This window comes from Carica papaya, chromosome 8 (assembly GCF_054855325.1).
Source record: "Carica papaya isolate Zhongbai chromosome 8, ASM5485532v1, whole genome shotgun sequence".
Lineage (NCBI taxonomy): Eukaryota > Viridiplantae > Streptophyta > Magnoliopsida > Brassicales > Caricaceae > Carica > Carica papaya.
Genome location: NC_142316.1, coordinates 6021152 through 6092909, shown reverse-complemented (window position 1 = coordinate 6092909; position 71758 = coordinate 6021152). Strand labels below are relative to the sequence as shown.

Below are 71758 nucleotides of genomic sequence, written 5' to 3'. Positions count from 1 at the left end.
TAATTGTAATTTATAAATTAAACTTAATTATATTCATGTATTCAGAATTTTTAAGAGCTGTAATAGTAATTATATATGTGTGTGTGTGTGTGTGTGTGTGTATGTACTTCGAGATTTAAAGTGACAGCTATAAATTAGAAATTGAGTATTTGTATTGATCTCTTTTTTACCTGCTTCCACTTCCAACAAGGTATTACCTAAAATAGTTTGTCTCTTAAATTTTAAAGTTGGTTGATAAACATGGAAAGAAACACAAAGTAGGTTGTTAGCTTTTATAAGAACTTCTATTGAGAAATAAGAAAAAGCACCTTAATCCCTCATACATCTTCTGTTGATTTTTTTTTTTTTTGTGAAAATAAAAAAAAAGAAAAAGAAAAAGAGAAAGAGCAGCCATATAAACTAATGGATATATAATAATAATAATAATAATTATTATTATTATTATTATTATTATAATTATAATTGTATAGTCTCACACAAATAACAACCACCACGAAACTACTCATTCCCATGTTCATGTATCCAACCCCCTCCTTCCCTTTATATATCTCCCCTTTCTTCTCCATTTTCTCTCACTCCCACTTCTTCTTCCCCTCTGAATTAAACCTCAAGAATCCACCAAAACATTAACTATGCCTTCTTCTTCTGTTACACTCCTCTCCCAATGCACAATCTACCCAGATAAAAAATCCACCATTAAATCTCTCAAACTCTCCGTCTCTGATCTCCCCATGCTTTCCTGTCACTACATCCAAAAGGGTGTTCTCCTCACTCAACCCCCTTACTCCATTGATGATTTCATCGACTCACTCAAGCACTCCCTCTCCGTTGCTCTCTCCCACTTCCCTCCCCTCGCCGGTCGTTTCTCCACCGGCCATGACGGCCATGTTCGTATTCTCTGCAACGATGCCGGAGTCCAATTTGTCACTGCCACCGCTCCCCACATCACCCTCCACTCCATTCTCTCCCATACCGATGTACCTCCCTGTGTCAAGGATTTCTTCACCTTCGACTGGCTCATTAGCTACTCCGGCCACTCCAAACCCCTCGCCGCCGTCCAAATCACTGAGCTTACCGACGGAGTCTTCGTCGGATGCACCGTCAACCACGCGGTCACCGACGGAACTTCTTTCTGGCAATTCTTCAACACCCTCGCTGCAATCTGTAAAGGCTCCCAGAAGCTTCCCAAGGCCCCTGACTTCTCACGCGACACCGTTTTTGACTCCCCCGCCGTCCTGAAGTTCCCTACTGGTGGACCCACTGTAACTTTCAATGCAGCCGAGCCTTTGCGTGAGAGGATTTTCCATTTCAGCAAGGAAGCCATTGGAAAGCTTAAATACAGAGCTAACAGGGGTGAGTTAATTAGTCAGGAAATACTAGGAAAGCAAGGCAACGACAGTTGGAAAACCGTTAATGGCGACACTAACGGAAAGATAACGTCCGTTACGGGTAATGGCAATGTTCTCAATCGGACGGACGAGATTTCGTCTTTCCAGTCACTCAGCGCACAGTTGTGGCGGTCCGTAACGCGCGCAAGGAAGCTCGATCAGACCAAAACGACGACGTTCAGGATGGCCATAAACTGCCGGCACCGGCTGGAGCCACGGCTGGACCCGTACTATTTCGGTAACGCGATACAGAGCATTCCGACTTATGCTTCGGCCGGCGAGCTGTTATCTCGGGATCTGGGATGGGGAGCCGATCTGCTGCATAAGAACGTGGTGGCCCACGATGACAAAACGGTGCGTAGAGGGGTTGAGAATTGGGAGAAACAGCCTAGGTTGTTTCCGCTTGGGAACTTCGACGGGGCGTCAATCACGATGGGTAGCTCTCCCAGATTCCCCATGTACGATAACGATTTCGGGTGGGGCCGACCTTTGGCCGTTAGGAGTGGTAGGGCCAACAAATTCGACGGTAAGATCTCGGCGTTTCCAGGGAGAGAAGGAAATGGGAGCGTTGATCTCGAGGTAGTTTTGGCGCCGGATACAATGGCTGGGCTGGAGATGGACGAGGAGTTCATGCAGTACGTATCGGAAATGGTGTGAGTGATTACAGGCTAGTGGCGCTTCATCAGGGATTGCATAAAGGTCCAAATGATGGGGGGTCATAATTTGGACGGATGTGATTTGAAGATAAGAACCGAAGCAGTGATGTTTGGGCTTTTGCCGTCGGCCCACACCTGTGGGTTAAGCTTTGTAAATTGCTACTTTTTTATTTTCAACGTGATGAAATCAGACAAACTTTTCAATTTTAAATATATACTATCATCAATTTTCTTTTTTAAAAATATCAAATATAAATATATGGTAAAATATTCTAGAAAACTAATTTTAAAATAATTATTTTTACAATAACTAATTATTAAGTTATGTTTGAAACAAATTTGTAAATATCATGAAAATTATGTATAAACTTACATCTATTTTAACAAGAAGTGGCTATTAATTCTGTTCTAACAATAAAAAAATTTACCCACAAACAAAAATTTATGTAAAATTAAAAGAATATATTTTTAATTTTACCATAATTGATCAAATTTGAAAACATTAATTTTTATAAACCGAAGTCAATTTTGGATCTTAAAAATAATTTTTTGTGATGGTTATTTAAATTAAATGTAAAATTACAAATAAATTTCTCACATTTACAAATTTTTTACTGTCATAACCTTAGTCTCCTATTAAAGATAATTAAGTAATATATGAAGATAGATAATTTATTATTATTATTATTATTATTGTATATATGTTAGTGATATAGTGTTTTTGCGCCATGGAAATGAACACTGAATCATAAAGGAACTAATTGAATATAAAGGTAACTTGATTTTTTACAATTACATATTAATTTTCAATGCAAATTGTTGAATTATTTTTTTATTATTGTTATAATTTGATCTTCAATATATTTTTTTTATTACTCAATTCCTCTCGGTTTAATTTTGATATATTATTTAATTTATTATTCTTAATTTTGCAAGATATTATAATAAACCCATGAAGAAAAATAGTAATTTGCCCATAATTTAATTGGTGATAAATTAATTTTTTTTTTTAAAAAAAAAAATTAACATTACCTTGAACCTTTTGATAATTGATTGATGCAAAGTTACAATTCACAATCAAACAAAAACAAAAATGGAAAAAGAAAAGAAGAAATGATGAGTTGTGAGTTGTGACTTTTGGGTTTACAGTTGGTGGTGGTGGGGAATTATATTATTGAATGTGATTGTATTACTTACAGTACTAAAGCAAGGACAATGATTGAGGGTTATCAAGGTATATGATCATGGCTATGAGCATTAAAAAGCTGTTTGGATAAGAAATGGCAATCTCAACAATGTCATATTTCACAATAAAATAATTACCCATCTTCACACAATTGCGTTTCATCAACAAATTTAGATTCAAAATTCATCAAGAATTTTTTTGAACTATTCAAAATTTTTTGTATGAATCTTCATTTGTTGTCTTTAAATTGCTTAGTGGGTGGGTGGTTTTGATGATTTTGGGTTATAGATAATAAGTTTACTTGGCCCATCTATGGCAGAACTCAACCCAATTCACATGTCAAGATCTCTCACTTGTACATGCTGAAGTAAACTACACCTTAACAAAATTCTTTTCATATTTAATGGTATAGGGGTCCATAACACAGACAACCCTTATGTTACCCCATACTTAAATTTCTTATTATCATCATTATTGACACTAAATCATAATGTCTCAATCCATAAACCATTAGATTCACCATGTCTTTTGTATCATCACACATAAAAACCATCTATTGGTGGGTTCTTCAGTGATATTAAGAAATAGAATCTCTTTGACCAAACAATGTCTTGGACTGCAGTTCCTCAATCTATTAGGGTCATATGGCTTTGAAGGTTTCATTTTTTTTAAAGAAAAGAAAGATTCACATGAGAAAAAATGCCAAGAAAAAAAGGGAATAACTCTGGCCCTAACTACCCTTCATATTGAATCATTCAGTTTTGATACAAGGACAAACCATATCGAAGATCCTTCACACAAAGAAGTGAAAATATCACAAACAATCAAATTATACGCATACCACCTCTTTGGGGCTTCTTCGAAACCCAAACCAAACCCCAAACCAGCTTTACATCTTTTCCATCCTCCCCATTCCCCTCTTTTGTTCTTGAGGGGACTCTCTGCATCATCTGCAGTTAATTTCTGGTGATGGGAAAAGGCGTTTTGCCAACCATTGTAGAGGTCTTAGAAGCTGAGCTCTCTTCTTGCGCCAGAACCAAATGGCAGCATTATATTGTTCGTTACGTATCTTTCTAGTTGCTGCTCTCCAATCGTATTTCTCCATTTCCTCACGTCCAGCTGCACCAATGCTCTCTCTCAACTCACTGTTATATAAAAGAGGCTTCAATTTGCTCAAGCAATCATCAACATCTCCAGGATTAAAGAGAAAGCCAGTTTCGCCATCCTGATCTGGTGGAATGATGTCTGGAATTCCCCCAGCACGAACTGCCACAACAGGGATCCCCGAAGACATGGCCTCCAAAACAACAAGTCCCAGTGTCTCGGATTCTGAAGGCATCACAAAAACATCCCCACTCGCATATGCCTGTGAGAGCTCTTCACCCTGTAACATCCCGGTGAACACTGCAGGCATGCCAGAAAACATCTTTTCTAGCTCCTCCCTGTGAAACATGAATCATGCTCAGTAAAACAAAATGCTGGGGCATTTTGAAAACCCAATTCCAATTTTTTTCTTGACCTCAATTACTTGATATTTCCCTATTATAATTTCCCTATTTGATTCATAAGCAAATAAAATTTATTTTCCTACATCAAATTCCTATAAAATTTTACTTGTAATTGATTAGGTAGAAAATCACAAACTCAGCTAACTTAAATTAAAAATAGAATTAGCATATACTAACCTGATCCAGACTTTAATCTCATTTCTATATCTCTATTCATATTCCATGGAATTAACAATATTATCAAAAGTAGCCATTTGGATATAAGAGCTACTCTGTTCCTTTTTCTGACCCCCAGTTGATACTGGCAAAGCTAGCACAACTAAGAAGAAAAATTACCTAGTTTTTTGAGTTAATGTCTTACATGAATATTAGTGTTTCTTTAAGAATAACTGTGAGTAAAAATATAATGCTTCATTAAGAATAATTGAGTTACTGAGTAGCCAAAAAGATCAGTAGTAGTACCTGTATGGCCCATCTCCAATAAAAGCAATTCGAGCTTCTGGTAGTTTATCCATGACACTGTCAAATAAGATCATCCAATATTTAGGATGTTGGAAGAGATAAGCACTTAAATATGCATGGATATGAATCAGGATGTATACACTAAAAAAAAATCAGGATGTGGTAACATAATTCCAACCCAAGCACCATGCTAACAATATCAACGACAGGAAAATCTGCTAAAATTTGGAAAAATGGAAATCTTTGAGAATTTTCAATGAAAATATTTAGACGTTCTCTTAATCAACAACCACTTAAATAGCTCAATTGTGTCAGTTTCAAGTATTCTGAATTCTACTGATCTTATTGGCACCAGAACAAGATCTATGCATGTGTTTGTGTACGTCTTATGCCTGGATAATGAATCACAAAATGAAAAGACTAACTGGTAGGTTACAAAGTTCATCAGTTTATGAGTGCTACCTCTTGAGGAAATCCAAACTCTTCTCGACCCCGAGTCGACCAACATGAATCACTAATGGTCTCTCTGGTTCCCCATTGCTGTTTAGGAAACATCATGAGAAATTAATTGATGCAGGAAAGAAATACATTCTAAGTTGTACAACATGTGGCCTACCTTAGTCTTAACCGCATTTCATGAGAGCGGAAACGTGGGTGGAAACTTTCAGAGTCAACACCCTTATTCCAAAGGCGAATCTTATTAGCTGGCAAGAAGAAAGTGCAAGATAGTTTAGGATAATGTGAATAGGCATGGAACCAAGTTTTAGGACCAGGAAACTAAAATATCAAAATAATGCAAGAAGATGAAACACAACCATGCAGTGAAATTGTAATTCATTCTGTTTATTTGTTTATAATCAATCACCTGCTGTCACCCTAGCTGCTTCAAGGTCCTTTGCTATGGCAGCTGATGGCACCAAAGTTAGATCAGCTGCTCTGTGAAGAAATTCTGCACAAACGAGCGGTCTGAGTATAACAGTCACATAAATGCTACACGGGAAAAGGGTGAAAGGGCACATACTCAAAATCAACCACATAGGTTTCACCAACCAACTAAACGTGTATCTTGGGATGTATCTGCAAATTAAAAACAATCAGCTCTAGTCCATCTATTTGTAAAACATAATTCAAAGAAATCAATTATGTCTATTAACAATAGAAGCAACATAAGAATTGGTAGATTCTTTGCTCATTTACTGGTAGAAAATTAAATGCAAATGGAAACATCTTTCCTTATTTTTATTTCCAGTAAGTTTCTGAGCATAGAATACTGTTGATATGTAGGGGGAGGTTAAATCAAGGACGTAAACTCACACTGGAACATGGGTGTGATAAGACATCACAATCGGTACACACAACATTTTTGCAATAGCAAGAGCACCAAAAACCTACAGATGGTTTGCAACAATCAGCCGTCAATTGCTAAGCAGTAGTTGCTTATTTATTCATCAATTCTTAGAAAGATTTCACAACGCCACACCAAAAGAAAATATACCAAATGTTGAAAGTCTTACCATTATACCAGGTGATGAAGCATGTATTATGTCAGGCTTAAAACGTGCGACTTCTGAGATTATCCTGGGACTAAGTGCAAGGGATAGGGGAACTTTCTGGTACCAAGGGCAGGGGAAGCTTCAAAAAGTGAGAGAAAAGAAAAGGCAGAAGCTTTAGTTTTGAGAGTAGCACAACAAAAGACTAGGTTCAAATGACAAAAAGACATAAATAGCCAAAACAGCTTAACCAGCCCATTAAATAGTACAAACAATAATGCAAGTTGGTTTAAGAAAATTGGAAAAAAAAAGGACAAATGCAAAAAGAAAACCAAGAAGGTTTAGTAATTAAATTTGTTAGAAAAGCCAGAAGTTGGACTCTTTCTTCTAATAAACTATTTCACAACATAGCGTAGAAGGCTGCATTATGTGTACATGTACAGAATACAAATACAAGGATCCACCATCATGATCTCTTATCTATTTTCATTAACCAAAAACGAATCTTCAATCATTACTATTGTGGACTAGTGAACAGATAACCATCCAACATGACAATATTGAATAATAGAACTTAATTCCTGGACTAGTATCCTTTGTGCTCCGGAGATCCAAAATCATTGATGCTGTGGCACAGGTGGGTACAACAAAGTTGTGGAAATAACAAAGGCGTAGCCAATGAATATGACGAAAAAACATTGATAAAAATTTGTTTGGAATTAACTAATCAAAGCAACCTCTGCGATCCAATCAATTTTGCTCCATAAAATTCCTGAGGAACGCCTTCATGTGTTGTCACAACCATTACCTACAGAGTGTCATAAAGCCACACAGTAAGTTCATCATGTTCATACATTTCCATGAATAGAGCAAACTTGATATTTCAAGAAGCAGCTTGGGGCATCAGCATTGCAGGAAATTGGCCCAGAAAGATGAGAGATAAACCAAGTTTCTGCAGCAATAGCCGTTTTTTTTCTTCTCATTCATGTTCATCAAGATTTGTTTGATGACAGTTTAAATAAAGGGAAATATTTAGGACAAAAATTAGTGTAAGATATCATATATCAAAAAGCAATCAGGCTATACAGATGGTAGGTTCTATTTAATACATTAAAATATTTTTAAAGTTTTATTTTCTAAATTCAAATTTGTTTATTTATCTCAAAAAAATTCAAATTTGTTTATACAAGAAAATATATTTAATTGTTGAGAATTAATATAAAGTTTGGAAAATGATCGTGTGTATATAGCATCAGTTTAAAATAACTTTCTATTTTTATCAAAATCACACAATATCTTTATTATCATTTTCCAAATGTTATTTTTCATTCTTAAGCACCATAGGTGCTTTTGTATGTAACACATAATTTTATAAAACGAGAAGTAGAAAATGCATAGCAAAGATTCCCTAACAAGACATTACACATCATATTGCTGAAGGTTATTTTCATACTGATAACTAGTCAAATGGTGCAGAAGTGTAAGCAATGATTTAACTTACCTCATCCCCCATTTCACGCAAATATTTTATAAAATTCTGGAACCTGTTTTTATATCCTGATACATATCTGCAAGATGAAAACGTAGCAATTTCTCAAGGAAAAGAAAAAAAAAAAAGAAAAAATAACAAATTCATGAATGCCCATACTCTAATTTGACCAGCAGAAAATACAGGACAATTAAAAGGGAGAGTTAAAACAATGTATCCTCACTCAGCACATGTTTACAAAACTACCTAAATCATAACCATACTGCACATTTTCCCTCTGAAACTAATAGTGTTTGCAGTTTACATGTCCATCCAATTTTAGGACAAATCAGAAAGCACAGAAAAAAAAACTAGATGATTAGCTAAGTGCAGCCTAAGGCCCGAATTATAAGTTGATTAAATTTAATTTTACTAATTTGACTGCTTAATATTCACATTCATACACAATGATGACCAACAAGAGAGATGAACAAAGAAAAAAGAAATTCTCAGTTGAGGTTGAAAACCCATATCCAGAAGCAGCTAAGGGACAATAAAAGATAGAAAGCGAGTAGGATCCAAACTTCATATCGTTTGTGGCTGGCATAGCACAGAAGACAACCCTTACCATAACAATAGTCACTCAGTCAATTTATCGAACATTACGAAATCATCACTAAATCAAAGAAACTCAAATAAGGACAGTAGTTGAACTCTAAACTCCCCAACATTTGGGAGCTTACGATCTGAAAACAATCTGGAGTAATGGATAATCTCACAATCGCAAAAACGAAGAAGTAAAAAAGAGAAAAAGACAAAACAAAGAACTTACGAAAATGGAGAAGGCTCAACAAAGAGAGCAATCCGACGAGGCCTTATATTTGTATCGGATTCAATCGTCGCAGGAGGATTCTCTTCCTCTTCGTCTCGCACCTCGGTAATAGTCATATTGTTTGCTCGAACAAAAACTTGTCTTGTAGTAGTTGCAGTGCTTGATTGATTGGAAATGAGAGTGATGGGTTTTCTTCTGAAAGACTTAACAGACGAAAATTTGACAGTATGAAAACCGTAGGAAGAGGAAGAAAAGGAAGAAGAAGAAGAAGAAGGGGAATTTGGGTTAGAGAGTAAAGGAGGAGAGAGAGTAGGACTTATAGAGAGAGTAGGAGGGGTCATGATGTTGGAGAAGAAATAGTTTTATAGAATAGTGGGTAAATGAATACGTGATGTATTAAAATGGTTTTGCTCAGAAAGATTTCTTTTTTAAAAGGAATCTCCAGTGATGATGAGACTCAAGCTATGGATATTCTTTTGGAAGGAGAGGAATCAAGTCAAAGAAGTCTGAGCATATGCCTTCTTCTTCCTCTTTTGTTTTCTTACACGACCAGGGGGGGTCCTAACTCCTAAGCCTTTGACATTTTACAGTACTCAGCGATACGAGGTTCAAAGTATAGAGAGTAAAATTTTATAAGTCTTACATTTTCACCTCTATATTTCTAAAAAATGTATATATATTTTTTATTTTATAAACAACTCATTGCTTACCCTTCTAGTTAATTTATAATTACGTTTCCTTCCCTTGACTTTTTGCTACATAATTTTATTCTTTTGAAGATCCAAAGCAAACCTTCCTAAATTATTCAAACAAAACAACTCATCTTTCATTATTTATTCATTTCAATACCATATTCGTGATTCTTATTTTGATATACCTATGAAATCTAAGCCTATTTGGTAAGATAATTTTTTTGAAAAAAATATATAATATTTAAATTAAGATAATTGCTAAGTATATTTTTTGAGAAGAATTGTAATTATTTAAAATTTAGATAAAAATATTTATTATCTTTAAAAGGTATTGACCACATGGACAATGCAAAAAAAATATGGGGGATTTATCGTATAGCATATAATAATCATGTTGACATAGAAACACCAAACTTTCAAAAACTAGAATTTGTTACATGTACTCTATATTGTTTAAAATATTTTCTTTGACTGGTTATTGAGAACTAATAGGGATAAATTATATCTATTATCTTAATTCAATATCGATATATATTATAAAAAATATGATATAAAACATTAGAAAAATATTAGAAGATGTATTTTATAAGAATTAAAATATGCTCAAAAGGCCTACTACAAATGATAGGTTGTAATTATTTCTTTAATCAATGATAATATTAACTCTTGATCACCAAGCATCAAGTTGCATTTGAAATTTTAAATGTTGGAGCAAGTTTATTTATGGTTGATTAAAAAAAAAAAATAGGATAAACAAATAGTTTTATTTAAGAGACGACAGATCTTATATCAACACTATCATCATGTGCAAATTTAAAAACTTGATCTTCGATCTTCTACTATTGAAATAAATAAGTTACAAATATAAATTATAGTTTCTCATCTTGCCTTGAATATCATGATGGTAAAAAAAATTATCAAACTCAAGAAGACAGTAGGAAAACAAATCCATATTGACAATAACACTATGTTATGGTGACTGTGATATGAATGAATACATCTTATATTTATGTATTTAAAGTTAATGAAATACACTGATTAAGAAATATTTGTACAACATATCATTAATTATATTAATTTTTTTTTTATAGAAACAATATGAAGCATTGTTTGAATAGTAAAATTTGCATTATTCACAAGATTTGTAATAAATTTTACACGACCATTCATAGTACGACTTCATTTCAAGCCACTATGTTGGATGACCCTTAAGTTGGATTTTTTTTGAAGCATAATGAGATATATTTAGTGGCACTCTACTTAATTTTTTACTAAATGCTTTTGCAACAAGTTAGTTTTGTAAATTCACGCATGCAATAAAATAAGCATAATGAAATTTTAACTTTTCAATTAATATTTAATTTTAGTAGCAAACTTCTTTCACGCTCAAAATGCTCTTGCTTTTTGTTAGATTTTTTTTTCTTTCTCATAGAGGAAAAATAAACTGTTTTCCAAAAGTAAGAAAACAGGAACGACTTTTGTTTTTCATCTTAACCCTCTTCAATCCCTTATTTTTTCTCCTCCATCATCTGATCAAATTTAAATATATTTGTAATAATATCTATTTTCATTAATTAGTGTTCCTAACTACACTAAAATTGACATAAGATTAATTTAATTAAAAATCATTTAATAAAAAAAACTTAATTTGAATACAAACGTGTAAAAATTGATCCCAAAATTCTTTTTAACTTTTTTTTTTTTTTTATTTTTCAAGTTTTTTTTGCCCAAGTTTATGCCTACCCAAAAGACAATCATCAAGTTTTTTTTTTTTTTTTTTAAATAGGAATGAAATGATGATGTTATAAATAAATCAAGAATTTCAGGTTTGATTAGCTTACTTAATCTTGAATGTTCTTCTAATTAATTAATAACCTATATAATTATACTTCACGTGGAATCATCATTTATCTTAAAATAGTATAATAAGAGAATTATTAAAAAAAATAGTTTGTCAATAGCACTTTTTTTTTAGAAAAAAAAAAAAAAAAAAAAAAAAACTGTTTCTATTGGAAGCCCATCAGATTTAAAAAAAGCCCACGAAAATTTAACACAATATTTTTGGGCCATTCAATCTGGAGAATTTGACCTACCATTATTAAATCTCATGCACAATTTACAAACTTACTTTTACGATATGTTTACAAGTGAAAGAAATATAAAAAAGAGATTCATATAATCCTTTTCATTGATATCTACTAATAAAGATTTTTTTCTCTTCTTCATCTTCTTCTCCAAGAAATTAATAGCAAGATTTTAATAAAAACTCCCTCCGAGATATCCATACCAACAATGGGATGTATCCAAGAAACTTTCTGATTAAACTTATGGACTAAATATAATAAAAAAACTGAAGGTTTTTGTAATGTTTTATTAACATAAATTAATGAAGAAAAAAAGAAATATGCAAAACGGTGTATAATTTTTTTTCTTTTTTTATTTTTACCGTGAATGTGCATATAATCTTGAATTTTGACTAGAGATTGTTTATCTTTTGTCTCTTAAATATCTCGTGATATGATTATATGTTAATTTAACAATGTGCTCTTATTTTTAAAAGTAAAAGATAATAATTCCATTACATTAAAATAAAAAAAGTTATATTTAAGTGATATGAGTTTATTGAAAATATTAAGAGTATCTTTCTACGAAAATCTTAGAATTAATCGGGCACAAGAAGAACATTTCATATCGAGAGTATGAATCAAGTGATCATGCAGTCCACTCAATGTCCAGTTAGATTTTACTGAGTTAAGTGTATATGAAGAATTAATTCTTTATAATTCTAGAATAGATTAATATCAATAAGGTAGCAACTTATATTAATTATATAACTTCTATTGAATAAGTAACATAAACTTAGTGATAACTTATACAATTTAAGCACCCTATAAATTAATCCCACAAGTAATATCTAGAATTTTGTGATTACTCAAACACAGTAAAAGATAATAACCCACTTCTTTTTACTTTAAAAATTTTACTTAATTCTAGTTTTTATCATATGGGCTATTTTAAGTGCATATCTTTCCTCTTTTTGGCTACATTGTAATTTTATTTTCTTCTATCAATTTTAGTTTCTGTTAGAATATTAATTAATATTTTAATAAAAAATTATAAATAGATAATTATGAATGTAATAATTCCGGAAATTCAAAAGAAAATATATAATAATTTAAGTGCGGAAGCGAAATAAAATATTAAGATTCACATTCCTTACACAATAACTTAAAAGTACTGAACAACATTACGTAATTAATTCTTTGAAAGAAACACGAGAAATAAGGAAACAAATGAAAAATAAAAAATATCTAGCATCTACTCGCAATCTTCTTGGGGATTGGGTTCTGGAACCTAGTCATCTTGATCTAAAATGGTTAAATAAAGGATGAATTACACTAACCCAATAAGGATATCACACTATATCACAAGCACAGAAGTAAAAGTTGGTATAAAATCGAAAACTACTAATAGAGCATTAAATTTAGTAAATTCATTTATCAATCATAAAATTATTTCTCGTTCACTTATCATAGTATAATTTATGAAAACAACTTATAAAAATAATAATATCATACAGATCATAATTTCATGAATAATCAACAACATAAAACATATTATAAATCCATATCCATTTACAATAAACTAAACCATAACTGTTTCTCTTTTCACTAGCCTACTAGTATCCATACGGATTCATAGGGATGTCCCCACTACATGTGAACCCCTTTTCTTTAACAATCTCAATTACAGGGACGTCTCCATACCCTGTCCGGTATAAGTATCAAATCATTAAACGTTAATACTCCGTTTGGTATGAGGGTGAAGCAGGTCGTCCCTATACCCCGTTTGATATGGGTACCAAATTATGAAGTCTCCATACCGCGTTCGGTATGAGACAACATTCATGATAGGGTTCTTTATGTACCCGGTCTGTCCACCATCTCTCAGGATATCCAATAAGGCTGTCGTTTCATCTATTCGTTTAATCACACAATTTCTTTACCATTTAATATTTTTTTTTCTCGATTCAGTAGTAAACACATCAATTGAACCATACATGCGTTCAAAGCCATAAAATAAATCAGATACCATCATGCATATAACTGTAAAATAAATCAACAAACAACAGTAGATAATTTTCGGTTCTACCTTCATTAGCAATCCTTAATTAATTATGCATGTTTACTAAAATCGCACAAAATACCACATTATTATTTATTTAAACTTCAGTTCTATGATAGAGAATAGGGTGAGAGATCCTTACTCGATTTAACATCCGAAAAGCCAAACTGTTTACTGCGCCTACAGGCGGTCCATGGATTCCCCGAATTTTTCTCCAGGAACTGAAACGCGTTAATAATACCTACAAATGTTCAAAATAAATCCAAAATCAGTCCCAGGACCAACTCAGCCAATTTTAGAAATCCGGCACGGCAGCTCTACCGTCCTCCAACGACGGTGCTGCCGCTCGCGGCGGCGGTCTACCTCAGGTTGGTTGTTTTCAGCTGAATTCAGCCGATTTTGTATAAGTCCCTATGAGAAACACACTTAGAGGCCTTGGTTAGCCAAAAAAATACAAAAAACTGAAACTCACCGGCGGCCTGGTGCTCCGGTGTGGCGGCTCCTCCAGCTCACATTGCGGTTGAGTGTTTTGCTCCGGTCAACCTATAGAGAAAAGAACGGTGATCACAATGATGGAAAAATTATCCCGAACAAGAATCGAAAAAAGCCTCATCCGAGGCATTTTGTGAAATTCTCCGCAGCGGTTTCGCTGGTATTTTTCAGCCAATTGGCCGATCTTTTCACCCGATATGGCCATGGGTGAGCTTAAAATTGAATTTCGTGCAAAAAGAGAAGTTTTTACCTTTTTTGGTGGTCAGAAAGGGTTCCAGTGCAACGGCAGGTGGCGACGATTGGCTCCCCGGCGGCTGGGTCATCTTTTACGGTGAGGGGTTCTAGCGGCTAGGGTTAGGGTTTGGTGCGGATATGGGTTATTTATATCCATCCGCTTTTGATCTGGGACGTCCATCGTGTTTGAACTAGACCATCCAATCGTGATTAAATAGGGAGTGAATTTGGATCGTTCATCGCGATCCAATCTGGGTCATCCATCGCGATCCAATCTGGGTCGTCCATCGCGATTCACTTTGAATCGTCCGATCGCATTTGAATCTGACCGTTCGATTGCATTTGGGAGGGAGTGCATCCAGGTCGTCCATGCGCGTGGGAACGAACTTCAGCCGTTCGATCATAGGCATGTGGATTGCCTGCGTGTCCTCTCGCATTAGTGTCTCTCTCACTTGGCGCATCTTGGTTGGTCAGAGCTGCTGACCGGGCGTTTAATGTGGTAATTTTTTTTTAAATTATATTTTGACATCCGATTTCTTATTTTTCTTTCAAAAATACCTCCAGAACTAAATTTTTCATCCTTTTTTTTCAAAATTATTTTCAATTTAATCCTCCATCAATTTTACTCAATTTTTACATTAAATTAAAAAAAAAAACTACAAAATTATATCTACAATTTAATTCAAATTATATTGAAATAAATTTAATGTTACACTCTCCTCTCCTTAAAGAAATTTGTTCCCTCAAATTTGTCTTTCTTCCTCTAAATCAAACAGTTTGGGATATTGGACTCTGAAGTCTGATTCTAGCTTCCATGTAGCCTCTCTCGGTGTGTGATTCTGCTATATAACCTTTACAAATGGGAATTTTTCGATTGTGGAGTAATATGCTTTTTTGATCTACAATATCGACCAATACTTTTTCGTAGGATAGATCCTCCTGGAATGGAAGAGGCTCGTGGGCCAAGACATGAGAGGGGTCCGAATTGTACTTTTGTAGCATGGACACATGAAGTACATTATGGACCTTAGAAAGTTCTGGAGGCAGTGCCAATTTTACACAATAACTTAAAAGTACTGAACAACATTACAGAATTAATTCTTTAAAAGAAACACGAGAAATAAGGAAATAAATAGAAAATAAAAAATATCTAGCATCTACTCGCAATCTTCTTGTATATCGGGTTCTAAAACCTGATCTTCTTGATCTGAAATAGTTAAATAAAGGATGAGCTACATTAACCTAATAAGAATATCACATTATATCACCGGTACAGAAGTAAAGGTTGATATAAAATTGAAAACCATTAATGGATCATTAAATTTAGTAAATTCATTTATCAATTATAAAATCATTTCTCGTTCACTTACCATAGTAGAATTTATGAAAACAATATATAAAAATAATAATAGTATATAGATAATAATTTCATGAACAATCAGCAATATAGAACATATTATAAATCTATATCCATTTACAATAAACTAAACCATAACTATTTCTTTTTTCACCAGTCTACTATTATCCATTGGGGTTTATAGGGATATCTCCACTACACGTGAATCTCTTTTCTTTAACAATCTCAATTACAGGGTCGTCTCCATACCCTGTCTGGTATAGGCACCAAATTATCAAGTCTACATATCCCGTCCGATATGAGACAACGTACATGATAAGGTTCCCTATGTACCCGGTCCATCCACCATCTCTCAGGATATCCAGTAAGGCTGTCGTTTCAACTATTCATTTAATCACAAAATTTATTTATCGTTTAACATTCTCTTTTTCTCGATTCAACAGTAAACACATCAATTATACCATACATGCATTCAAGACCATAAAATAAATTAGATACCATCATGCATATAACTATAAAATCAATCAACAAACAACAGTATATAATTTTCGGTTCCGGCTCCATTAGCAATCCGTAATTAATTATGCATGTTTACTAAAATCGCACAAAATACTACATTATTATTTATTTAAACTTCAGTTCTATGATAGAGAATAAGGTGAGGGATCCTTACTCGATTTGATGTTCGAAAAGTTAAACTGTTTACTGCATCTACGGGCGTTTCTTAAATTTTTCTCCAGGAACTGAAACGCGCTAATAGTACCTACAAATATTCTAAATAAACCCAAAATCAGTTTCAGGTCCACTCGGCTAATTTCGAAAATCTGTTACGACGGCTCCGTAGTCCTCCGGCAACAGTGCCACCGCCTACGTCGGCGGTCCACCTCAGGTTGGCTATTTTCGGTCGAATTCAGACGAGTTTGCATCAATCCCTACAAGAAAACACACTTAGAAGTCTCAATTGGCCAAAAAAATACAGAAAATCGAAACTCACCGGCGGCGGCTCCTCCGGCTCATGTTGCGGTCGGGTGTTTTGCTCCAGTCAACCTGTGGAGAAAAGAATGGTGATCATAACGGTAGAAAAATTACGCCAAACGAGAATCGGAAAGGGCCTCATCGAATGTGTTTTGTGAAATTTCCCGCGGCAGCACCGTCGGGCTTTGTAGGTATTTTTCAGTCAATTGGCCTATTTTTTTACTCCGATTTGGCCATGGGTGAACTTAAAATTGAATTTCGTACAAAATAGAAAGTTTTACCTTTTTTGACGGTTGGAAAGGGTTTCGGCGCGGCGGCGGGTGGCAGTAGTCGGCTCCCCGGTGGCTGGGTCGTCTTCTCTTGCGAGGAGTTATGGCAGCTAAGGTTAGGGTTTGGTGCAGATGGGAGTTATTTATTTTTATCCGCTTTTGATCTGGGCCGTTCATTGCGTTTGATCTGTACCGTTCGATCGCGATTAAATAAGAGTGAATCTGAACCGTTCATCGCGATCTAATATGGGCCGTCCATCACGATTCACTATGAGTTGTTCGATCGCGTTTGAATCTGGCCGTTCGATCGCGTTTGGGAAGGAGTGCATCTAGGGCATATGTGCACAGGAACGGTCCTCAGCCGTTCAATCACAGGCACGCGGATCGCCTATGTGGCCTCCCGTGTTGCCTCCCGCATTAGTGTCTCTACCACTTGGTGCGCCCTGGTTGGTCGGGGCTGCTGAACGGGAGTCTAACGTGACAAATTTTATTTAAATTGCATTTTAACATTCGCTTTTTGATTTTTTTTTCAACTCCCATAACCAAAATTTTCATCTATTTTTTTCAAAATTATTTTCAATTTAATTATCCATCAATTTTACTATATTTTTACATTAAATTAAAAAAAAACTACAAAATTATATCCACAATTTAATTCAAATTATATTAAAATAAATTTGGGTGTTACAATGAAAAAGTTAAAAGCCAGAATAAAAAAAAGTAAATTAAATTACAATTAAATAAAATAAATGAGAGAAAAGATAATTAAATGGCATAACAATAATGGAAAATTAATAGATGGTTCTAATTGTCTATATATAACTCATGTATCGATTTGTAATTGTATTTCATTTTTGTCAAATAAAAGTGTGATATTATTGTTGAAAATTTCAACATATTTTTCTAATTAAATAATATGTATCAACAACTTATAGTTTTCATTTTAGTTCTAGTAGTTTTAAATATTTTTTGCGAAAAACTAGGAACCCATAAATTATTCCTCTAATAAGAAACCTAAATCCGATATACATGAACTAGCTTTTATAATCAGAATGATGCTTGAAAATCCATCAAATTGGTAGACCAAATCGATTATTTAGTTTCTATTTCATCAAATTTAAGACTCCAAATAAGAAGAAATTTATATTAAACTCACATCTCACTAAATTTAGAAATCTAGACTCATGATTTCTCAATCCTAGTCTTAGAAGTTCTCTTCAAGGATCCAAGAATCCAAAAACTATTCCTCCAATAAGAACACTAGATTTATTATTAAAAATATATATATAAACTAACATTTATAATCAGAATGATGCTTGAAAATCCATCAAATTGGTAAACCCTACAGATTATTTTAGTTTCTATCTCACAAAATTTAAGATTCCAAATAAAAAGATAGACTCTCAATCTCACGAAATTTAGAAATGTGGACTCATGAAATCATCCGAACTTTATCCCCCAAAATTGGGTAGAAATGAAAGGTTGAGAATATTTTGATTAGAAAGACCACGGATTTTGATCGGCCAATGATTTTAATTGCTTTGAAAATGTTGTCTCAGTGATAAATGCTTCAATGGTTATCCACCTAATCGAAATAAATGCCCATTTGTAATGGAGACAACTGTGTGGCCCAAGGAGGGTTTTTGTCTCTCAACCCAAACCCTCATCTCATCTGGTCATTACAATTTTCTTATTATTAAATATTCTTGGTTTGTTAGTGATTGAATTGGATAATCGTCGGCCAAAAATTTCACATTTGAATTTCTTAATGCTTTAATACAGAGAGAGAAGATATGATAAAAATGTAGTTGAAAGAAAAAAAAGAAAGAAAAGAGAAATATAAAGAGAAAGAGGAAAAACCCTAAAAGAAGAAAGAAAAAGATATAAAGAGTTGTAATTGAGTAGCATGTGGAATACACAAGACAATTCAAAAGGTGTGACATGAATTCTCAATTGCATTCCTTGAGAGGCACAAAAAACTGCTCACTTTTGCTTCTGCTGCTCCCAGTCAAAAAACAAACACATGTTTGCATATCTACACATTATTTCAAGATCAATTTCTTTGGTTTTTTGAGAGAAAAAATGAAAGAAATTTGATGGGTTTGTACGTACATCCAATATTATTAATTAATTTAAACATGTGTGTGTGTGTGTGTGTATATATATATATGTAACATTCAAATAGATTCCCTCTTATATTTCTCTCTCTTTCTCACATGTTGGGTGAATGAAATGATGGAGGGCCATGGGAGAGGAGAAGAGAGAATCAAGATGCTGAACAAAAGGAAACATGGAGTAGGCCCTTTGATAGTACCTCAAAAGAAACGCTGACATGAATACTCTCGAGTGCTTGTCTCTTCTTCTTCTTCATTTTAACCCCATACCTTTTTCACTTGTTTTTTCTTTTTTATTTTTTTAATGGCTCCACTTCTCCTCTTTACTTTTGACCAAGACACCTGCAAATCCCATTTTTTTCACCGCAAATATCCCTTTTCCACTTTTCCTATGTGGAAACAAATCCAACAATTACTACCTACTATATATATTAATTCACATACATATATGATTGATTATTTGGCACCCATTGCAGCCAGCTAGCCTCTTGAAAAGGTCATAAAGCTTCTCATGAATATAGATCGATAGGCTAGCCCAGGCTTTTCAATTTGCTTATCCAACATTGTAAATATGCATGCCAAACATTATATTAATCGCTCGACAAAAGCTTGATTAGACATTTATTGGCACCAATTCTTGGTATTATATACAAACTCTCGTGAGCTTGATCTCTCTCTCTCTCTCTCTCTCTATATATATATATATATATCAATATTATTTCATTCATATATCATTTTTGACATCACACCAAACGCCATTAGATATGGCCGTGGGGGATGGATGACTCTGGGGTCTATGCTCATGCTACTAATGATGATAAATTGAAGAAAAGAGAAGAAAAAGGGGATCTTTGTGACAAAAAGAAAGGCATATAATTAATTGAAATGATCAAGTGGAATTTGAAATAATTATTATAATAAAAAAAAACCCATATATACTATACAGTTAGTTATATCTAATGGCGAATCACATGATCTTATGTTATGGCTTCATTATTGATATGTATAGTAATAATTAATACAATTTTAGCACATATATATTAGGCCATGTAGCCCATGTGCATGGCTCATGCACGTATTTGAATGTTCTGGCAAAAAGAAACTGTGTAGGGGTGCGTGCGTGAATAATTGGGTTAATACAGTCAACTTCTTTTGAACAATGCATATGTTCATAAACAGTCTCTATTAATCCCCATTTCAAAATCACAACCCAAATCCTCTCTCTTTCTTTCTTTTACCTCTGTGAAATTCTCATTTTTACCCCTTTCCCCTTCACTTCTACACCCAATAAATACTTCTCTGCAACCTCTCTCATCATTTCCCTTCTTCCTCTTCCTCCTTCTCCCTCATCCACTTCCTTTCCTCTCTATCAACATTACAATGTCAAGAAAAGCAAGCAAGCGAGTCAGTTTTAGCCCAGACATCAGCGATAAGCTCAAACATGGAGGCAGTCATACTGGACGAAGAAGAAAGAGAGTCATCGTTGCCATTTTCAGTTTCAGTCTACCAAGAACTTCAAGATTCTCACCACAAACATTGCTGAGACGCCTAGGTGCTAAAATGGTGAGAGCACTACGCTTTGTTTCCATAAACAGGAGTTCACGTAAAGTTTCTTCTTCCAACTTAGCAAGGTCGAGATCACTAGCTGAATCCATCGACTCTCATCGAGCAGAAGCTATAGAGGACTGCATCGAGTTCTTGAATTCTTCTTCTTCTTCTTTGTCAAGGTCAAACTCCGTCTCTACGTGTTCTTGTTAGCTGTCCTTCCTGGGAAATTAATGCTTGTACATGAGATTTTTTTTTTCTTTTTCAGTTTCTGGTTTGATTGATTGTCTGAGAGTTTGTGTTTAAATATAGAAAATACATGGATGATTATCAGCACATATAAATTATAGCTAGCTAGGGTCCTTAAGTTTCAGGCTTAGCATCTTAAATACCCTATATATTAGCTAGGGGTTTCTAATTCATCCAATCATGGAGCTCACAGTTTCTTTTTTTTTTTTTTTTTTTTTTCTTCTTTTGGTTCAATCATGGAGCTCACTTTTTTTTTGCTTCTAAATGAATCCCGCCGGGGATCCATTGTATTGATGATTATGATCAAATTCTTCTTTACTTCATCAGAGACTAACATGTATAGTGTTTTTTGAGAGTGAAATTTGGTATTATTAGATAATTAAAGAATTCATACACACTAATAATATAATATTTTAATGTTATCATACTTAAATTCACATCATTGTAGAGATAAGTGGAAATAGTAATTATCTAGACAAAGAATAATTAGTAGTATTTGATTGAATCTAACTTGCATCCTTGATTGCCAAAGGAAACAAACTAGGGCCAAGTTACAAAATCTTCAGGATGGATAATCTAATAATCATCTGTTAAGGGTGTATAAAGAAATAACATGGCAATAAAAACGAGATAAATAAGAATTGAGTAAATGGTAAAAGTGCGTGTACGATATCTCAACGCCATAGAATACAATACAATTCATACAGACACGGACCATTCTAAGGGAGGCCGGTGGGTCAGCCCTAGTGTGTCGAGCCAATCTATCAAAAAATATATATATTCAAAGGTGACGTCTACATCTGGACCAGCAGTCTGAAAGCTAAATGAATATGCCACTTGGGCTCTGCTTTATTGCCATCTTTTGACTGCACCAACAGAGCCCAGTTTGCGCAAGAATATCCAATCACAATTCTTTTCTATGATCTACTGTGCTCCAAGCCACACCACCTGTCTATATATATATAACTTTTGTTTTTCCACACTTGATTTGATTCTACATGCAGGCAACCCAAGATCCAATCACAATTTCAACAACAAATGCTCCACTAAGAAATTGCAATATCATTGTTGATGTTTATATAGGACAAGAATCTTTGACAAGAAAAAGAAACACAGAAATTATGATGTGGTTAATAACAACTGGATTGTAGTAAACTCATCCGTTTCAAAATCTTTGGGTTCCAAAAACAAGTAAACAGCAAAAGGTGTAGTTACTAAAAAGAACAGCAAAAGACATAATCAAGATCCCAGGGGAAGCTTTTGAGGTTCTCGGGTATGCTGATGCTGTGTGGAAGCTTTCTTGAGCTGAAGAGCGGTTTTATATGGAGGTGCAATTGGAGGCTGTACAGGATCCAAGCTCTGATAACTTCTATCTGCATCTTTAGGTAGCGGATACGATCGGTCAGAATCATATCCACTAAGGTCCCCGCAGGCTAGAAATGGAATATACACCTTATTTGGCCCTTCCAACCCCCCACTACTGCAATCTGTTACATCATAATTCAACACAAAAATTGATTCATTTAGATTGTGCCAAAAGAAGAATTTACAAACAAAAAAAAGAGGAGAGTTAGTTAGAAGAGAGAGTTGGTAGATAATATTGCATCCCACATTTGATCAAAGAAATGAGAAGATAATGTCGCGAAAAAGTTACAATGAAAAATTTTGCATTGTGAGATGAATAAACAGTCAAACATGTAAATTCGTCAGGATATATGAAAAAAAAATATATATATTAATCTAATCATAAATTTTACTATCTTGACTTTGATTCAAATTCTAATTTTATAAAATACTAATATAAATGCAATACAACTGAAATAGATTTAAATGAAAATAATATTTTAATTCAAAGTAAATTCTATGTACAATTAAGTCGGGTTTTTGTGATTCCTTTATTAATAAGTGGAAGTACAATTCATTATTATGAAAGTGAAAATATGAATGGAATTAATTCAATTATGTATAAAAGGTGTAAATTATGAGTACTTTCTGCATATCAAATATGTAAATCTATGAATTAGACGAGAATAAAGTAATATTGACCCCAAGTCCTTGTAAGAATTTTAGCTGCGACTAACTGGACTAAAACCATACAGATAAGACCAGATTGCATAGTAGGACCAGCCTGCAGGCATGTAGCAGGACACGCCAGAAAATCCAAAATGTAAATAACTGGAAGCACTCTTCTGAGGTTTTTCATTCTGCAACGTACATGTGCCATTGTACACATTTCTGCAGATATTTCTAATAAGTTGAATCCATTATGATTACCATGTGTTACTAATTAGACATTTTTTTCGACAAATAAAGAACTAGCACTTCTTTCCTGGGACTCTATTTGGCAAACAGGAATCCCAAACGTGAAGTCATCAAAGCATAAATCCGTTGCAATTTAGTGGCCTTGACATGAAGAGTGCTGCTAGAGAATAAACTGAGAATATTATAGGATTTCTCCTTTTCTGAGAGAAAAAGATAATGGTAAAAAAAAAAGAACCAAATGCCGCCCATGTACAAAAATATTTACCCTCTCAAAAAAAATAGATCAAATCGATCAGCAAACTTAGCTCCATAAGAGCAAAATGTTAAGAATTTTTTAAGATAATAATCCCACAGACAGGTGAGCATGGTTGCCATCTCCTAAAGCTCTCTTGTTTCTCTCCTTTTCAAATGATCCTGAAAATTGTGTGGGGGATAGGAAAGAAAAATTTTCCTTCTCAGCTTGAACACTGAAATACCACTCCAAGCACATAATAGATCCTTAATTGAGCCACTAAAAACCCAGCTGACATTTTAAGATCTGTAAGGTACAATCCAATACTTTCTAGATTTGGGGCACCTGAGAAGTTGGCTTGGCATTCACTCTCCTTGTGGCACAAACAATACTTCATGACCATATTTCTAGCCTCACTTCGTGAGATTTTTAATAGTTAAATTCCAGCTCCATGCTGCCTCCCAAGTCCCAAGCGATTCTCGAGACAAATTCTGTCTTCCAAATTTGTTTCCGAGGAATAGAATCTAGGATCTAGTTGAAAGCAAATGATTGTAATCAGATTCGACAAAGGATGTTCTATCCTTAAAAAAGCTTACAACAAGAATATTGTCAGAAATCGACTGAATATCCATCAGGGCCAAAAAGAATCCAATCTTTAACCTCTCCGTCATTGAGATTTCAAAGGGAAGAGGTGCTCCAATACCTTCCACCATTGCACATCTCAAAACAATCTACAAGCCTTGCCTCGTTAAACCTGGGGATGGAAAATTTAGAGGGAAAGACCTCCTTAAAAGGACTATCACACTAGAGATCATCCTAGAATCTAATCTGCCTCTTGCCACCCTTCTTATCCAGTTTCAAGAAGAGGAGTGTCATCTTCAAAGATAAAGTGGAACTTTCCATCATGTGGTCTCCATCACCCACACAAGAGCCATAAAAAAAAGATGAATAAATAGGAAGGGGAGATGAGATCACCATGCCTCGAACCCCTACAGGACTTAAAAGATTCAGATGGTCCAGCATTAACAACCATAGCAAACAAGGCCACTGAAATGCAGTTAGAAACCCAACGACATTATTTCTCTCCAAAACTTGTCCTCTCAAGAGATAAAAGAGACCATGAGACATGATCAAATCTCTTTTCAACATCTAGTTTGCACAATAAATCTAGGTTCCTTCTTTAGAGCTGCATCAACCATTTAATTGGCCGGTAAGAGCCTCCAAAATTTCTTCCTCCCAAATTCCTTCACTACCATCTTCTACCCAAGGTTTCAGCAATGAGTTTACAGATGCAACCACCAAACTAATTGGCCTATAGTCCCTATAGTTTACTGTCCCTTCAACCTTAGGACAAGCAACAAAAGGTAGTACTAATCTTGCTAACAAACTGTCCATATTGCTAAAAATCCTCAAACAGATCAACAATCACCCTTAACAATATTCCAGAAGGCCATAGAGAAGCCATCTAGGCCCTGGGCTTTGTCCCTGTTGAAAGAGCAAGGTGCCTCTAGGATCACCTCAAAAGAAGAACACTCAAGCATATATCCTCATTATCAAAACCTTCCAGCTTCATTTTTTTGGGCTCACTCTAATCTTACAAGTGACAAAAAAAGGCTTTTGCAGCCTGCTTTAACTCTGTTAACCCCAATATCTCGATCACCCACCACAACTTTAGGGGTGAAATTCTTATGATGGTTAGAATTTGCCATTCTGTGAAAAGACTTGTATTCCAATTCCCTTTCATAATCCAGAGAACATGAGATTGTTGTTTCCAAAATATCTCATTCCTTAATAAATATTAGCAAGCCCAAGCTTAGCACAAATCTCCTTATTTCCAACACTCTTCCTCAAGTTGAAACTTCATATAGTTGAAGCTTGTCATAATAAGAAGAAAACTTGAAATGGAAAAGAACCTTGTAGCTTGATGAACTCCAAAACTTTTTCTAACAATTGATCTGTTCCAAAAGTCATCCTTCCAAACAAGCTAAAATCAACAACTTACAATTAATTCAACAAACAAGGACGTGAAAAACGGCTTAATCAAAATAACTCATACTTGTCACCAACAACTAGGTATCATGATCAGGAAATATAAACCTTCCACGAACAACCACAAACCTTACAAACAATTGTGGAAGAAGAAAAAAAAAGGCTTTTCTTTCCTCTCTTTAACATAAAATGCCCTTTATTCCCATTGAGTAATAATAATAATGGTTAACAACTTTTGATTTTATAGAGGATTTTGGTAACCTTATCAATATTCTTATTGCTGCATAAATTTTTTTTGTATACAGGTTGGCACTCTCTTTATGCTTGTAATTAATGAATACACTTCATATTTTTCATTTTAAAAGAAATAATGGTTAACAACTTTTGTGAGATAACTAGTCCTACACTCTTTACCATAAAGCTCTAAGGTTACAATAGCTTTTATAGAATTACTAATGCTCTCCTGACAGAAAAAGCTCTAAGGTTACAACTGAAGAACAACTAGTCCTCCCTACCACTAGCAAAAGCCCCAGCATTCATAATGAGGTATCTTACAGCAACTAGTCCTTGCACTCCTTAAGCAAAGCTCCAAGGTTCCACAAGAATATTCTAGGAGAATTAGTACACATTCTTCACTCCCCTTAAGTAACAAGCTTTGAGAGTCTACAACTTCTTACAAACTTTTTATTGTTTGTTTTAGCAAAATACTCCTAAGTAAAACTACATATTAAAACCACCCTAGTTCTCTTATCAACAAGTTTTTTTCTTTCCTTACTAAACTCCTCTAAAAATATAACCAATCCCAAAAAGAAACAAGACTAGCCTACCCATAAATACATGCACAAATATCACCTTCAGAAACAAGATCATCATACAAAATTGGTGCTCACTGCACCAGAAAACTAGAATACAATGATATAGCCCACCACCACAGCTTCAATAAGAATACTTCAAAATCACTTCGCAAGGGATGAACAAAGATGCAAATGCCACGAAACAAGAAAGAGAACAAAACCAAACTAAGAGAAGTAGAAAACAGTTTCTAGAAACAATCATTGACACCACATGAGACAACACCCAGTGATCAGATTTTGGTAAAACCGAAATTGGAGAAGACAACTTAACATGCCAAGTGACAGTTCAAACCTATGCATTGACGGCAAAATCTCCCTTAGGATTTCCTTTTAAGGGAAGGAATGTGAAGACAAATCGGGTTATTTGTTTCATGAATCGGGCCTAAAAAGGAAAGCTGTAAGGAAACAAATGTAAATAACTAACAGTTTTTTCACACGACTATTTTTTTTAACTAAGTTTGCTCCGTGCAAAGAACAGGAGCACTGTACAAAAGGAGTAAAATGAAAAACACAAATTATTTTTTGGTTGAAGAGAAAAGCTAAGCAGGAATAAGAATGTGTAAAAATAAAGAGAAAGGACCAAAACAGCCCAGACAAAAACTGAGAACAGTTGGTGGTGAATCTTTTTCTTTTTGGAGAGAGTTGACAACGGTCCTTTTTTTACCCCTCATTGCGGATGGCTAGGAATTACTAGAAAAGATGGTGGCATAACAATGACATTTACTGAACCCTAAATTCTAATTCTTTGATAATATGCTAATTCCTAATTATTAGTGATATCAAGACATCCAGAAACCCTATATGTGAGAACCACCCTATTACCATTCAGACTACTTTATAAGTGTTATATATTATACACATTTTCTCATGACTGAGTGCAGGCCAATTATTGTTTCCAACCACTGTGATTGCAGATCCATTTTGCTTTTGCATTTTTTTTTCTTTTTATTTTCCACTTCACTTTGATACATCATTCACGTACTTTCCTTTCATTTAAGTTTGGTAATAGCTTCTACTGGTTAAAGAGTGGATCTGTTAAAGATACTTTATGGTTTTTGAGCAGCTAAATCCATTAATTATTTCAGCATAAAGAAAGTGCAGGAATACCTCTCAATAGAATAGCTTGGAAAACTGATAATATAATCAAGGAAATGTAGTATATTTACCTAAATCACCTCCCCCAGAGGGACTTCCCACTTTCTCTAAGAGACGATGCAAGTCTTTTGGATTAAATCCAGGAGGAGGGGAATAATTCTCACAAACTGCAAATGCCTCTGTAAACAATTTGTCAAAGATAAATAAAATCCAAATCAATTCACCCATTATTATTGACATTGCAAAATTGGATTAATTGCTGAAGCCATGTGCAGGCAACAGAAAAAAAAAGGAAAATCAGTCATTTTATCTATGGGATCATTCAAAACTTTCTTGCATGGGCACCTTAATGTTTTAAAATAACTAAATGATGTTGTTGCCAAGTTCCATTTATATCCCTATATGCTTTGAGTAATTCCATTTGCTCACACAAGCTTAAGAAAGAAATAGATATGAGTCAGGTAACCAGTCGAAATGATAGAATTTTTTCAAAATGGAACAATGAACTAGTAAGAATATTGTGAAGGATAAAATATTAGGTTTCCTCTTTACACTTTATATTTCAAAAAAATATATTAGGTTCCCTAAAGATTTGGTATTCTTCTATTCTCCCAAAAAAGGAGGATTGGGATTGTTTACATCCAAAGATTTCCTAGGATTTTACACTTTATTTCTATTTCGTTGTTTAAGTTGAACGTTTCCTGATTAGTTAGATTTCCTTTCAGTAACAACCTGAAAGGCCAAAGTTGTAGTATGAGTAGCATTAGGAGAAGCCTATAGATATCCATGTAAACTCTTCCCACGTAAAGTTAATTTGGAGATTCAGATTTATTTAAGAAACTTTTACATCTAAATTCTAGCAGACTCAATAATTTATTAGCTTAATTGCTGTATTATTTGGATCTCTTATCTGCCATGTGTTAAAAAAAAAAAAAAAAGCCAAGCATTCTTACCTATGCTGGAATTGCGGCTGCTTTTTGGCTTTGCAAAGGTAACTGTAGGAAAAAATAGTTTCAACTGCAACAAAGAAAAAACAGTAACAACTTTTAATAAGAGTTCATTTTTCAATGATGAACATCTTGGAATTGTTGACAAATCACCCATGCAATACTCACAAATTAAAATTAAAAGATATAGAGAAGAAAGAACAAAGAATTTGAACATGGTTCAGCTATGCGCTTACTCTAGGGAGCCGACTGCGAAATTTTCACCAAATGAAGAATCACATCTTACAACTAGATTTTTTCTAGATATAGTAAAGAAGAGGACAAAAAATCTACAAGCATTCCCTTTTTAATATAAACCTGCCCTAGGCCCAAAACTTTTTCTCGCATTTAATATGATGAGGCAAAACGAGAATTCATCATCATATTTCAAAAAAAATATGATGAGGCAAAATGAGAATTCATCATCACTTGGGTGAACAATAAATCCTCTGAATACAAGCCACACACCTCAACAGGAATCAGTGTCCATAGCTTGCAATTGTAGAAAACAAACTACCATAAGATTATGTATTTATGTTCCATGCCTGGAACATGTAATTTCAACTGCAACAAAGAAAGAAGGAGCGATGAAGGTCGACAAGAGTATATTTGTCATTTGTTCATCTTCTAACTAATGTCCTTAGCTTGCAATCTAGAAACAGATTCACAGAATGATGTCCAACTAATACAACCTTTTCCCGGAAAATTCTTTTACTCATGCTGAAGAAGATGAGAAAATGAAAATAGAGATCAAATTGCATTGCCTGAAATCTTATACCTGGAGTTTTGGCAAATCATGTAAACCTACCTGGCAGTAAAGAAGACTTGTATCCTTCCCGCGAAATATCTTTGCAATAAATTTCCCACCTTCTTTAAGCACATGGGTAACAATAGTTAACCCCTGAAATAGACATAAAAAAACTGATAACAATCTGAATCAAACTTCAGCAAAAATCAATAATCACATCGATGCAGAAGCAAAAAACAGTTTCTACATTAGTTCTTATTGCTGTGAGGTTTCAACTTTGACTGTTCGAGTGTAATTAAATTATTTTTTTGACGTCTAACGTTTGGAGATATATTAGATTGTATGTGTTTTAACTAGAAACTGTTTGTCATTATCCTTTTTTCTTCCGTTTGAGCCTTGAGGACAAATTCCCAGGTCATCCCATTGGGACATAAATCAAATTCTGCCTTACATTGACTCCCAAAGAGTCACAATGCCAAGCAAGGTTATAAGCTCAGGCATTTGCATTTTTAGTCTTAATAGGAGATATTAATAGTCCCAAAGAGACTATGTTTGGTTGTGTTTTTACAGTAATTTTTTTCAAAGCATATTTATAATCTTTTGAAACACCACATGAAATATGTATTCTAACAAAGACAAACTTTTCCTCAATTGTGGCAATGTATTAAATATCTCAACGAAATCGTCAAAAGCAATATTACTAAACATTAATACCAAATAAAGTATCCTCAATATAATTCCTTAAAACACAGATTATCCAATGCCATACTTGCGTTTGAAAATAATAGCTTTTAATTGCAAGAACTAAGAACAAGCTTTTCTTAACTGAAAATTTTGCCCATAAGACCACCAAATGGAGCCTTAACTTAGCTCATATCATAGAAAATGCAGAATATTAATATGTGAAGAAAGATTTACGGAAAGAGAAACAAAGCCAAATGTTCACATAAAAGTACAAGGCTTGAATGCATAGTCAATTGAAAAGTATTTTATATGTGCAAATTCGCAATCTTTTTATGTATATGAAGTGGAGACCCAAGAGAAGATGGAGAAGATTATTTCATATTCCAATTGATCGTGGCAAAGACATTTAAAACTCAGGACAAGTTTCCCTCAACCCCAATGCAGAAGCAAAGAGCAGTTCCCCATTAATTTTTCTTTTTAGTTTGTTTTAGTGGTTAGGGTTGTTTCTGCAATTTTATCTTTATTGAAAATTTCCATATTCATGTTTTGGTTCTTTAACTCAAATTACACAAATCCTACGTTAGAAGTTATCACATTAGACTGAGTCTCTTTTTGTTGGAAGTAATTTATAGTTATCCTATTCACTTTCCTAGTTATGACTGACATGAGGAGTATATTAAGAGTCTAGAGATATTATGTAAAAGCTTGAAATTTTCAGATTTATTCAGGAAAAATTCTTTCTACTTTTTGGAAAACTAGAACTTCAACCACTCAGGATATTTAGATCCCCAAACTCAATTCCCTGAATTAATGCTCTTTCCACATCAATGTGGGTCATGTATAATTATTTTCCTTGCAAATTTACATCAAATATCAGTTAGGGTTCCGAGATAAACAGAAGTCTAGACATTAAGTACGTAGAGTCTCTTGATCTTACCGCTAGTATGAGTTGTGATTGAACAAATTCATCCATGTCATGAAGACCAGTAACTAAAAATCACCAAGGAATGGAGCAAGCTTTAGATAGTATAAAATAGGAGCGGAAATAATAACATATCGAACCATTGAAATATAAATATCAAAGAATCATCATCATTTGTATACCATCAGGAGCACCATCACAAACAACCAGGTCAGCCTTGCAGCCATCAAAATGTCTAATGACCTGGAGAAGAGCAGGAAAATCCATGGTCTAAAAATTGATTGAGAAGTAAAACAAGGTCTAACAAATGAAGTACAAAAATTATTTCCATCAGGAAACTAAATGAATAATGTAGTCCTTGTATACCCCCACTACAATTCTAATTGCAGAAGATTTATGATCCCGACCTACTATATTCTACATCCTGCAGGAACCAGTATGATGTACGAACTGTGGAATGACAATGCCTTCCCAGCTGCTTTAGGTTGACTGGAGAAAATTCTTTGCCATTTGACTCGTCAAATATATTATTCTCTATTGAATTGTAGGCTCACATATTTTCATTTCCATTTTTGGTGCTTTAGTTTTCTCACTGCATGCTCAACACACATTTCTACTACACACACAAAGACAGTCCCAGATTAAAAAAATTCCAGACTGAGGAAAGATAGCAAAATAGATTATTCTGCCAACATCTTTTGATTTGGTATTACTAGAGGAGCCATCTAGAGAACTTGGACTGAATTTTAAAGCCTACTTTGAGGTGCTTAAGTTTGAGCATTGACTTGCCATAAACTGAAGGAAAAGCATTCTCACCGCTTCAGCTGTTCGGGCATTTGTTATATCACCCTGAACTTGAATAACACCTTCAATTGGAGCCATGGGCTGCAAATCAATTGCCACTATGAGAGGAAGGTCAACATCCCTGCAGATAAGGGTGAAGTCAGGCTCTTGATACGAAGGTAGTGCAGATGACAAAGGTCTGATGTTTGGATTTTCATCCAAATGATAAGAGATACACACAATGCTTTCTTTTTGCCATTATTCATCTGTGAATTTTTAATGAACCTGCCTCATTTGTTGACTCTGTGTGATCTAATATTTATATCAAGCATGAATTCTATTACAATATAACTATCGAGTCTATGAATATATTGTTTTTTTCTAGAAAGAATATAGAAATGGACTAAGAACAAGAATGAACTTCGAATTCCAATGAAGAAATAATAAAAAAAATATTGTTTTCAGGTTCAAAGCACTTCTTTAATTGAATGCCCAAAAGAACCAATTCAAATAATGAATATTATTTGGATTTTGAGACTAACATAGAGAGAGAGACAATAATCAAATTATGGTGCAATTTCTTGATCAAACTATACGCAAGCACACACTTGAATTTTTGCATGAATGAGAACATGCCAAGAAAGCATTAATTTCTTGACAGTGGTCATATCTGATGAAAAGAATGTAAGATTAATGCTCTTCAATTTAAGTTGGAAGCAAGTGGCCAGCACCTACATATGCAGTGGCACAATGACTTCAAGCTGGAGCTTTATTACAGGAGTTTAAGTCCAACCTCCCACCCTCTTTAGAAAATAATAATAAAAATAAGACAAAGTGATTATTAAAAAGAGCACAGTTCGCCAATCATTTTTATTTTAATTTGTAGACAATAGAGAAGGAGGCAACTAAGTCACCCAATCTTGAGGAAAGATTTGGCACTGTGATTAGAATGCAGAGGTTATATTAAAAATGGAAACAGGTTCAAGAAAGAATAATGTCGTATCAAATATAGGGAGCTCCCTTTTTTTAAGCCCAAAAAAAATAAAAGAAAGAGGAAAACAGACTACCAGGAGCATACTTTGATTCAGGCAATAGTTTTGATGGCATATACAGTTTACGACTCAAAACCTGCAGATCAGAAGCAAAATACAAAATCAGTCAAGGTACTTCACAAACCATCACGTCCAAATAGTATAACCACAATGCCAAATGTAGAATCTGATGTGATGGGAGAAAAAAAAATTATCTCCTGCCTACAACATTGTTGAACTCAGAAATCATGCTGCAAAACTTAAAGGCAGATGAAGACTGAAGAAGAAATTTCAATTGGCTATACAAGTAAAAATTTGCACTGGGCATTCATTAAATTTTACTGGTATAAGCATGTAATAAAAAAGAAAATGTATAAGAAATAATAAACCATCTACAAATTGAATGTTTGAGCTGCAGTTGCATGAAGAATTGAAGTAAACAAATTTTAGCTGTCAAAAGCATGTTAAAGAAAGTTCAACACCAGCCCATCAAAAAACAGCATTAGTACAAGCTTCGGTAAATCTCACCATATATCCCAAATACTTCGCAGAATAACATGACAAGCCACTAAAACTGGACTGCATATACCTGACTCCAGCTACCCGGTGCAGCACATAAATCAACCACCCGCTTTACTCCTGTTAATGGATTGTAGTCCATTAGAAACTCATCAAGCAGATATATTCACTACATTTAACAGGAAAAGAAAAGAAGTACAAAGTGTTTAGATAAATTGGTTGTCAAGACCGGATTTATCCAATGAAAACTGTTTCTCCCATAGCTTAGACTCTCATGTCTAGACTCTGCAGCTATGAAAACTGAAAGTATTTCGTATTAACAAGGAGTGCACCTTCAAATATGTTGAATTCTTCATCTATCTGAAGAAGCTTAAATGCACTTCGAGCACGCCAACCTTCTTCTTTTGCTTTTCGATAGTAGATATCCTGCAAACCAAACGCCCATGACTTGATGTAAGTTTCGGGTGAGGAACCATGACAAAGAAACAGGAAAAAAATAAAGCAGAATGAAAAGATACCCTCTTATCCCTGGAAGCTTTGCCCATATCTTAAACAGCTGTATATCTTTTCTTCTTTGTGGAGTGGGCAACTTAATTCCTTGCAAAAGCAGTAAACCCAATTGCTAATTTGAGAGGTATACACCAAAAGCAAAAGCTATAACACTGCAAATCTACGTTCGGATGACCCCTATAGTATATGAACCAACATCTTCAGAGTCATTTAATCGAACAGCTTGTGCGCATTTGGAGATAAGCCATCGATATTCCGTATGAGCAATCAATTTATGCAATTTCTCAATAACATACATACAACTCAGACATGCTGAAGTTTAGCAGAATCAAATACTTAACGGAACCGAAACTACACAGATACCGAGTACAAACCAGTAGAGCTGCTTCTGTTTTCTGAAAAAAGGGTCGATGGTAATAAAGAAGGAAATAAGAAGGGCAAAATTTTATGCTGCCTCTATAAAATATTATTTTCTAATTCCCTTATTGAAAATATTTTTATTCGTAATTTTTTAAAAAATAATATGTTTTTTTGCTAAAATAAAAACTCGAAAATAAAATGTATTCAAAAGGTAAATGGAAGAAGCTGAAGGAAAAATACAAAAGTTTGTATTTCTAACGCATACTGCTGTATGTGTTTTTTTTTTTTAAACATATAATTAATGTAAATATATTAAATATGTTTTTGTATTATTTTATTTTTAAATTTATAGAGTAAATTATATTAAAAAACTTTTAGTGAAAATTAATAAAAATATTACTTATTAAACGCAAACTATATATAATTCAAATAATATAAAATATTTTCAAACATACTTGTTTCAATCTCTTCTTTTCTTTCTCCTCCTTCCCCTTACCAACTCTACAACGCAACATTTTCGCAACCTCTCTCGTTGTCATTGGCACCACTTCCCGTCTCAACCATTGTCTATCTCTTTCGGCCTGCTCTACATCGACATCTGACCAAGTTATCATACTACATTAGTGTTTGAATTTTTGCTGTAAGAAAGAACCATGAGACTAGACTTAGACTTAATGAATGTCAACTTAAAATAGAGTTACTTTAATTGTGTTTTAACCTTTGAAAAACATTCAAAGTTGTTTAGTTAACTGTGAAAAAATAACAAACAAAAGTTTAGAATTAAAACACTCTAAAAGTGTAATCTCTGTTTTAATTATTTATCTTACATAAATTGTTTTTCTTCCTCAGCATGTTTGCAAATTAGACATTGCATTCAGTACCTAATTCAATCCCTTAAGCATTTATTTGCGCCAATAGAAATTGCTTAACCAAATTAATGAAGAAGATTTTAGGGATCTTTGACAAATGGTTAATCCCAAAAGTACAAGATAATACAGAAGCATCATATGACAAATCAATGAGGCAATTAATCTCAAGTTGGAGACGTCATCTACGATCACATTTGCAGAATACAAAATTCTCAAGGAGAAGCCTCTTGAGCAAAATATAATAGGTTTCTCGGCTACAAATTGCTCTCTCTATTGTGGCAACTCAAACCCAAAGCTGAAAGAATAGAAGATAGTATTTAGCTTCCACTGGTAGCTGGGACTGATGCCGGCTTTGCATCCTCTGCTTTCTCATGCTCCTTATTCAACATCTGAAAATAAATTTGTAAATTAAATAATTATCCAGATTCCTGACCTTGGAAATACTTAGAGATTAGCATTCGTACCAGGAGGGAGAATAACTGTTCTTACCTTGTTATTGATCAAGTTATGGAGCGCGATCACGCTTCGTATGAGGGATGACAAATATATAACCAACATCATGTCATTGGTTTTCACTGCACAAAATGAGAACATAAGAACAAGGGTCCAAGAAAGGTAACAGATGCCTAACTTGGAACAGAATAGAACACATGTTTTGGCTCAGGTTACCTGCAAAGGCCTTGATTAATTCAGTAACGTTGAGGTTTGGTAGCAAGTTGAATACATCCTGCAGTTTTGACATATGCATAAACTATATAAAACCAGGAAAAAGAATACAGGACAATTTGCAAAGAGGCATCTCAATACAACTTGTCAAACCCAAAACTTTTTTCCACTCATCATTTACAAGATAAGACATGGGAAACACTATTTTCCATCGGATGCTCTAACAGAAACAAAATGTCAGAATATAAATCCACCAAGCATATTCCAACCACTCATTTGTTTTGTTCTGGCATGGACAACCTTTATTATGAGGTTCCAAATAAAAGTATAGAAAAATTGGCAGAATCATAAGAAATATACCTGTAGATGGTAAAGTATCTCATGGTTTAGTGGAAGCTTCTCATCAATGACAAGATCAAGGTAACCACGTATCTCTCTCAGTCGTGCATCTAAACCCTTTAATGCTGTAAGTTTTCCAGTAACCTGTAAGACAGAAGGTAACTAAGTTGGGAATGAAAAATAAAAGCTCAAAAATCCAATATATATTTCTAAATCAACTAAAGTATGTGGCAGCTAGCCAAAGGACAAAACATATATATATATAACCTCAGTTGCTAGTGTGCTAATAGTTGTATCCTTCACATCCCTTAGCAAGTGTTCCACTCCTGTTGATGGGATAAGGAAGTTCACTAATTAAATTCTAATTTTTCAGAATCAAATGACAATCATATCAACTCTGGAAAATAGCTAAATTTATAGTGAAAAATATTCATTTTTTACCATACCAATTTCCTCAACCTCATGAGCAGCAATTTCTGAAAGCACATGAACAAAAACTTTCTGGCTTTTTTGGGTGGCATTCTGCAAGCATTTTCAAGTATTAATCCAATCTCCAATGAGCATAAAGGGGAAACGACAACAAAATGACACTCTGATTTGTATCTTTCACTCCTTATCATCATGGATGCTACTTCAATAACCACAGTAATTATCAGGTTAATAAGATGCAGCAACTGCAAAGCAAACTTGATATCTTCCTACCTCCTTAACCTCTTCAACATCATAATAGGCCTTAGTGGGTATTCCAAGCTCCTTAGGTTGAACATCAATAATGACCAAGACAGGGTTTGGGACATAGCTAAAAACCAAAACAACTTGATCAAAAAATAAACTCCAATCCAAAAAATAAAAACAGACTTTTCAAGAATAAATAAAAAGGGTGTACATAATAGTACTTGTGGAATAGCCTGTGAATGTCTAGATCATTCTCACGTAGTTTTGGGCCTGTACTATACCAACCAACAACGTGCTCCTTGGCTGAGATACAAATTCACATCATCAGAGAGTAAAATACAGATCATCCTTTACAAGAACATGGCAAATTAATTACCATTAATCCTTTTGAACATTGAAAACATTGATTCATGGTAGTTGTGGTCAAGAAACCATATGCTTGGATCCTTCTCATCTTCTTCAAAGGGCACTGAAAACAAAGATGGTACCTTTTAGAAGTATAAACCAATGATCACTTCCTCACTGGATGAGAAAAATAAGTTTAGTGCAACAAATAGCCAATTATATTGCTCAGCTAAAGAAGAATATAATGATCCCATTCAAGTAGCCCCTCCATTACTAAGGCCCAAATTAGCATGTTCCCAAAGGGAAAAAATTAACTAACTTCTATAGTTTTATGAATGAGATCTACAAATTTAAGAAAAAATGAAAACTATAAAACATTTTCATGCACCAGAAGGAGCCTAATCTTCACATATAATCTAGTAGTATATAGTTATACCTCAATGTTTAAAAACACAGTTCTTAAATTTTTCTACAGAAAAAAAAAATTATTGGATAGAGAAAGAGAAGTACAGACAATGGATGAGTAGTTAGCCTCCCAAAGAAAAAGGAATACAAAAAGAGAAAAAGCGACCAAAGCTCAATAGGCTACCAGCCAATCCCTGTGCAGTTCTGAAATTAATACCAAGAAGAATCAGGACCATAAATATTTTACCAATCACATTTTCGTCACTCTTTCCTATTCCATGCTAGATTGCCAAGAGATTGATATTTGCAATGTATGGTGGTATTCAGAGATAGGCAGATCCAGATGGTCTGTTAGGATTCATTCAAGCATGCTCCACAAGAGGGTGGCTTGGTCAGCTACCTCTTTAACAGGTTCTTGTAACCAAGCGTTTATGGCGCTTCATGAAGAAACAAGACAACAAGTCAAGAACCACTGAGTTGGCTAAGTAAAGGTTACCATTATGGGGTAAAGCGATATGTGATATTGAACAACTGTCGAAGCCCTGAGGTAGAAATTTGGAAGTGGATTAGAAAAGGGTGATATTGAACAACTGTCCAAGTCCTGAGGTAGAAATTTGAAAGTGGATTAGAAAAGGGTGGGAGTTAGTACTGCACTTGAGGCTTAGTACAAGAAGGGAGATGATATGAACTTTTGGAATGACATTTGGAGTTGGAATACAACTCTGAGTCCCAACTCATTGCTTTTCAAAATGGCGTGGTTAGAGGACTTTTTCCCCTCCATGGCTGAGAAATTTTGTGGAAGATATCCTTCCTTAGGAATCTCATTGCTGGGACGTCAACAATATGGCAACATTCTTCGAGGCTCTATTTAGCGTTAAGAGTGTGCACGGAAAAGAAAGATGAAATGAGGTGGAAACTAAGGAGAGATGTCTTTTGATGTTAATCCATCTATCTCCTAATAAAAGAGCATATGATTGTAGAGCTAGGCAACTTCCCCCCTGAAGCAAAAATGATAAAGCCAAGACATCTCCTGTTGCTAGAGAAGCAACTTTGGGAAAAATACTAACCAATAAAAAACTTAGGAATAGATTCAAGATAACTTGTATTAACATGGCCCGAAGAGAATACAGCCCGTGTATAAAAATGTTTACATTTTTAGCAAAATATCTATAAGGTTTTCAACATCCTCACTAGAGTACAATGGATAGCTCCTTAACAAAAAATTTAGAACCTGGAGTACAAGTATTTAAAATTATCAAAAGCAAATTCAACCCCTTCAAAAGTCTTTCCATTCATCTCTTTCCAAATTGCCTAAAAGGTAGCCAAAGGAGTAAGTCTTAGAGATTTCTTATTCTTTTAAATTTCCTTCCACTCCAACAACTCTTCCCTCATGGTCCCATCAATGACCTAACTCAAACCCAAAAGACTGTAAGCCAAGGTCCAAAGACGGAGAGCGAATGGATAGCAGAGGATATGGTTGCACGTCTCCTCACCACTTTCACACAAAATAGCAGCCAGTAACTAAAATTCCTCCCTTTCTAACAATTTGTCCAACATGAGAGTACTATTCCTAGCCTCTTCCCAAGCAAAAGAAACCACATATGGAATCACCTTCACTTTCTAAATCATATTTGAGGAGAACTTCTCATCAATTCCCCCTCTCTTGGTCAATTGCAAGTAAAGAGATCTCTGACAGTAAGCCGCTCATTCCTGTTGAGACACCATAGAGGCTCGTCCTCAACCTCTCCAGGAACTGACACCTAAGCAAGAGAGTTGAGAAGTCTTATGTATTCATCTACCTCTCAGTTGTTCAAATTCCCTGTTAAAATGACAAACCATGTGCATGCACCAGTGGATCTCACAAGAGCGTCCTTAACAGAAATGTTCTTGTGTTGTGCAATAGCATAGATTGAGGAAAATGTATGAAGAGAGCCCCTCCTTCCATTCACTCATCCCTCCAAAACTTCAGCAGCTCCCCCTGACCCTACTCTCCATTTAACACAATTTTGGAATGGCACCTTTCATGACATTAATCTTCCTCCGCAAGCCAACACCATGCAGCCCCTTGGGATCCATACCTTCCAGAAATATCTAAACCAAACTTTGCCACAATCACCATCCTCCATAAGCTCTCTCTCTCTCCATCATGAACCTCCAAAGCCATTTGCCTTCCAGAGCAATATTGAATTCAACCAAAGATCTTACCCACCCCCAATCGGATGTTTCACCAGAGCCCAAGCCATTGAATGGTACCTCCTCTCCTTTGAATCGCCCCAAAGGAACCTTTGCTAGATTGCCTCTAACCTCTTTGCTACACTTATTGCGATAGTAGACAAAGATATAAAATAAATAGAAATATTGGCTATGGCATTTTGATGAGAGTCAATACCCCTCTTTTAGAAAGTAATATCCTCTTCCAACTTGTAAGCTGAGATTCAGACCTACTCATCACTGGATCCCAGACCAAGATTTCCTTGAATTTTAGTGCCAAGAGGAAGACCTTATATTTCCAATGAAGATTACCACTTCTATACTCCAAGATAGTGCCCAAATCTCTATCCACCCTATTTGCACCCACTTGAACAAGTTCAAATTTTGCCAAATTTATTTTGAGACTAGAGACAGCTTGAAAACACAACAACACACAGTTAATATTGAGAAGGTCCCTTGAATTCTACTTCTATAACAGAAGGGTATCATCAACAAAGAATTAATCACTTCAACCTCATCCATCTTCCTCATCCTCAAGCCCCTAAAAAGACTCTATTCCCTTGCTTTAGTGAGCATTTTATTTAGGGCTTCTATAACTATGACAAACAGCAACTGCGACAACAGGTCCCATCGTCTTAGGCTCCCTAGAAGCTTTAGAAAAAGATGAAACACCACCATTAAGTAGAACCAAGATGTCGAAGATATGCAAATGTTAATCCATCAACCCATATATCCCCAAAATCCATTCTCTCCAACATGTAACATAAGAAATTCACTTGACATGTTCATATGCTCTTCTCCACCTCCAACATGCAAAGCACCCCTTTCATCCCCCGCTTCAACAAGTAATCAATAACTTAGTTATAAGAGTTGCATCAAGGATCTACCTTCCACCCACAAAAGCATGTTGGTTCTCACCCACTACTTTACCCACCAGCTTGGTCAATCTCCTTGCAAGAACCTTAGCAATAATTTTATAGACCTCTTATCAAACCAATTGGTCTAAAATCCTTGATATGATGGACAACCACTGGAACGAAGACCATAAAAGTGGAATTCAAGCTTCTCATGAAGGATCCAGACTCAAGCAAAGATGAGATTAGCCTTTATAGCCCCCCAATTATCCTGAAAAAACTGCACGTCGAAATTGTCTAGTCGTAGGACTTTATCGCCCTTGCAACTCATTAGACCTATACATATATTTCCTTCTCTATGAAAACCTTGCTCAAACAATCTATTGAAATTAAGCCCATCCAAGGTTGATCTCGAAGGCATGACTTGCATACAACTCCTCATAGTCTTGACACCCTCCCTTAGGTCCATATTGCCTTTGACCACTTCACCATTGATCTCTAATTCCTCGATATAGTTATATCTTCTATGATGACTCGCCCAAGAATGAAACAACCTAGAGTTCCTACACCCTTCCTTAATCCACCTGGCTCTCGATCTTTGTTTCCAAGCAACTTCCTCCCTAAGTAGTAAATTAGTCAACTCGAATTGGACTCTCTATCTATTCTAGCTCTCTTCAACTGAAAGACCCTCTCCCCTCTAATCTATCAAGATCCTACAATTTAGAGAACAAAACATCCCTCAAATAATCTGCCCCTAGCTCCTCCTTGCTCCAATTCTTGAGCTTATCTTTGATCATTGCTAATTTGTTAGCTACAACCCTCCACTTCTATCCTCTTTTTTTTTTTTTTAAATAAAAGTGAAGTATTATTATGCACAAGGTACCAAGGGGGTACTGTCCGTATACAAAATAGTTACAGATCTATCAATTGGACCTTCTACTTCTATCCTCATCCCACCACTCCTTGATTTTATCCATAAAGCCATTTATTCTCAAATCTGAATGGATATAGGCCCCATCCAATGTCTTTTTTTTCACAAAGATATCAAGAGAGTACCACCCATGAACAAAGTTTACAAATTAATTAATATATCTATAATATTCCCAAAATCTTTCATCCTATAAATATCATGCCCCAACAAAAAGACCCCAAAAGATTCTAATTTGGATTCTTGAAAGCATTACATCAGGTTTCCATCTTGCTATACACCATTTAATTATCAGCCTTTTATTTTACATCATTTAAATCTTGTACATTCCATAAAATAGTTTTATTAATTACAACAAATTACTTCCAGCTCTCCCTTTCTTACCCTTCTCCCCCTTGCTCATCCTGTCATATTTATCGAATATTGCAATCTTTTGAATTCTCTTTCGTTGTCAAACTCATTCTTCATTTTATACATCAAGCCATGATTTTTAAAGCTTATACTTACTCCCTTGCTATTCACAATTGCCTTGAAAAGATCTAAAGCTTTATCCTTATAACTCTCAAAACTCACCCCCAACAACTTGCGAATTTTTTAAAGTTTTCAAGGATTCAAGCAACATTTTCATCTTTCTGTCCACACAGATATGCAAGGATCCAAGCAACATTTGTCTTTCTTTCCACACAGATATACTTCACTTTCCATCACTACCATTGGCCAAAATTTTTTGGACCCTCACCAACTTCTCTCTCTTTACCTTCTACCCACCACATCCTCGCAACAGATAGCTAAAGCCAAAACCCCACCTTTTGTCTCCTCCCTCTCTTCTGGAATTTGCTTATCACCCCATCTCCTTACTATTATCCTCCCTCAACTCACCAACGTCTCCCTTCTCTCCCTCCAGGACCATAGACAAGGCCCTGCTCCATTCCCAAGCCCATTGAACATAAACTCTCCTCTGAGAAACAATCTGAAGTCAAGAAATTCCCTCCCTCTGCTCGGGCCTCCTCCCAGATCACTAACTTCTTCAGACTCTCTCTCCGTGCCTATTTTCTCTACCAAACGGACCTAGGTTTGTTTCCTCACTTCCATTTCCCCTTCTCAAGCCAAGAAAACTTCTTCCTCTCCTCTAAAAGGCTTTCAACCAGCTCATTCTGTTTATTGGGCTTTAATAGGCCCAACCTGCCTTTAGGCCCTTAAGAGGCCGATTTATGGAACTTAAAAATCTTGAACTTGTACCTCCATTGGGTCCTGTCTCCTCCACCTAGATCCTCGTCCCCACCCCATCCTTCACTACCTCCATAAACGCAAAGCTTTGTGCTGCACTTAGACAAGCCACTACAAACTCCTCTAGTCGAATACAAACTAAGCACCGCCTAAAGCTCGTGGCTTTCTGTCCAAATTCAACTTCTCTGACTACGAAGACGACTTCCCAACCAACTTGAACACAACATCAGCATTTTCCACCATCCTTTCTCCTAGAACCATTTAGGGATAATGATTCTCTTCCGCCTCTCTGTTCTGTTAAAACTAAGAACTTCTCACCCCCCATTTCTCACCTAGCACCACCCACAAGGTATGTTTGGACCCAACCATACTTCTCACCAAGAACCCTTTCCTTCCCCCCAATAAAACCCCTGTGAACTATTCACTAGCCATTCCACCTCCTCAGCACAGAAATTAATGGAGACCCAAATCCCTCTTTTGTTCTCACATACCTCTAGCCCCTCCACCTTTCTTCCCACGGTCTTAAAGTTGAAGTACTTCCTTTCCACAACCAAGAATTTCTTGGCGATAGAAATTGCCATGGAAGTCCTTGCTTTCTAGTGAAAACAACCAAAAAGAACGTTCACGCACTCTCACTTCTAGGATTTTCTCTTTCTAAAAGTAAAAAGATAAACATTGACATAACACTAAAATGATGAACAAGTGGTACTTAAATAAGAATGTGACTCTCCAGGACAACCCTTTCAGTGTTGGTGTTGGACAAATTGGGAGGTGATCCTATCCATTTTGGGGTTGAAATGGGTAGTAGGTGGCTTGGTTTTGGCAGAACTTTGGGAATATTAAGGGATTGTCACAAATAAAGAAAATGAAAAGAATCACTTCCTTGACACAGTTGTCCATTTTCCAGGTCATTTGGATGGGAGGAACAAAAGGGCTTTTTAAGGAAGTATACACCCTTGTGATAAAATTAGGGACAACTGACCTCAGATCCCAAATCTGCAATTCAACTACCATAATCTCACCAATGAGAGAGCTTATACACCTATTAAAGTTTTTCCCATGTACTAAAGCAAATCCGTACTTTTCTAGACAAGTAGCACCCTCTTGGTGCACTGCGAATAATAATGATTTGTTGGCTGTTTAAAAATATTGTCATCTGGTTTTTCAACAAGTTCTACAACCTTGCTCCTTGCAACAACATAACTAAAGTTCCCAAAACACAAGAAAATTTGGCATTCGAGGAAGAAATTATTTTCTTACAGAAAAGAAGGCCTCTAACTGGAGCTAAACATGTATTATTAATGTTGAATAACATTAATCCCCACTCATTTCCTCCAATTTGAAGTTCCACACAGCTTACAAAAAGTGAGGCCTAAACCTAACAAGCAAGGAAACCTAAACAGCGACACTTAGTAATATGATCGACAGTCTTTGGAAAAAAAAATATATAAATGAAGTTAAGCCCAAAAATCATCCACAAATTAGGAATAATAACAAAACAAAGGTCAATCAAAAGTGAACACATAAGCTTGAAAACGAGTAATCAAGCAGCAACAATTATGAGATTTTATTTATCAAAACCCTAGTGCATCCCATCATTGTCTCATACGCCTTGACCGTCAAAAGCCACAGCCCTCATTTCAAACTGCCAAGAAAAAGAAAGCACACATACTAGAAACCTAAGTTTCGCCTATTATACATTGCATTTTATCGACCACCAAAAACGAAATGGAACAACTTCAGATCCAACAGAAAATAAATTACCAAAGAAAAGTTAGGAGTAGACCTGCATAGCTGTTGGTCACATCGACGGTGCCCTTGAAGGAAGTGCCGAGTAGGACACCCACGACTCTTTTGCGAGTGTCCTTAGCAACTCGGTTGTAGTTGTCAACAATGCTCAGTAGCACCAGGGGGTGCACTATCACCTTTTCAATGGGTCTCGATGATATTTGTTGGGTCTTTATCACGTCCATAGCCGAACCTCCGGTTTGCCTTCCTACGATATATTCTGTAAATTTTCCTCCCCTTGCTCTGCGTTGCCCTTCTATTCCTTCGGTTAGGCGCAGTGTTTTTGTTTCCTGCTTAACAGGTAGACAAAAAGAGGATACCTCCTTCACGGAATTGGTTCAGCTTCAGCTGCCTTCGTAATTTTTTTATATTTTAGAATTCAAAAAAAAAAATTATTTTATTTTAAAATTAATTTTTAAATTAGATTTAGAAATCTTACCAGTTTATTATTCTAGAGAATTGAGATTATTTATTTACATATTATAAGTCGTGCCAACATTTTATTTTAATCTTCACTTTCATGGATATTAAAAAAAAAAAAAGAGTGTTTTAGTTTCTTAATTTTGATTATAAAATGTAGAAACTTAACGCTGCATTCCTAATTATTAAGTTGTTATTTTATTTAATTGAATTACTTAAGTACTGTCTTAATATCTTTGAATCTAAATCACAAAAATTAAAAACAAATATATATAATTACTGTACAACTACACTTTATTTTTTTTTAATTAAAATGCATAATTTTTTATTTTTAATAAAATTTTATTTACTTTTTACCACAGTTTTTAAGCAATCTGATTTTGTTTTGCTAATTTTCATCTCCTTCTTCCACAAGAACTAGATTTGGTCCCAAAAATTCATTTCAAAATTACTATATTTAGTTTGGGTTTGTTATAAAGATATTTTGGTGATAATTGTTTTGGAACGTATGAACTGTATGGTCTGTGAAATTATCTGCTCGCAAACAAACATATTAAGGTGTGTTAGTAACCCTCGTGTGGAAGTATTTAATTGTCCCCCTATAGCAACCTGATAGATTGAATATATATGTACACACTGACACACACACAATATATGTACAAATAATATCATAAAAAATATTTTAATAAGTACAATATAAATTTTGGGTATTCGGGTGCAGACAAACCAGAGTTGGGACCTGACAGGTGGTGGAGGAGGTTTTGTGCTGCTTATGGTGAATCTACTTGGAATGGAAAGTTGTTTGTTGATCGTTCGTTCATCCATCGGCTTAATAAGGAAATATTTATATGAGTGGAAACAGGCAAAAGGTATCAGCATAAACCACAACCAATTTTCTACCAACTCTGTTACGTGGTAGACTCCTGTGGATGGTTCAATTTATGATACAGACTCATAACTTGGCTATGGAGCCACCTTTCGGGACTCGTCGGGAAGAGTTATGAAGGCTCTATCGGGAAGGAGACCGGGCTGTCAGATCACTGTTACTTGTTCGAATTACTTGGGTGTCAGAGAATGTTGCAATACATATCTTCAAATATCTCCGGACCAAACATCCTGGAAGTCGACACACTTACACAAAAAAAACCTGATAATTCTGAGTTTGTATTTATAGTAGAGGATTGCATGAAGTTGCTCTCACTCTCAAACAAAATATATCTGCTACTTTGATCAAAAGACAAGGAAACGTAGTAGCCCATCGAATTGCTCAGGATGCCCGTTTTTACTCCAACAAAATATAATGTATGAGAGACTTTACCTCCCGCCCGACATGTATTGTTTTAATTAAATTAATAAAAAAATATTTATTTTTTAAAAAAATAAATACAATATAAAATATATCTATTGTGAAAAAATTATAGAACTACTTAGGCTTTATTTTTAAAAAATTTTATAGATTGAAAAAATAAGAGATATTTAAAAAAAAAAATCAACTAAGATATACATATTTTAGTTAGCAATATGTAACATTCAATAAGTCATTGACAATATCATAAAAAAAAATTCAATTATATGATTATTAGAACTGACATAAAATCATGTCATTGTTAGGTTATTATTTAATCCTTATAAAACAACAAATATGATCATTAAATAAAGTTAATAGATAAGTAAATCATATATAACAAGAAGCAAAAGATGATCTCTATATTTTTATAGGGATACTCTTTTACTTTTTTGTCAAAATTTTTTTAATTATTTTTTCTTTAAGTATAAACTAATATGATTTTAAAGTAACCATTTAGAATATAAATTAAAATAAGAATATGTCTCAATATGTAGATAAGTATTTACTATATAAAAAAAAAAAGATATATTATTATCTCAATTTATTATTTTAAAAAAGTTAAAATAATAATTTAATCCTTATGTTTTTTATTTTTATTCAAAGTAATTCATATCTCTACTTTATTCTATTTAGTCTCTGTATTTTTCGAAAAAAAATTTTATTTAATCTCTATTAGTTACTAATTTTTGATATCGTTAACTTAAGTTTCACGTATCATTGATTGATCTAATTGTAAATTAAATATCATACTATATAACATATAGTACCTAATATGATATTTGAAAAAAAAAATATTATACGTACCCCAGTTTAGAGCAATTTATGAATTAAAAAAAATCATTAAAATATCTAAACCTTAATTTCCTAAAATTTCCAAAACCACGTTCCTGAACCTCATCCTTCTTCTTCTTCTTCCTCTTCCATTCCCATATTTGCCAACAATATTGTTTTTGGATCTATCAAGGATTTATTATCGTCATTTCTTGCCACTATCCCTAAATGGAGTTCATGTCCTCGAGAATCTCTGAACATCTTGAAAATCTCTCGTTTATGTTTGCCCAAATCAAGAGAAATACTCGTTTCTTCCTCATCAATATTATTTTAGGATATAAAAAAAGTTCGAATTTAAAAATTTTAACAGAATTTATCTTTTTTATTTGTGAATCGATCTAAATCGGTTTACATATAAATTTTAGTAAAAACTATATTAGATGTTATATGATATCTAATATGACATTTAATTTACAACTATATTAATCAAAATATGATATATGTAAATAAATTTAACACGTAACATTTAAGTTAATATTGTCAATAGTTATTAATTGTGAAAAATTAAATCGAAATTTTTTTAAAAAAGTACATGAATTAATTTGGAGCAAAATAGATTCAGAGAGTAATTTAAACACAAATAGATAGTTTGGGACCAAATTACTGTTGTAGCCTCTTGTAAGATACCATTTCCAAAATTAACTTCATAATCAAGTTGTATCATAAAGAATCATGTAAACTCTATAATTCTTCTCAATTAGTATGTCATAGATATATACATTAATTTGTTGCACATTTTTATTAATAATTTAATAATAATCACACTCATTTATTTTTATAAATCAATTTAATTTTTTATTAAGAAAGAAATATAATACTACAAAAGTATATACTATCATAGAAAGTAAATTTTTTAAAAATTCTATTAACATTTTGGGTAAATAAATAAACTTCAAGCATGGTTAATGGATTTTTTTGGTGACATAAGTGTTTTTAAGTTAATTTTCATGCATTAGATTATAAGCCTATCTCTCGATGGTTTTAAAGATATATTTTTTATATAGATGTCTTTAAAAATTTTTCTCCTGGAGTGCTATCTATAAAAATCTAACATATCTAATGAAATAATAAATCTGTTATAGATTTTTTTATACATAATTATTATTAGATTTTAGAAAAAATAATTACTTTTTTTAAATTTTTATAGAATGTGAATTATAAAATCATATAAAATTAAATTAAAGTAAACAACTATTTTTTATTTACTCATAAAATTTGAAAAACACCAATTTTTATAAAATTTTTCATACTCTCATTCACCTATACTTTGATGAAGGTTAAATAAATAAGTGATAATCTTAGGATTTTAAAACAATATAGATCTAAAATGCAATAATCATATTTATATTAAATTAAAATGATTATATTTGTAATCGGAAATGTACTTGAATTCGTATTGGAAGAAATCTACGCATAATACGGTAGATTTTTGAAATAGACATGTGGCCTTTTAAATTCTATTTTTCTGCTGATGGGATAACAAGAAAAAGAAACCCTATGTGTGATTCAAAGACTATAACCACCTTTTTATATCATCAAGTTGCATTATTTCTAATTTAACCCATCATAAAATAAAAAATAACGATTTTGGTCTTTACACATAAAAGAGACTCATATTTTATCAAATGGATTAAGACTCAATATCCATAACCGATTACTTTAAACGAGCCAAATAAAATCGATAGTCTTTATACACAATAAAACTCATATTAAGCTCACACGATCTATAACGACCCCGGAAATCCAAAAGAAAATATATAATAATTTAAGTGCGGAAACGAAATAAAAGGTTAAAGTTTACATTCCTTACACAATAACTTAAAAGTACTAAACAGTATTACGAAATTAATTCTCTGAAAAAAATATGAGAAATAAGAAAATCAATGGAAAATAGAAAATATCTAGCATCTACTCGTAATCTTCTTGCGGATCGAGCTCTGGAACCAAATCCTCTTGATATGAAATAAAGTATGAGCTACACTAACCTAATAAATATATCACACTATATCACCGGCACAGAAGTAAAGGTTGGTATAAAATTAAAAACTACTAATTGAGCATTAAATTTAGTAAATTCATTAATCAATCATAAAATCATTTCTCATTAACTTACTATAGTGCAATTTATGAAAACAACCTATAAAAATAGTAATACCATACAGATCATAATTTCATGAACCATCAGCAATATAGAACGTATTATAAATCCATATTCATTAACAATAAACCAAACCATAACTGTTTCTCTTTTCATCAGCCTACTAGTATCTATAGGGGTTTATAAGGATGTCCCCGCTATACGTGAACCATTTTCTTTAACAATCTTAATTACAGGACCGTCCCCATACCCCGTCTGATATGAGCACCAAAACACTAAACCTCAATACTCTGTCTGGTATGAGGGTGAAGTGGGCCGTCTCCATACCCCGTCCAGTATGAGCAGCAAATTATCAGGTCTCCATACCCCATCCGGTATGAGACAGCATACATGATAGGGTTCTCTATGTACCCGATCAGTCCACAATCTCTTAGAATATCTAGTAAAGTTGTCGTTTCATCTATTCATTAAAATCACACAATTTTCTTACCGTTTAACATTCCTTTTTTCCTGAGTTAGCAGTAAACACATCAATTAAACATACATGCGTTCAAGTCCATAAAATAAATCAGATACCATCATGCATATAAACTGTAAAATCAATCAACAAACAACAATAGATAATTTTCGTTCCGGCTCTATTAGCAACCCATAATTAATTATGCATGTTTACTAAAATCGCATAAAATACCACATTATTTATTTAAACTTCAATTCTATGATAGGAAATAGGGTGATGGATCCTTATTTGATTTAATGCCGAAGAGCTAAACGGTTTATTGTGTCTACGGGTGGTTCCTTGATTTCCTGAATTTTTTCTTCAAAAACTGAAACGCGCTTATAGTACCTATAAATATTCCAAATAAACCCAAATCAGTTCCATGGCTCACTCGGACAATTTTAGAAATCCAACACGGTGGCTCCGCCGTGCTTCGGCGGTGGTCTACCTCGGGTAAGCCATTTTCGGCAGAATTCGGCCGATTTTACATCGATTTCTGCGAATAAACACGTTAAAGGGTCTCGGTTGGCCGAAAGAATATGAAAAACCGAAACTCATTGGCGGCCAAGCTCTCCGGTGCGGCGGCTCCTCTAGCTCATGTTGCGATTGGGTGTTTCGCTTCGGTCAACCTGTAAAGAAGAAAACGATGATCACAAGGTAGAAAAATTACGTGAAACGGGAATCGGGAAGGGCATCATCGGATGCGGTTTGTGAAATTCTCTACGGCGGCACTGTTGGGCTTTGTCGATATTTTCTGGCCAATTGGCTGGTCTTTTCACTCCGATTTGGCCATGAGTGAGATTAAAATTGAATTTCGTGCAAAAAAAAAAGTTTTACCTTTTTTTGGCGATCGGAAAGTATTCCGGTGCGACGGCAGGTCATGGCAATCGGCTTCCCAGTGGCTGGATCGTCTTCTCCAGCGAGGAGTTCTGACGGTTAGGGTTAGGGTTTGGTACGGATGATGGTTATTTATATCCATTCACTTTTGATCTGTGCCGTCCATCACGTTTGATCTGAACCATCTGATCGCGATTAAATAGGAAGTGAATATGGACCGTTCATCGCGATCTAATTTAGGCCATCATCACGATTCACTATGGGTCGTCCGATCGCTTTTAAATTTGACCGTTCGATTGTGTTCGGAAGGGAGCACATCCAGGCCGTCCGTGCGCGCAGGAACAGACCTCAGCCGTTTGATAGCGCACATACCCCTCCCCCCTCCTCGCGTGGCCTTCCGCGTCAGCACCTCTGCCACTTAGCGCGTCCTGGTTGGTCAGGGCTGCTGACTCAGCGTCTGATGTGGCGAAACTTTCAAAAATTACGTTTTAACTCTTATTTTTTTATTTTTCTTTTAAAAATATCAACAGAATCTAACTTTTCACCATTTTTTTCTAAAATTATTTTCAATTAAATCCTCCTTATATTTTATTTTATTTTTTAACTCTAAATTAAATAAAACAAAATAAAATAATAAAAATTTATATTTATTAATTTTTAATTCTCAAAATAGAAAATTGTGGGTGTTACACAATCGATTAAAAATTCAACAATAATTTTTCCTTGACTATCTTGATTCATTAATAATATGAGAAGTAGTATATTATTTAGGATGTTTTATCTTTAATGCACGTTTTAAATTGTGTTTTATCTTATTAAATTCTTACATCGTTTAATTAAGTAACATATGTCTTGATAATGAAGACAAATAAAATTACTTTTAGCTTTAATTCATATTTTTCCGACCGAGTAATTTATTTTAAACTGGAGTTTTTTAATGATAATGATATTTTTTCTAAAAACAATTTAACTTATTAAAATAATTTTTAACTGCATGTACATGTAATTAGTGGAAATTACATATTCATCTGCCCTAGTTACCATCAATAATCATTCATCATGAAGAAAAGGTCTGGTCAAAGATGTGGTAAGTTGACCTTCTGTATTTGGATTTTATTCCAAGTGCAGGTACTCATCTTAACTAGGGTTGACTTACTTTTTCAAATTTAATATGATTCTGTACTAAAATATTTTAGGAGAGTATTTTATTATAAATGTATGTGTTATATAATTAATAAAATTTTAATAAAAAATTAGTTTATAATATAATATATTAGTTGTTATAAGGTAGAAGTTATAATTTTAAAAATATAATTTTTTTAATTAAAATTATATGATTATTTACAATTTATTTTAATAAATTTTCAAACTTATATATACATATATACATACATACACATATTAACCAAATACTTAATACATTGAGCATTGCTTCTTTCATGATTGAGCAAAAAAAATTGAAAAAAATACAAAAAAGAAAAGGAATTAGGAGAGTATCATATGGTACAATTAAAAAACTAATTAAATGCATAAATCAACAAGAGAAAACATCAAAGCTCAATTTCAATCTGTAGTTCATCTTGATATGCGGCGCCTGCTGCTTCTCCATCCTCATCTTCATCGTCTTCCTCATCTTCCTCTGATCTTCCACGCCAGTAACAAACTGCAATCAGAATATACAAAACCAGATTCACAGAACTCATTACCGCCAATGTCCAGTAGTAATTATCTAATCTGCTCTTGTTCAATGTCTCTCCAAACCAACTTCTCTTTCCTCCTTCTCCAGTTATCTTCTCGGCCAAATACACAGAAACCACGCTCGCTATTGTTCCTAATCCAAAGACGCCATTAGTGAGTAATACCAAGTACGTCTTCATTGATGGAGGGGCTTGCTCAGTAAAAAATTGTGATGCACTATTCTCCAAAACCCCATTAGCCGCTCCAAGCAAAATAAACTGTGGAAGCAACCAGAATATGCTCATCGGAATTGTTTCGTTGACTTTGTCAACTAAACCATGGCGGATTACCACGTCGAGTCTTCGATCTTCGACTTTTGCAGCTGTTATACAACACAAAACTTGTAAAACCATGGAAGCTGCAACCCCAAATGGAGGACCGTATTGTCTTGATTGACCTAAGAGGCTGACAATAACGACATACAAATTGGAAAACAGAGATTTTCCATTGTCGTAAAACCAGAGAAGGATTATAAAAGGAACTTTAATGCGTCCAAGCTTGAGTTTCATGTTGTTTGCTTGAACAAGAAAGTAAGTGTTCCCAATTGAACAAACAAGCCCGATGACAATGAAGGGAATCCAGAGAGGAATCATTCGGATTATAATTTTGGTTTTTTCTACTTCGCTGACTCTGCAAAGTCTCCATCTGTTCTTCTCTTGCTCTTCTACTGGTTTTTCTGGTACAACAATGGCAGCTTTGTCTAGACACCTGTCATTAATGGTCTCAAATCAATATATACATATACATATATGAGAAACAGGCAAATGGGTTCTCTTGTAATACCTTAGAACAGAAGTATGTTGCACCAAATCGCCATCGTCGTGTCTCTCGTAAAGCTGTGTGGAGTCTCTGGGAGGTCTGTAAATAATCTTGGAGGTTGCAGCTATCAAAACCCTAAACACACAAGTGAGAAGACTCCCTTGGGGACCAACACGTTTGTAATGACAACAGCCGGAGAGGAAAGCCAGAGTAGCCATTAATGAACATATTGCCGGAATCCCAAACCTTATAGACCATGGTTTTACTAAGGCTATTACTATAATTGCAATTATTGGAATAAGGATAACACCGCAGGTTCCTAAACAGATTTTTCCACCTCCCGTTTCTTCTTCTTCAGTTTCCTCTGCCTGATCTTGCATGAAGCCTCCAATGGAGGTTGACTGACCTGACATTCCTACAGCTAACAAAGCCAATGCTAAAAAGAAGAGAATTTTCTGTTCTTCTCCTACGCATTCTGGCTTATCCTCTCTGCAGTTCCCTGCAGATTTCGCCAGGACTGATGGGGTTGACATTGACAGAAATCCCAAACCCTGAGGAAGGAACTGAAAAGTTATAATAATTGAAGTATGGAGAAATGGAGATAATTAAAATGGAGGATAGATAAATTAATCTTACAGAAGCATATGCGATGGAGGAAAAGAAGAGCATCCAAAAGTTACCCAGAAGAGTATCAATGATGTATAGCATGAATGTAAGTAATATATCTCTTGCTCCCCATAAGATATTGATGATGGCAGCAGCATGTGTAAAATTAAGGTTCCATACGATGAGCAAGTAAGCCATTAACAACCAGAGAGCATATGCAGCCAGCATGTCCACGGAAACCAGAGCTATACATCATTAAAATGTGAAGACATGGGTCAGATTTTAATTAAATGAAATATAATTCAGTGACAGAATTTCAACAAACATTAATGAAAATAGCTTCTGGATTGCTTACCCATGACTCTTAAAACCGGGCTTCCCATTTCAACACCACCTTTCTTCGGCTTCGCTCTGGATAAAATATATGGAAGATATTCTATAACTGCTATATATATATATATATATATATGATGAAAAATTCCTCAAAAAAAGGGGAAGTTTTGCGTCAAAAGTTAAAGAAGAGAGAATTTATAGGTAGAATTTTTTTATAGCAACGAGGAAAATGAAAAGAAAGTTCGTTGGAGGAGCTAGGTTCATAACTTAATTTTCTTGAAATTCAGAAGTTCGAGTGGTTGACTTGAGAATGCTGAAATACTTTTCCCCATCATAGTTGCGTGTTAAGCTTTTCTAGCATCAAACATGTTAAGAACAGGTAGTTTGACGTCAATGAAGTGTGAATATTGTAATAATTTATATATTTTGGGTTATTCTGAAATCAGCACAGTGGGTTTAGCAGTTAGTTCGGAGGGATTGTGGGCGGCGTTCGTTTTAGAATGAGTAGTAACAATCATGAGCAAACGGGTTCCATGCGCAGCATTATTTGAAAAATGAAACACGTTGGAGTGTTGACTTGTCTGACCCGTCAAGTCAACGGTCGGCTATGGCAAGAAGATGTTTGAAATTGGTAGGTAAATTTCATTTCAGATCAATTTTACTCCTGTTGTATTTATATTGTATGAAATTGATAACTGATTTAAATTCCATGTTAATCCTGCAATCATTATTGAAGGTGGACCAGAAATTTATCCAGAGAATTGCTTCTTTCTTCATTTTTCGTTTGTCTTCCCTTGGTGTTGGATACATGGAGAGAGAATTACAATAGAATATTTTGTATCTTTACTTTTATTTTTACATACTAGGACTGAGTTATTTTCAAAAGATGTTTAGTAATTTTATAATTTTACTCATTAAATACTATAAATAAATCAAACTCGGATCAAGTCCAATATACACCGTTTCGTTTTGATATGCTAGGATGTTAATAGAGTATATTAATGTTGTACATACATTTGAGTGAATTGAGGTATAAATATTTCTTTTTTATTCAAAAATCCTAACAATTTTATTTTTTAATTCTCTTTAGTCGGTGGATAAAAACCTTATTATTACCCTAATAGAGTTTCTCTTTTCCTCACGGTGGTTTTGGAGTGCGTCTCTCCAAGGGAGTTGAAGTATTTTCTTATTTTCTTTCCTTGTGTTGTTGATAGATCATATTATTTAAGAAGATTACATGGTGAATTATTGATTTCTTGCAAAGATTGAGTGATAAAATATTCATTTAATTTAATCAAATCCTAATCAGGCTTCATTACAAAATGAACTTCACATAAAATTCATTTGAAAATGATTTTCATATTTGAAATAAACTATATTTTTCATGGATGAAACCGTAAAATATCATTGTTTTCTTTAAAATACAATTGTAACAACCTAAAATTTTATAAATAATATGGTTGTTACTTTTCATTCATGTATATCGAAGTAAGAAATAACATTTATATTTTTCTATAAAGATTGTCATTCTCACAACTAATTCCAACATGCTTCAACTATAATCTATAGTAGGGTATTTAAATTTTTTCCCTATTATTACTGAAAGCTAAGAGATCAAGTAACGTTTTTAAAATCTGAAAAATCAAATTCATAAAAAAAAATGTCTCTTTATCCTCTATTCCCTTTAGACAAGATCTCTTTGTTCTAACGATTCTTCCGCTTGGTCCTACACTCCATGTTCTGAAATTTATAAAAAAAGAGTCAGTCACCACTTGCTTAATAAGAATAATTGAAGACTCCGATCCAGATATCGAAAATAACATATTGATTTGAATTATTACCTTTATCTATAGCTGATCACGTCCTTCACAACCATATGATTTTCACGTCCTAAGACAACATCGTTGATTTTACCGATCATATGTTTTTCACTTACACGTACATCATTTCATTCAAAAGATATCCATAATTTCTCAATCTCAATTGCATAAGGGTATAATCACCTTGATTGCTTATATCCACATATAAAGTATATTTCCTTCCCATATATTTCAAATCGTTCATAAAGTATCCACTATTACGTAACTATATTCTCATAAATTACTTTTGATTTATTCACAATCTCGTAAATGCAATATCATATTCTTATTAATTATATATATCCACACATAAAATATCATTTCTTAAATACGTATCACATATATAAGTACATTTTTCTAAACACATTCACACATAAAATCTCTTTCCTTAAACAAGTAAAATATCCTATCTCATGTACATATTCACGTAACAACATATTTTCATTATTTACAAATACAACCAATCACATACGCACATAGACTTATTATCATATCACATAACATTATTAAGTCACAATCACAGAAGGAGATGATAATTCGCACTATCAACATGGACCAAATCATAGCGTCACCAAGTAATAGTTATGGTTATAGTTACGATTTTACATCGTCTCCTAGAGATATAATTATAGTTACAGTCATAATTATAATTCACATCGTTCTCCAAGTAAATAGTTATAGCTACGGTCGTAGTTACGGAGCAATAAGCAGTCCATGAGATATAGTTCATGATCATCCCATAGCCATTCGGAAAACCATTTTCTTCAACCTCTAAAAATTACTACAACATTTCTAAGTCAATCCCAGCTGACATCATCACTTCAAACTTTCGATCATTGCATTATTTCATTCATTAATCCCATAATCACTTAGTAATAATCACCAAAATCATCAGTATCACAATTCTATAATAAGAAATGAACTCAAATAAATCATATTAACTTAGATATAGGGATTGAGAGTGTAAACTACTGTACTTTTCCCTAAATTTTGGGATGAACGGTGATCGCAGTGCGGTGAATCTTTTTTTTATCTGTTATCTGCACAAAATGAGTCGACAAACCTTATGTTACCTCGACATTCAGCGTAGGATATCTTCGGGTTTAAGATTAAAATGAATAAAAGTCATCTAAGATAAATAATTTACCTTTGGATCGACGATGGTATGTCACCCAAAGTGAGCTCACGTAGCTACTCACCCTCTCCTACCTTCCTTGACCGACTGCTCCCAATTCTTTTAGGATTTTTGTTGCTAAAATTTTAAAAAATTGTAGCGCCCGGACCGAGAAAGAGGAGAAAAAAAAAAAAGGGGCCACGTCGGCAGCCACGTCAGCAGTCCCGGCCAACCGGGGCCTGCCACGTGGCAAGACCCCATCGCTCCGAAAAGGGGCCACGTTGGCGATCCGCGTAGGTGCGATCGGACGGCCCAGATCAATCACGCAATCGGACGACCCAGATGCAATCGCACGGACAGCTCAGATTCAATCAAAAACGAACGGCCCAGATTAAAACAAAATAAACGGCTGAGATCAAAAGGCAAGGGGTTATAAATAGAACCCCCACACCAGACCACAAACCCTAGCCGCCTGCCGCTCACCGGAGAAGACAAACCAGAAGCCGGCCGCCGCCACCCGCCGCCGCGCCGGGGAAATTTCCGACCGCCGATCGAGGTAAATTTCATACCCCCGACTCGTTTTTCCACGCTGATTCCTCTTGTGGCCAAATCGGAGCCAAAATCCCGGCCAAACGGCCGGAATACGCGGCCGAAGGCCAGCAGCGACGCCGCGCCCCCTCTCGGTTTTTGCCTCCGATGAGGCCTTTTCCGGCCTCCGTTTGATGCAATTTTTATATCACCGTGATCACCATTCTTTTCTCTACAGGTTGACCGGAGCCGAATCACCAAAACACGAACCTCGCCGGAGAGCCGCCGCACCCCAGAGCGCCGCCGCCGGTAAGCTCCGTTTTTTCGTGATTTTTTGGCCCCCCGAGGGCCCTAGGGTTGTTTTCTCACAGGGACCGATGCGAGTGTGGCCGAATTCGGCCGGAAACGGCCGAAAACAGCCAACCCGAGGCGACTCGCCGCCGCCAGCGAGAAAAATTCAGGAAAAATTAGGGATAGCCTGCAAGCGCACTGCAAAGCCGTGTTCGGACCCCGAAAATGAGTAAGGACCCCTCACCCTATTTCCTATCACGGTATTAAAGTTCAAAATGATAAAACGGTATTTCTTGAATTAACGAATGTGTGAAATTGCTTAAGGTGGCTAATGGAGCCCAAGTCTAGTGTGATTGATGATTTACTGTTATTTGGCCTGTTTTACAGCTTTAAATGCATTATGAGGTTTGATTTGTTCATTTTATAGTTTCGAGTGCATATATTACTGTTTTATTAATTATGGGTTGAAAGACTGAAGAACTGATACTGTATGTTGTCTGTTTGGCATGAATTACGATTTGCTTGTTTAAATATGAATTGATGATGCTTATTGAGGAAAAGGAAAATGAAAGATTGTGTAGACTGATAATTGTATGATGGAGTCAGCCTGACGAGATATCCTGGGAGATGGTGGACAGACCGGGTCCGTAGGGAACCCTACCGGGATTGTGGTCTCACATGCCGGACGGGGTATGGAGATCTTATGGTTTTGGCGCCCATACCGGACGGGGTATGGGGACGGCCCGTTTTACCCTCATACCGGACGGGGTATTGAGGTTTATGGTTTTGGCGCCCATACTGGACGGGGTATGGGGACGGCCCGTTTCACCCTCATACCGGACGGGGTATTGAGGTTTATGATTTTGGCGCCCATACCGGACGGGGTATGGGGACGGCCCTGGAAACTGATGATGAATGTTAAATGTTAACGGGTAGCGGGACCCCTATGGACCCCCATGGATACTAGTAGACTGGTAAATGAGAAAAGGATATGTGGTATAATGATTGAATTACAAAAGGCGTGATAAGTGCTATGTTTTACAACTTATATTATTCCATGATTGTGATAATGTTATTGTTTTTCTTATATTGTTTCATGAATTCCACCGAGGTAAGTGGATGGTAAAGATTTTATCATAAATAAAAGGATTTGTTGTAAATCATGCTCCATTGGTCTTTTGTGTTTTTCTACCCACCTTTACCTCCGTGACGGTGAGATATCGTGATGTTCTTACTGGGCTAGTGTAGCTCACTCCTTATTTAACCATTTCAGATAAGAAAGACATGGTTCCCGAGCCCGTTCCGCAGGAGGACGACGAAGGGGATGCTTAGAGATTCTGTAGTCATACTCATAGTTTTATTTTCGAGTTTCTCTTTTAGTTAGTTTAATCTTTTATATTTTAAGTACGTTTTTGGTTTTCGTGTAAGGGATGTTAACTGAAATTTTGATCTCGCTTCCGCATTTTATGTGTTTAAATACTCATTTCATTTTCACATTTCCGGGGTCGTTACAAAAATTCTAGTTATATTTATAACCTTTCTAATTAAATTTAAACCGTCGAAATTTGAAGAAAAGATCATGACCGTTGATTATACATCCATATATGTATATTTTTGTGTGTGGATCATTACAACATTGAAGAAACTTCTAAAGAAGCTTATTGACTCTAAATTAGAAATTTTAACACATTTTATCTTTTGTTATGTTATATAACCCAATATGAAATTACAAATTCTATTAATAAAATTAAGAATGAAAAAAAAAACCATAACCTAGTAAATCTGAATCGATCCACCATGACATGTCTATTTTTTATTAGTTAAATAAAATAAAATTAAATAACATTAATTTCTGATTAACTATGGATAAAGTTGAGTTTCAGATTTAGAAATGAGCACCAAGTACGTTCAAATATGACCTTAGTATATACAATAATTTTTAATTTTATATTTAATTTGGTCTAGATATATAATTTTTTAGATTCTAAATAAAAACATATAATATATGCTTAACTTTAATTAACAAAATATTTACAATATATATTTATTTTTATACAATTGGTATCTAACCCATATTCAGATTATTGGACTTGGGTGTTTAAGGAGAATGGGCCGGGCCGTATCCTTGTTTGGGCCAAAATTTATTGGATTAGATTTTTAAAGACTTGGTGTCACACAACAAATTTAATACCTCTGAAATTCATTTTAAATAATAATCAAGAAATTATAGAGATAAAATTCAAAGTAATACAAATTATATTTATAGAACTTATCTGAATTGATTAAAGACTATTTGCCATATTAAATTTCGCAGTTTTGAAATTCAATATTTTGTTGACTTACATTAATAAATAAGTTACTAGTCCAATCAATTGAATCACTTACTTGATAAATTATTAATTACATTAAAATTATTTTAAAGAAAATTACGGACTTAAATCAAATATTTTTTTTTTCTAATATATCAAACAATAATCTGTATACAATATTTTTTTTAAAAAAGAAGTAAATAAATCATTAATCAAACCCAATATTTATAAATATAACATCATATATATTTTAATAGTAAAATAGCAATTATCTTCATTTTTAACAACCATTTCTTGCCAAACCTTATGGTAAGTAATTTCATTATTCTTTATGAAATGAGTGAGTGGAGATGTACATTCTGTATATGTTTTTTTTTTTTTTTTATTTATAAAATATTAATTTTGTTATTATTTATACATAAGTTACGCGTAATTATTATAATATACGTATTTCTATTAAAAAATAGTAACGGTAAATTAATAAATTGGTTTTTGAAATTTAACACTTGCTACAACTTGATTTAATATTTTTCGTTATAATTTCATCTATGTTATTTTATATATTTAATTTTTAATAAAAAAATAAAAATAATTATATTATATTTAAATACTTTAAAAAATAATTTAAAAGAATAATTTTAACTAATTAATTAAATTAATAGTAATAAAATTAATTAATTAATCAAAATTATTCTTTTGAATTAGTTTTTGAAAAATAAATAATTATTTTAATTTTTTCTATTAAAAAATAAAAAATTATTAAAACTTAAATTATTTTAAATTATAAATTTAAAAAACAATTTAATAATTTGTTAATATAATAATTACCTTATTTTTTGGAACAAGAACTGGGCGGGTCGTTGGAAATGAATATTTGTAGGCTGCATATGGTGGATTGGTGTGGCAGATTTTGCAGCCTGCATGGTTCAATTTCAGTGTGAAGGTTTTTGACGGCCCAATTCTCAAGAATTATCATCTCCCCTTATATTTTGGGGATCTCAACCTGACATTCATCAATCTTCTTACACGGTTCTCCATTTACAATGTCATCATTACAATCCAGCGTTCATAATTTTTTTTTTTTTTTTTTTTATAAATAAAAATGCCTCTTGGTGTAATTAATTTCAACGTACGTACATAATTTTTGATATCATTTTCTTTTGAAGCTTTTTTGTATTAAGCTTTTGGTTTGGTACGATTTCTTACAGTACCATGCTGCCAAATTACAAGAAGTTGGGTTTGATTTAGCTAAGTTTTTTGAGTTGTAATTTAGATATCACAATTTTAAAAATAGTAAACTATACCATTTACTTAATTAAATATACGATGAAAGTGTTGCATCACAGTCTTAGTTTTAATAAAAAAAATGAGAAGAGAGTATTCATCTTAATTTGATCTCATTTCCTTAGTGAATAATCTCTCAAACACGTTCAAACCCTATATTCATATTCAGAACAAACAAACAATTTTTACGCAAATGAAGTTTGTAAATCTACACTTTGAGAATTCATTTATTGTTTCAAAAAAAATTGTGTAAAAAAGTTAAAGTTTCAACATTTTATAAAAATTAAGTTTTATAAATCATAAATTTTACCCCCCACTTACGAAAAAGAAAAAGAGATTTCGAATAAAACAATCTCTGATTCCCAAAATTCACAACAAATAAAATATCTGTGAATTGCTGTAGCCAGAATTAAATGTAGAGATTTATTATGTAAAATGACATATGGGTAATAATGTGGCTCTATAAATTATTGTGACAGTGAATGGTGTTTAATGAGGCGAACTAGACTTGACAGATCCAATTTATATACATATATATGTATAGAGAGAGAGAGAGAGAGAGAGAGAGAGAGAGACATGTTAACGTGTCAAGTTTAAGTGAGTTTCTTGCTCTAAATCTAAAGTTAAAAGTATAATTATGCTCGTAATAAATAAATTTCTTACATTAGATAATATTATTTTTGCAAAATTTATATATGTTATTAAATATATAATAATTTGTTAGATATATTGAATGATGTCATTCAGAACACGAAAACAACTTAAAATTAATGAGAGTGCAGAAGATAGGAGCCCACTTGGATTTTATTACTCTCTTGCATCATTGTTTGGAGAATCCATAGATACATGCTTTTAACGTGTATTGTTGTGTACCATGTACTTGATAGTTTATTTTCCTTTATAAAAAAATTAAATGGATTTAATATATAAATTTTTTAAGGATATTTAGCTTAAAATATTTCGATTAAATAAAGTTACTAATTACTTACATTATTTCATTTATATACTTGGTAAAAAGTATAATTTATTATGAAGATTTTATTTTCAATATTTTTTTTTTACTAAATTAAACTTTAACTACATGTTTTATTTTGTTATCTTGTAGTTGAAGAATGAAGAGTTTATTGAGGGAATTGAGAATGATGATTATAAATTTATCATATTTATTAATAAATTCTTTCTTGACATATTTTTTTAAAAAAAGAAAAATTCTTTAATTGGGATTCCATAGTATTGAGTAATTTTCTTATACCCATTAAGTAGATTAACACGAGGAACTATTTAAAAAAAAAAAAAATATTTAGGTTAGATGTACGAACAAATTTTTTGATTTGAAGGTTGACTGGATTAATTTGGCTAAGTTCCCATGCTCTCCATTTGCATTCACCTAGTTACCTTGCTTTTTCTTAACTAATATAAAGGATAAACAATTCATTTAACTAGGTTACAGTTGACCTATTCTTGATCTTAAAATGGGTTATGTGAGCAAGACCATGACATGATTTTGGTAGCTAACTGGATTTTCTTTTGTAAGTTCCTTTTCTTTCATTTTGGAAAGGTTTTGTTTCTATCTCAAAAAAGAATATTCTACAACTTACTGTTGATTTAGGCTTATATTCCATAAATTTGATAGTAAATTAATTTTAAGTGTCTATTTGACATGACTCATTGTGGAATGGTTACAAGTTGAAAAGTGTTGGTTGATAAAGGGATTCCCAATTAACCTGAAAATAAGATGTGGACTCTTTTGTCGTTGCATACAAATGTGGAGTTGCTGTCTAATATGTTTTTCCATGAAAAACCATAGTGGAACATTGAACTGATAAATAAGGTATTCCACACATACAAATCTTCTGAAATTACCAGCCTACCTTTGAGTTTCCTTTTACCTCTAGGTAAGCCGATGTAGTTTTATGAGCATAACGTTAAACACACCTTAAAATCTAGATATTCAAGAGCACGACAAAATTGATTATCTACGTTGGCTGGGTCTTTAGCTATGGATGCAATGGAAAGTTGGACAAGGCTATAAAATAATACTGTATTGCTTCACGTTAATTCAAGAAGGGATGGTGATAGACCCTAAATATCTTAATGTATCACCAATTAATTAAGCCAAATGTCACATTTAGCTTCTGTTTGCAAAAATATTGAATTATATGATTTGTAGAAGAAACCCTATAAGTTAATTACTCAAATATGTATATGTACATATATATATATGAACAAGTAATCATGCAATATAATATACATGTGCATATATATTTTAAGTCCCCCTTTCATAATAATGGACCCAAATGAAGTATTATTGCGATGGTAATTAATGTTCTTCGACACTTGATAATCAAAAAAGAAAATAAAATTGTTTATAATCTTAAAATATAATATTAAGTAATTAATTAACCTCCTTTTCTTTCTTAGAAGGAACACGGCCATCAGTCCCAGCAAGCATCGCATACTTGTCCTTCCTAGTCAAATTGGTGCACTCAAACCCGAGCGTCCCAGCAAGAACCCTCTGTATATAATTAGCCACTTCAATGGCAGACTTGCCGCCTTTGCAGGTGAGCTCGGCGGGCAGCTGGTTCAAGAACGTGATCTCGTAAGTGGGCATCGGGTTCATAAACACGAAGTAAGGATCCAAAAGCTTGTGCCCACGAACAGTAGTGCCATGAAACACAGTCTGCTTGGTGTTAATGGCCACAGGGACGATTCTGTCAGTGAGCTCAGCGAAGAGAGCACTGAATCTCAAAAGAAAAGGTTCTCTACACGTTGTTCCTTCAGGACAAATCACCAAGTCGCCTTCTTCGAGCAAGCGCTTGATGTTGGCTGCATCTTTTTCCCGTTCTCTGGACAAAGCAACGGCTTTGATTGGTGAGATTATTTCGGTGAACTTGCTGATGCTGTAAGTGACGCAGCTGATTTTTCTGCCGAGAGCGACCGCGGTGACAACTGGGTCAAGAACAGTGCGATGGTTGCAGATGAAGAGGACTCCAGGTTGGCCGGGCTTGGGTGGTGGCGGAGGGGTGCCCTTAACGACGAGTCTGATTCCGAGGAGTTTGTAGTTGTATCGAGCTATTCGCTCAGGCAAAGGGATGTTTAGATATACCCTTAAAATGGAGAGTATAATCCCAATTGGCAGCCACAAGAAGGTCAAGAGAGCTACCAGAGGAGTGGGTCTCTGCACCAACCTACCCTCGTGAAATATTACAGGACTAAGCAGCTTCTTTCTTGGCACTGCTTCACATTTGTTTCTTGGCACCATGTATCCTTCCTGTAATTAATTAATTAATTAATTAATTAAATGGAACTATTTAATTTAAACAAAAATATTGTTTATATCGTCATAAATATCATTTATGATGCACAGCTACACATGGGGTCCAAGTTCATTCCAATCATAGATTGGGAAACTAAAATGGAAAATTTGAAGTTATTTATGACTTTTGCGGTTGGAGATCATTTGTTTGTTTTTTCTAGAAAATAAATAAATAAATAAACTACAGCAAGATACAAGGCAAAAATACTGCTTCCCATTTTCTATATCTGCATACAATTCATGAAATTAGTTGAACTGATTTAAATTCAATCAATTACTCTTACCAAATCTAATCTACAACCATGCAAGTCACGTAATCTAATTTATCAGTAATTAATTAGAATTTTGCATATTGGCCAACTGGGTGTTTGTTAGGTGTATATAATATGTATGTAACCGGGTGTATACATGTGATTGAGTAAGCGTACACGAAATTAACCAGAATTAAGTGGGTGATTATCGTTAAACAAACACAGTAAATGGTCATGAGGAACACATAACCAAACAAAAAATAATAATCTTCCTCATAAAATAAATAAATAAATAAATAAAGTAGTGATCATATTTGGTTGATGAGTCTTGGTCATGTTATATATTTACCGTATGAGTTGGATATATGTATGGAAAGTTGGTTCGAACATGAAGATGTTATGGTGGCAATTAATGTCTCTCACATGCTCTTGGGAAATAAATGTACTCTGCACCCCAAGGTTGGTGCTTTTATATTAATGTCAATATTATATCTCAAAAAGTTACCATCATAGATCAAAACCCACAAACCATAATATACATATATATATATATATATATATATATATATATTAGTCAAATAATAGGGGCACCGCTCAATATAGAAAGCCGTTATAAGCTACTACTCAAATCATAACTTTTATATATATATATATATATTTAATTTAAGGCGTAATAGTCATATAATTAATATGCATGAGCAAATATCACGTTCCATGGATGATTTAGCCATAGAAAATTGACATGAAATTCGTATATCACTGAAAATGCATGATGATTACTACCTATTATATTTTTATCAATATTATAATATAAATTACATGGGTCAATTTATATTTTTAATATGTTATTAATAAAAAGAAAAAATAATTTTTTAAAGAAAAAATTAGTGAACCAATTTACGTGGATAGAAAATGAGGTTCACCCAGCCACAAAAAAAAAAAAAAAAAAAAAAAAACTTTTATTGCCTTGAACGCCCTCACCAAACATATAATAAATGGAAAACTATATTGCCAGCATTAATTGTGTACTCCTAAAAATTAAGATAGGAAAATATTAGAGATGAAATTTTAATATATGTATATAATTATAATTATGTACTAATCAAGTATAAATGCAGGAGAGGGAATTACATACCTTGCAAAGTGACATGAATTCATGATCAGTTTCCCTGTCTCCCAAGCCCAAATCAGGCATGTTACTACCAAATTCTCGAAGGAGAGCGTCTCTTTTGTGTTCCCCAACAAGAACTCCAGGTTTCTTGGCAAACCCAGTTGCTCTCCCAGATTTCGTGACCTCCAGCTCCGTCCCTATAACCTTGTCGGCACCTAAAAACGTCGTCACAAAATGCTCCACCATCACTCTCGGATTAGCCGTCACAATATACCTTTTGTCGAACGAGTTGAAAACTCTCCACGTGTCCGGGTGAACATCCTCAGAATAGAATTTAGGTAACACAGACCTAGAAACCAGCTCCACGTCTCTCATCTTCAACCCGGCAAAGGTGATGAAAATGAAAGTGTTGATAGCCATAGACTCGGAGAGGAACAGGTAGGTGAAGTAGACAAATGGGACTGAAGCTAATAGGATTAATGCCCTAAGAATGCTGCCAGCTTCTAGGGCAACAAGTAAGAAGTAAGGAAAAGCACTGCGTGAGATGAGTAAGGTGCCGTCAAGGTCTGCAGCCACCGTTTGATTGGACCGACCTTCGGTGCTGCATTTGGTTATTGGTTCGAACCGACGGTGAGCCCCCATGGGTAATTCAGCCGAGGAAATATATATGCTGTGTGAGGTTATAATTAAAATGCGTATGATATGATACGCCTATCTATATATATAATATATATATAAAGAGAGAGATATAGAGACGGAGGGAAGGATTTAAAGGGAGAAGACAAAGATGGGCATGATGTTGTTGTTGTTTGGTAATAGCTAGCATGGAAAAAATATATAGAAGGCTAACAGTATGTGGTTGAGACTTGAGAGATTTATAAAGTTGACATCTGGGGGAAAGGGTGTTTAATTAATTATGTATATTTTTCGGGGTGATGACATTCAGAGACATATATATATATATATATTTAAAAAAATTATTTTGGAGGCATAAATTAGGGCAGTTGTGAAGAGGGGTCCGAGTGGTTGGAAGTCTATACCAACATATGCATTTCATTGAATTAGCCTGCTTTGGTGTTTTTAATTAGCCTGCTTTCTAGATTTTAGGCGCCGGCCTCGTCTCTTCATTAATCATCGGCTCAGCCTCAGCTGCATTCTTATCTCATCGGGTCATCCATATTTTTTCTTCCTAATTACTACTCTAATGCAAAATTATATTGCACTTTCACTTAATCCCTCTATTATTACAATCCTTTTTTTTTTCTCCTTGAAAAGGGCTTTAATTAGATTTATTATGATTTAATCATTGATTTCATAATAACATTATCATCATATGATAATAAAAATTATTGTTCAATAAACTCGAACCATAATATTATTAATACAAAAATTTAGGACTAAAGCATGGATATTATTTGACATGATATTCCAAAAATGTTAGCAAAAGAAAATGGAACTAGTAGAGGAATATCTGTACGAGTAAGATAGAGAACTCTTCTTTAGTGTATAGTTGTAGTAGGAAAACATCTGTATTTGTTTGTTACCTTAGAGTCCACAAAAGACAATGTTTGTTCCAATTGTAAGTCATCATTAGAAGCTTTAATAGCATGATTAATAGATTTATAGATGAACTTTTTAATTTGATCAACATCATTCACCTAACAGTTTGCTTCATCTGTAATTCTATGAATAATGTTTTTCCGCCACTCTTAGAAGCCCTAATGACACGAATCAAGTAGATCTTTAAGAGTTCCTCTCAAGCAATCCTCTCTTGGTGGAGTGTGGCTATTTGAATCCTAAATTACTTAGGATTTATGGCAACAAAGTTTTAAGAAGATCGAAACTCTTTATTCTAGAGTCTTTATTGGATTTCTTCTTCATTAATTAATATTTTAAGGAGTTAAAATCATGCTTGACAAAGGAAAGATCAAAGGAAGAGGAGTCTTTATCCTAGCAAAAAATCTTCATTGTTTCTCTCATAGAGAAAAGTTTATTTTTTACTTCAAATTGGAAACTTTTTAAGGCATTTTCAACACAATTTCTTCACCAAAAATTAATTAATTAATGAAGTTCGAATCCAATTAAGACAAGCAGGAAGATTCGGCCATAATAAGGAATCCTATTCAAGAGAGAAGAATTTTATTTCTCTTATAGTTATGAGTTTTTAATTAAAATCCTAGATAAGAATGTATTTAGAATTTTTTGAAATTTAGTTTCTGGTTTTTATTCGGATTACTAAAGTTTATGTCTACATAAAGGTCTTGCTCCTTTAGTTATAAGGACATCAATTCAAATCAATAAAATTATAAGTTCCTTTCTTTTAGATTTCGGTTATTGTAAGTGCTCTTTAAGAGGTTTCTTCACCTATCTTATTGAGTGGAGAATTGATTCCACTTATCGAGATAATCTCGTAATATTTCATCAATTCTTATCACTTTTTCCAATTACTTTAGTTCTTAATCACAGGTTAATTTTGAATTAAGTAGGAATGATTTATTTAAGAATTAAGTTTTTGTACGAAATTGTATGTTGGATGTTTTGACCATTTTGGTTGATCTTAGGTTCTGCATTACCTAACATCAAACAAACTTTTACCTATTCCATCATGCCTTATCCGTTCAACTTTTAATCTTTTAGTCCTCAATTCCACATATTACAAAAATTAAGATATGTTAGAATTTTTAAGTTATGAATCTTCCTAAACTCCTTAATTCCCCCTCTTATTTTTACAACAATAAAGAACCTCACTAGAATCACTCTCATCCAACCATAGTAACTCATATTGACTTTTTTTAAAAAAAGTTTTTAACTCTCGAATTTTATATTTCTAAAATAGTTCTCCCTCTACATATTGCTAAAAATCTCCTTGAAAACTCTATCAAACCTTCAATAGTGACATCTATGTGATGTGAAGACAATGAAAGAAGTCTTACTCACAATGAATGAGAATCAATTATGCAAAATGCACAAGCCACATATCTTTTCATTTTTCATACCCCTACAATTAACATACACTCTTATTTTTATTTTTATTTACATTTTTATCTTCAATCATCCATCTCTGTATATGTCAATTTATTTCATAAAAGATCAAAAAGGGAATTGAATCTGTACCAATTTTCTTATCATATGAATTAACGTAAATTTCTCCAAGCCCTAGCAATTCCAACAAACTCATGGATTTAGGTGGGGTTATTAATTTGTCAGCCTTTATTAACCTAATAAAACCACACGGAGGGTGAGTCAGGGCCTAAGATCAGACCGAAAGGCGTAGTCGATGGACAACAGGTGAATATTCCTGTACTACCCCTTGTTGGTCCCGAGGAACGAAGGAGGCTAGGTTAGCCGAAAGATGGTTATTGGTTCAAGGACGCAAGGTGCCCCTGCTTTTTCAGGGTAAGAATGGGTAGAGAAAATGCCCCGAGCCAATGTTTGAGTACCAGGCGCTACAGCGCTGAAGTAACCCATGCTATACTCCCAGGAAAAGCTCGAACGACCTTCAACAAAAGGGTACCTGTACCCGAAACCGACACAGGTGGGTAGGCAGAGAATACCTAGGGCGCGAGACAACTCTCTGTAAGGAACTCGGCAAAATAACCCCGTAACTTCGGGAGAAGGGGTGCCTCCTCACAAAGGGGGTCGCAGTGACCAGGCCCGGGCGACTGTTTACCAAAAACACAGGTCTCCGCAAAGTCGTAAGACCATGTATGGGGGCTGACCCCTGCCCATCTAACCCAGAAGACGACGTAGAAGAAGAAATTGAACTCCTCATGCTGGGAGGGAAGAACACCCTAATTGTTTTTTGCATAATCCTTCCGATTAAACAGCATCCACCTTGTAATGACCCCGAAAATCTAAAAAGAAATATATAATAACTTAAGTGCGGAAACGAAATAAAAGGTTAAGCTTTACATTCCTTACACAATAACTTAAAAGTATTATATAATATTACAGAATTAATTCTTTGAAAGAAACACAAGAAATAAAGAAACAAATAGAAAATAAAAAATATCTAGCATCTACTCGTAGTCTTCTTGCTGATCAGGGTCTGAAACCGGTCTTCTTGATCTGAAATGGTTAAATAAAGGATGAGGTATACTAGCCCAGTAAAAAAATTATACTATATCACTGGCATAGAAATAAATATTGGTGTAAAATTGAAAATTACTAATGGAGCATTAAATTTAGTAAATTCATTTATCAATCATAAAATCATTTCTCGTTCATTTACCATAGTGGAATTTATTAAAAAACCTATAAAAATAATAATACTATACAGATCATAACTTCATGAACAATCAGCAACATAAAATATATTATAATTTCATATCTATTAACAATAAACCAAACCATAACTGTTTCTCTTTTCACCAGCATACTAGTATCCATGGGGTTTCATATGGATGTCCCCACTACATGTGAACCATTTCTTTTAACAATATCAATTACAGGGCCGTCCCCTACCCCGTCCGGTATGAGTGCCAAATCATTAAATTTCAATATCACGTCCGGTATGAGGGTGAAACGGGCCGTCCCCATACCCCGTCCAGTATGAACGCTAAATTATTCAATCTCCATACCCGTCCGGTATGAGATAACGTTCACGGTAGGATTCCCTATGTACTCGGTCCATCAACGATCTCTCAAGATATCTAGTAGCTTTAATCACACTACTTTTCAATTTTTCTTTAGTCTCCATTTTCAAATCAAATATAATTACATAAGAAAATAAACATGCATCAGGTAATGCAATCATGTCTCAAATCCTAAATCAAACAGTAGTCACGTAAGGCAGCAATTCATGCATTCAAACCATAAAATAAATCGATAAGACACTATCATACTTTTAGACTGTAAAATACATCAACAGAGATTAATAAAGAATAATTTTCGATTCGGGCTCCATTAGTAATCAGTAATTAATTATGTATATTTAATAAGATCACACAAAATACTATATTATTATTTATTTAGACTTCAATTCTATGATAGGGAATATGGTGAGGGATCCTTACTCGATTTGATGCCGAAAAGTTAAACAGTTTACTGCACCTATAGCGGTCCCTAGGTTCCCTGAATTTTTTCTCCGGGAACTGAAACGCGCTTATAGTACCTACAAATATTTCAAATAGGTCCACAATTAGTCCCAGGGCCCACTCGGCCAATTTAAAAAATCTGGCATGGCGGAGCAGCCGTGCTTCGGCGACGGTGCCACCGCCCACGGCTGCAGTCCACATCGGATTGGCTGTTTTCGATCGTTTTTGGCCGAATTAAACCATTTTTGTGTCAATCCCTACGAGAAAATACGCTTAGGGGCCTCGGTTGGCTAAAAAAATACAAAAACTCGAAACTCATCAGTTGCGGGGGCTACTCCGGCTCACGTTGTGGTTGGCTGTTTTACTCTGGTTAACCTGTAGAGAAAAGAACAGTGATCCCAACGGTGGAAAAATTACGCCGAACGGGAATCAGGAAGGGCCTCCTTAGAGACATTTTGTGAAATTCCTCGCGGCGACGATGCTGGGCTTCGCAAGTGTTTTTCGGCCAATTGGCCAGTCTTTTCACTCCGATTTGGTCAGAGGTGAGCTTAAGATTGAATTTTATGCAAAAGAAGAAGTTTTTACCTTTTTTGGCAGTCGAAAAGGGTTCCGGTGCCGCTGGGGGTGGCGGCGGTCGGCTCTCTGGTGGCTGGGTCATCTTCTCCGACGAGGGGTTCTGGCGGCTAGAGTGATGGTTTGGTGTGAATAGGGGTTATTTATATTCATCTACTTTTGACCTGTACCGTCTATCGCGTGTTATCTGAACTGTTCGATCGCGATTAAATATGAAGTGAATCTGGGCCATTCATGGCGTTCCAATCTGGGCCGTCCATTGCGATTCACTATGGACTGTACGATCACATTTGA

General features: G+C 34.3%; 7 protein-coding genes across 11 annotated transcripts; 2 read left to right on the top strand and 5 right to left on the bottom strand.

Moving 5' to 3' along the window:
- Window positions 1-561: 561 nt before the first annotated feature.
- Window positions 562-2255, top strand: LOC110807724 (HXXXD-type acyl-transferase family protein). Its single transcript, XM_022032933.2, has one exon. The coding sequence runs from the start codon at window positions 633-635 to the stop codon at window positions 2043-2045; it is 1413 nt and encodes a 470-aa protein (XP_021888625.1). The 5' UTR covers window positions 562-632; the 3' UTR covers window positions 2046-2255.
- A 1700-nt stretch (window positions 2256-3955) lies between these two features.
- SQD2 (sulfoquinovosyldiacylglycerol 2) lies at window positions 3956-9465 on the bottom strand. Its single transcript, XM_022032915.2, has 11 exons — window positions 8991-9465; window positions 8192-8258; window positions 7428-7498; window positions 6715-6832; window positions 6515-6588; window positions 6222-6277; window positions 6066-6149; window positions 5817-5904; window positions 5663-5740; window positions 5201-5257; window positions 3956-4672 (listed from the first exon to the last, which is right to left on the bottom strand). The coding sequence occupies exons 1-11, from the start codon at window positions 9329-9331 to the stop codon at window positions 4177-4179; spliced, it is 1530 nt and encodes a 509-aa protein (XP_021888607.1). The 5' UTR covers window positions 9332-9465; the 3' UTR covers window positions 3956-4176.
- Window positions 9466-20355: 10890 nt separating this feature from the next.
- LOC110807726 (uncharacterized) lies at window positions 20356-21368 on the top strand. Its single transcript, XM_022032935.2, has one exon. The coding sequence runs from the start codon at window positions 20629-20631 to the stop codon at window positions 21004-21006; it is 378 nt and encodes a 125-aa protein (XP_021888627.1). The 5' UTR covers window positions 20356-20628; the 3' UTR covers window positions 21007-21368.
- A 713-nt stretch (window positions 21369-22081) lies between these two features.
- On the bottom strand, window positions 22082-34491 carry LOC110807712 (S-adenosyl-L-methionine-dependent methyltransferases superfamily protein). 4 transcript variants are annotated; one of them, XM_088210048.1, is made up of 12 exons: window positions 34473-34491; window positions 33666-33744; window positions 33480-33573; window positions 33218-33267; window positions 32676-32725; window positions 31604-31739; window positions 30997-31057; window positions 30830-30882; window positions 29269-29361; window positions 28428-28491; window positions 27546-27653; window positions 22082-22529 (listed from the first exon to the last, which is right to left on the bottom strand). In XM_088210048.1, exons 2-12 carry the CDS (start codon window positions 33690-33692, stop codon window positions 22282-22284), a joined length of 984 nt encoding a protein of 327 aa, XP_088066174.1. In that variant the 5' UTR covers window positions 33693-33744; window positions 34473-34491; the 3' UTR covers window positions 22082-22281. The 4 variants fall into 4 exon arrangements, with proteins under 4 accessions (XP_088066174.1, XP_088066173.1, XP_088066175.1 ...); XM_088210047.1 differs by lacking the exon at window positions 34473-34491 and adding an exon at window positions 34032-34228; XM_088210049.1 differs by lacking the exon at window positions 34473-34491 and having other exon boundaries at window positions 31631-31739; window positions 33666-34222.
- A 460-nt stretch (window positions 34492-34951) lies between these two features.
- On the bottom strand, window positions 34952-44667 carry LOC110807718 (26S proteasome non-ATPase regulatory subunit 7 homolog A-like). The gene is made up of 10 exons (XM_022032924.2): window positions 44323-44667; window positions 36943-37035; window positions 36788-36869; window positions 36594-36690; window positions 36338-36413; window positions 36159-36217; window positions 35913-36035; window positions 35556-35613; window positions 35376-35461; window positions 34952-35275 (listed from the first exon to the last, which is right to left on the bottom strand). The coding sequence occupies exons 1-10, from the start codon at window positions 44507-44509 to the stop codon at window positions 35204-35206; spliced, it is 933 nt and encodes a 310-aa protein (XP_021888616.1). The 5' UTR covers window positions 44510-44667; the 3' UTR covers window positions 34952-35203.
- A 7091-nt stretch (window positions 44668-51758) lies between these two features.
- On the bottom strand, window positions 51759-54112 carry LOC110807708 (proton-dependent oligopeptide transport (POT) family protein). Of its 2 annotated transcripts, XM_022032910.2 has the most exons (4): window positions 53815-54112; window positions 53534-53704; window positions 52878-53404; window positions 51759-52802 (listed from the first exon to the last, which is right to left on the bottom strand). In XM_022032910.2, exons 2-4 carry the CDS (start codon window positions 53615-53617, stop codon window positions 51908-51910), a joined length of 1506 nt encoding a protein of 501 aa, XP_021888602.1. In that variant the 5' UTR covers window positions 53618-53704; window positions 53815-54112; the 3' UTR covers window positions 51759-51907. The 2 variants fall into 2 exon arrangements, with proteins under 2 accessions (XP_021888602.1, XP_021888601.2); XM_022032909.2 differs by lacking the exon at window positions 53815-54112 and having other exon boundaries at window positions 53490-53704.
- Window positions 54113-63454: 9342 nt separating this feature from the next.
- GPAT6 (glycerol-3-phosphate acyltransferase 6) lies at window positions 63455-66781 on the bottom strand. The gene is made up of 2 exons (XM_022032952.2): window positions 65880-66781; window positions 63455-64448 (listed from the first exon to the last, which is right to left on the bottom strand). The coding sequence occupies exons 1-2, from the start codon at window positions 66495-66497 to the stop codon at window positions 63573-63575; spliced, it is 1494 nt and encodes a 497-aa protein (XP_021888644.1). The 5' UTR covers window positions 66498-66781; the 3' UTR covers window positions 63455-63572.
- Window positions 66782-71758: the final 4977 nt, after the last annotated feature.

Bases quoted from the DNA above. Each gene is read 5' to 3' on its own strand.
- LOC110807724 (XM_022032933.2), top strand. From the start codon at position 633: ATGCCTTCTTCTTCTGTTACACTCCTCTCCCAATGCACAATCTACCCA.
- SQD2 (XM_022032915.2), bottom strand. From the start codon at position 9,331: ATGACCCCTCCTACTCTCTCTATAAGTCCTACTCTCTCTCCTCCTTTA. The intron at 6,589-6,714 runs GTAAGACTTTCA...AACCATCTGTAG, and splicing joins CTTCATCACCTGGTATAATG to GTTTTTGGTGCTCTTGCTAT. The intron at 5,258-5,662 runs GTAGCACTCATA...CTTATTTGACAG, and splicing joins AGTTTGGATTTCCTCAAGAG to TGTCATGGATAAACTACCAG.
- LOC110807726 (XM_022032935.2), top strand. From the start codon at position 20,629: ATGTCAAGAAAAGCAAGCAAGCGAGTCAGTTTTAGCCCAGACATCAGC.
- LOC110807712 (XM_088210048.1), bottom strand. From the start codon at position 33,692: ATGGGCAAAGCTTCCAGGGATAAGAGG. The intron at 33,268-33,479 runs GTGCACTCCTTG...ATCCATTAACAG, and splicing joins AGAATTCAACATATTTGAAG to GAGTAAAGCGGGTGGTTGAT. The intron at 28,492-29,268 runs GTAGGTTTACAT...TCTTTGTTGCAG, and splicing joins CAAGTCTTCTTTACTGCCAG to TTGAAACTATTTTTTCCTAC.
- LOC110807718 (XM_022032924.2), bottom strand. From the start codon at position 44,509: ATGGACGTGATAAAGACCCAACAAATATCATCGAGACCCATTGAAAAG. The intron at 36,414-36,593 runs GTAGGAAGATAT...AAATGCTTGCAG, and splicing joins ATGTTGAAGAGGTTAAGGAG to AATGCCACCCAAAAAAGCCA. The intron at 35,276-35,375 runs GTAAGAACAGTT...ATTTATTTTCAG, and splicing joins ATAACTTGATCAATAACAAG to ATGTTGAATAAGGAGCATGA.
- LOC110807708 (XM_022032909.2), bottom strand. From the start codon at position 53,687: ATGCTGGCTGCATATGCTCTCTGGTTGTTAATGGCTTACTTGCTCATC. The intron at 53,405-53,489 runs GTAAGATTAATT...TTCCTTCCTCAG, and splicing joins CCTCCATCGCATATGCTTCT to GGTTTGGGATTTCTGTCAAT. The intron at 52,803-52,877 runs GTATTACAAGAG...CATTAATGACAG, and splicing joins CAACATACTTCTGTTCTAAG to GTGTCTAGACAAAGCTGCCA.
- GPAT6 (XM_022032952.2), bottom strand. From the start codon at position 66,497: ATGGGGGCTCACCGTCGGTTCGAACCAATAACCAAATGCAGCACCGAA. The intron at 64,449-65,879 runs GTATGTAATTCC...AATTAATTACAG, and splicing joins AATTCATGTCACTTTGCAAG to GAAGGATACATGGTGCCAAG.